Genomic DNA, 72,089 nt, shown 5'->3' on the forward strand with positions numbered 1-72,089 from the left:
GGAACTGTTGGACGTCTCTAGGGCTGGAACCAGGTCAGACAACCTTTCACCAATTACACAGCACACATAACATAACACAGCAGACTTACAAAACATTTTTATGCCCTAACTTTGCTGATATAAAAGGGAGAATGAGTTGGAAATTCTATGCCAATATCATACCAGTTTGTCACACCCTGATCTGTTTCACCTGTCTTTGCGATTGTCTCAACCCACCTCCAGGTGTCACCCGTTTTCGCCATTAGTCCCTGGGTATTTATTCCGGTGTTCCCTGGTTGTCTGTTGCCAGTTTGTCTTGTCAAGTCAACCAGTGTGGTTTTCCGTGCGCCTGCCGTTTCGTATCTCTCTTTTGCTAGTCCTCCTGTGTCTTGCCCTGTGCCCTTATATATATTACCTTTATTTAACTAGGCAAGTCAGTTAAGAACAAATTCTTATTTTCAATGACGGCCTAGGAACTGTGGGCAGGGGCAGAACGACAGATTTTTGTACCTTGTCAGCTCGGGGTCCGGTTACTAGTCCAACGCACTAACCGCACTAACCGCACTAACCGCTAGGCTACCCTGCCGCCTGCCGCCCCCTACAATTGGTAAATTGTTTATCTTTCCTTTATCTCGCCTATTTCCAGGGGATGGCAGACTTAAACGCAATATTGACAGATGTTATTGTTCCCTTTGTGGGCATCAAAAATGTGTCAATACCTTTTCTGACTGGACTGCAAACTCTTCTATGACTTGATGCATGCAAATGTGGCATTTGCATGGGCTAGATGTGGACAACATAATGGAAAACAAGGAAGCTGCACACTTTGCTGCTCAGCTGAAACAGGCTTAAAAACTGTACCAGTACTTCCATTTACAATTCCCTCTATACCTGAAGTATAATTGCTGCTAAAATGTAATAAAAAATATATATATTTATATATATATATATATTTATATATATATATATATATATATATATATATATATATATGAGCTTATTGACAATTCATCAGAGTAAATGGTAGCATAAAGCAAAAAATAGTTCCCAGAAATATTTTTAGGTCTCTTGTAGTATGAACAGATTCACTAACAGATGTTTATATTTTTATGGATTTGATATGAAGTTTAATGTTCTGTTCTTCCACAATAGATGTCTGATGTCTTGGTTGTTTTGTCATCACTTATTTTTATTTTATTGTAATGTACATTTGTACTGTGATTACAACATGACTTTGATCATTTTTATTTACAATTGTTTCAAGCTTATGTTTTTTCTTTTTTAATAACACCATAATTGGCCTGGTTGTCAGTAAAGAAAAGAGACTGACATTGTTTGAGCTGTTTTTTGGGGGGTTGTGTCATGGAACATGTCAGAACCCTTTTAATATGCCTCTGTAGAAGACCAGAGTAGTTCAATCTCCTGCTGCAGCAATGCTATTCTTCCAATAGATGGAGTGGGAAATACTAAAATCTAGATCCATCTAGATGCATGGGCTTCAAAAACATGTTTTTATCACCCCATTTTCCAGTGCAGGATTTGTTTTAAAGTCGAATGGTTAAGATTAGAATTGAATTGTGGGTGTTGGATCTTAGCCTAGGTCAAGTTTTCCTTAGGACCCAAAACAAGTAAACATATCCCCCCCCCCCTCTTTAATTCATACATAATGTTCTCTTTATCATGATGCGAATATTCAGTCATTTTTATTATTGTAGTTCACCTTGTAGACTTTCAAAAGAGAGCATAATATGTTAAAAGTTCTTTAAAACTGAAAATCGGTGATGTAAGAAATCAAATCTACACTACATTAAAAAACTTTCAACAATTAAAATAACTCGATTTTTATATTTTCACTACCTTCTTTCAATCTAACGGCTTAAGATGAGATTGATTCCTGGCAGCCACAGCTTGCTTTCCATTTGCTCTGTCTCTTTTTTTCCATACAGACAGAAGTTATATATACAGGATACTAGTGTTTCCTCTCCGGCTCCAGCCCCAATTTGAAGGACTGTAAAAGCCTGAATGGGTTCCAGCTTCGAAAGCTTAGCGGCGCTAGAAGAAAACAGATTGCTCTTACTGACAGTGCGCTCAGCTAAATACTTTAAGAACCAAATTGTCCTGTTGCAAATGGTGTTGGAGACTAAATATACAAGGTCTACTATTAGTTGAAATTCTCCTCTCGGCATGAGAAGTGAAAGTAAAGTACTTATTTTCTTTAATACAAATGCCCTTTATTACATGACAATGTCATTTATTGGAATTCATTTGTATTTAAATCCATGTGACTTTTGTAGCCTTTTAGAAAAGTGAGTATTTGAATAGTTTGAACTTGTAGTACTTATTTGAAAAGGCAAAAGTTGATTTAAGGCAGAACAACATTATTCAATCTCTGTTGACCTTTGAAGAACCAGTCTCCAAATTCTATTAAATGGACTTCAGTTCTGTTAAATGGACTTCAGTTCTGGAAAATACTGATCTTGGGGGCCACCAACAGTGGTGACGTTGACAAGTCCTTTTGGGATGTCCTTTCTATGACTCTTGCCTGAAAGAGACGTATTGTAGTCTATGATGAAGCGTGAGCACATAATAACACACAAGATTTAAACACACACACGAGGTAGCTTTAGATGGAAAATTAAATTACTTTGCATCATGTTCATAATTACAACTTTGTAAGGGAAATTTCATAGATGCTCTCTCTACAGCTGCAATAACCTGTTTGAAGGGGTAGTGTATGAGGTTAGCAGTACTTGAGATAGTAATGTAAAGGTGTTTAAGGATCATGAATATCCATTCAAATACATGAACAACAGTTTCTTTATTTCTGGTTAGAAAGTGCTTGATGAGCACAGAACAACAGTCAGAGAATGTTCATGCTGAAAAGGAAAGGGAGGTCACTTTTAAATGTATCAATCTGGGATGTTGTTAAATACTGAGCACAGGTAGCAGAGAATAACCCATTTTACTTCATTCATTCTTCAACACATGAAAACAGTTGCTGAATAAAATACCATTACTGTATGTCATATTATTTCACGTTACGTTCTAGTCATATATATGTATGAGCTTTCAATAGTTAGTTTCCATTGTCCAGGAATTACAAATCATACTGTCAAGAAAACAACTTGTACATCATTGAAAAGGCATTGGGATTTATAGTTGAATACAAATGTTAAAATTTCAGTTATGAACTCTTATAATCACTGCTGTCTCTGCCTTCAGTTTGTCCTGTGTTTCTCAGTTGGTAAAGCATGGCACTTGGGTTGTGGGTTCAATTCCCATGGAGGACCAGTACAGAAAACAAAAAAGGATGAAAATTGTACGCGATCACTATTGTAAGATGCTCAAGATAAGAGCATCTGCTAAAGGACTAAAATGTCATTGTCATGTGATTAAACAATCTGACATCATCCACCAGGCATATGCTTGCATGTTTGCATAAAGAACATCCAATGCTGTCTCCACACTTTCAACTGTTCCTTCCAACACATGACAGGGAGAAAGATATCCATAACTGGTGATTGTTGATATGCCTGCTAGCTCAAAGGGTATCAAGTAGGCCTATGAAATTAGGTCCATCATATGTCTAAGTGCCTGCTTTTGTAGTCCCCTCCCAGGAGGGGCCTTGAAGAACCTCAAGAAGAGGTGTGAAGAGCTGCTTTATTTCAAGGGCCTGGTTTAAGAAGTCTGGTTCACGCCACTGATTTTAGTCCTGCAAAAGACATAAAAGCATGTATCAAGATGTGAAAACAATCTCCTGTGGGTGCATATCAAGAGGTGCTGGGATGTGTACAAATAGAACTGTAAAAATAAAGCTTGCATACATATCCAGTGACCTCATAGGTGCCCGAGTTGTAAGTACATGGGGTAGAAAAATATAAACCATTCCAGGAAAATAACTGCTTTGTCAGATCAGATGCAGAGTAGAATTGAGTGGGACACAACCAAATTCTTTGGCCCTCTCTTTAGCGTTGGATGCAAACCAACCAAACCATTTTCCTTATTGTGTTTCTATGAAGAGACAGATTCTTCTTTACCCACTTTACCTCCTTATTGAGGGCAAGGACACATGCCAGAGAATTTGTACATTTGTTTAAGACTTGATGGTGTTAGTTTGTTTGTTGTACTAAATTATTTACAGTATACTGTTTAGTGTTTATGATTCTATTTCCATGCATTTGTTTTCCAAATACTTCTAACAATAAGTATTTCATTTTACATGTGAATATCCACAAATCTTTGATTTGATTAACATGATGTTTAAAACATTACACATATAAGTATTATTTACATGCTAGATTTGACATTTTATTGGGAAAAAGTTCCATTGAGTAAACAATAAGTGAATTCAGAGCAGAGTTCAGGGCTTTAAATGAGTGCAGGAATCAGCTCTAAATTACTTAAATCAGTATGCATTGAAAAAAACCTTTTCCCCCCTGAAGTTTCCCCTCAGACTCACTGGCTCTCTCTGACAAAGGGATTTCTTTCTTACACAGCTACCCCCCCCCCCCCCTCTCTCTCTCTCTTGTAACAGCTGCTGCTCAGTGCTGTATCCTGAGAGAGTGATGATCAGTGTTTTTTTGTTTTTTTTTCAAAGTGTTTTTTTGGAACAGATGGCCAGGGGAGAGCTGGGGAATGTGCCAGCACTGCGCTGGGGAATGTGCCAATTCCTGCAGCGAGTGAGTTCTCTGGGCTTCAGCTCGCGTGCCTTCACCCTGCCCTCTGCCCTGAGTGGCGCCAGCAGGACTTCCCAACTAGAGTTACGAACATCTGGTGTCTGGGACTGACAGGGGAAAAAAAGCAGCTCAGCTTGTTTCCTTGTGAATGCTCTTATGCTAAGGAAACACATTAGCTCACAGTGAGGGAGAGAGAGCTAGAGAGAGCCGAGCACTAGGAGTGCAGGGAAAAGTTATGTGCATGTACAGTGCCTTGCGAAAGTATTCGGCCCCCTTGAACTTTGCGACCTTTTGCCACATTTCAGGCTTCAAACATGAAGATATAAAACTGTATTTTTTTTTTTTTTGTGAAGAATCAACAACAAGTGGGACACAATCATGAAGTGGAACGACATTTATTGGATATTTCAAACTTTTTTAACAAATCAAAAACTGAAAAATTGGGCGTGCAAAATTATTCAGCCCCCTTAAGTTAATACTTTGTAGCGCCACCTTTTGCTGCGATTACAGCTGTAAGTCGCTTGGGGTATGTCTCTATCAGTTTTGCACATCGAGAGACTGACATTTTTTCCCATTCCTCCTTGCAAAACAGCTCGAGCTCAGTGAGGTTGGATGGAGAGCATTTGTGAACAGCAGTTTTCAGTTCTTTCCACAGATTCTCGATTGGATTCAGGTCTGGACTTTGACTTGGCCATTCTAACACCTGGATATGTTTATTTTTGAACCATTCCATTGTAGATTTTGCTTTATGTTTTGGATCATTGTCTTGTTGGAAGACAAATCTCCGTCCCAGTCTCAGGTCTTTTGCAGACTCCATCAGGTTCTCTTCCAGAATGGTCCTGTATTTGGCTCCATCCATCTTCCCGTCAATTTTAACCATCTTCCCTGTCCCTGCTGAAGAAAAGCAGGCCCAAACCATGATGCTGCTACCACCATGTTTGACAGTGGGGATGGTGTGCATTGTTTCCAAAAAGTTCAATTTTGGTTTCACCTTCTTCCACATGTTTGGTGTGTCTCCCAGGTGGCTTGTGGCAAACTTTAAACGACACTTTTTATGGATATCTTTAAGAAATGGCTTTCTTCTTGCCACTCTTCCATAAAGGCCAGATTTGTGCAATATACGACTGATTGTTGTCCTATGGACAGAGTCTCCCACCTCAGCTGTAGATCTCTGCAGTTCATCCAGAGTGATCATGGGCCTCTTGGCTGCATCTCTGATCATTCTTCTCCTTGTATGAGCTGAAAGTTTAGAGGGACGGCCAGGTCTTGGTAGATTTGCAGTGGTCTGATACTCCTTCCATTTCAATATTATCGCTTGCACAGTGCTCCTTGGGATGTTTAAAGCTTGGGAAATCTTTTTGTATCCAAATACGGCTTTAAACTTCTTCACAACAGTATCTCGGACCTGCCTGGTGTGTTCCTTGTTCTTCATGATGCTCTCTGCGCTTTTAACGGACCTCTGAGACTATCACAGTGCAGGTGCATTTATACGGAGACTTGATTACACACAGTTGGATTGTATTTATCATCATTAGTCATTTAGGTCAACATTGGATCATTCAGAGATCCTCACTGAACTTCTGGAGAGAGTTTGCTGCACTGAAAGTAAAGGGGCTGAATAATTTTGCACGCCCAATTTTTCAGTTTTTGATTTGTTAAAAAAGTTTGAAATATCCAATAAATGTCGTTCCACTTCATGATTGTGTCCCACTTGTTGTCGATTTTTCACAAAAAAATACAGTTTTATATCTTTATGTTTGAAGCCTGAAATGTGGCAAAAGGTCGCAAAGTTCAAGGGGGACGAATACTTTCGCAAGGCACTGTAACTATGTAGAAAATGTAATCAATGAACAAACACCTAATTCATCATTGTATTATTAATTTCTTTATTAAGAAAAGTTTTCAAATATTTTCAACCTGTTTACAGGGGATGTAAAAAAAAAAAGTTTGAAGTTGTAATTTGTGGTTTACAAAATGTGTATGTAATGTATATGGAATACAACTTGTTTATAGTTTTTTTAAGTTACTGTATTTATTTATTCAGTACTTTAATGAATAGTCAGGGGTAATCAACCTATTTGAAAACAATTGTGTTATGTTATGTTATGAGTTTTGGAAATAGATGAAGTGCAGCTGGAATCCTCTCTGTGAAATTTACCCAAATGACATAATTTAAAAAAAAATTAAATACGTTTGGGCATTTACTTTCCAGATATGATTAAATGACTAACAGTGAGTTTTAAAACTTAGATTAAATTATAATGTTGTTTCACCAAGAAAGAAAATGGGGGAAAGCGAATGAGAGGGTGATCTAGAGAATAAACAAGAGATAAAGTGACAGAGGAGAAGACTGACGGGACAGATGAGGAACTGGGGGGGAAAGTAATCGATAGAACAGTGTTAAAACCTTAATTAATGTGTAAATTAACGTTCTCCATGCTTGGATCTCATCTGTGCATTAAAAACCCTGTTGATTTATAGAGAGGCCATGCAGATGTGTGGATCCAGGAGAGGGCTGGAGGAAGTTCAGCCTCAGTTTACATGACTCCCAATGTCATAAAACTGCACACAAAGGCATCAATCACCTCTTTTATTCACCCGGGGCACTTTTTCTCCTGTTCTGGACAAAAAACTGGCGGAACACCCAGTTCTCTTTCAAACACGAGTTGATGATGATTTAATTTAATGGGATCCCTATTAGGCAAAGGAATGCCTCTCTTAATTGGTGAGAGTGTATTCTTTCCTCTTTTGTTATCATTATCGTTAGAATTACCATCCCTCTGTCTGTCGCATTGCCCCATGTTTCCCCCCCTAACCATCAAATTATCTTTGCCGCTTCCTGATCAGTAAAAGGGAAGTTTTCACTGCTGTGATATCATCAATTCACCAGTCATTCAAACACGTCATATAGTTTTGTTAGGAAATGACATGACAGTGAAGGAGGAGAGGTGTTTAACTAGTAGAAAGAAAGGAAAGAAAAGCTCTATTCAATTAGCTTTATTTGAAAGTTAAATATCCATGACCAATTATTTTATTGGTCTTGTATGGTCGGTCACCTGTTGCTATTTATCAATAGCTTTGTTTATAAGCACAGTTTATGTTTCAAGGTTATTGATATGCTATATTGTCAAAAACATGTTTGAATTAGAAGCTAGCTTTGACTTGGCTTTCCATTCCCTTTCTGTAACTACTAATGCTTCAGAGTCCCTGCTCTGTTTTTGATGGCCTTGAACTTTATAGCAAACTTATTACAATACCTCAGCAATGTCTCCATCTGTGTGCTTGAGTACTTTCCACTTGCAGGAGTCCATTTCCATGTCAATGTCTCAACCGAACTTGTCATTGCTGCATGTGGCCTTCAGCCAAAGAACACAAGCACAGGGTAAAATCCCAGGCCAGACGTTTATGCACAGGGTAAAATCCCAGCCCAGACTTTTATGCACAGGGTAAAATCCTAGGCCAGACTTTTATGCACAGGGTAAAATCCCAGGCCAGACTTTTATGCACAGGGTAAAATCCCAGGCCAGACTTTTATGCACAGGGTAAAATCCCAGGCCAGACTTTTATGCACAGGGTAACATCCCAGGCCAGACTTTTATGCACAGGGTAAAATCCCAGACCAGACTTTTATGCACAGGGTAACATCCCAGGCCAGACTTTTATGCACAGGGTAAAATCCCAGGCCAGACTTTTATGCACAGGGTAACATCCCAGGCCAGACTTTTATGCACAGGGTAACATCCCAGGCCAGACTGTCATTAGACAAAATCCTAAATACTGAATCTTGCCTTCCCTTCTCTTCTCTTCCCTAGATCCAATTTACCTTTCTCTTCTTGGAGCGTCCCTCGGCCTGCAGGGTGCGGGTGCACTGCTCCACACACTCTCTGAAGCTCATGTTGCCATTATCTGGGGTGTAGTCCAGGTCTGCAAGCTGAGCCAACGACAGGATGTAGTTGCAGGCGATTCTTAAAATAGCCAGCTTTGACAACTTCTGTCCATAGGAGTAGCAGGGCACCTGTATAGGGTTACACTTTGGTTAGGTTTGGTCATACACAGAGTGTACAAAACATTTGGAACACCTTCCTAATATTAAGTTGCATCCCCCAACCCCCTCTTTTGCCCTCAGAACAGCGTAAATTTGTCAGGCCATGGACTCTACAAAGTCTCAAACGTGTTCTACAGAGTTGCTTGCCCATGTTGACTCCAATATTTCCCACAGTTGTGTCAAGTTGGCTGGATATCCTTTGGGTGGTGTGAAAAACCTAGCAGCGTAGCAGTTGTTGACACACTCAAGCCAGTGCACCTGGCACCTACTACCATAGCCCATTCAAAGGTACTTTTAATATTTTGTCTTGCCCATTCACCCTCTAAATGGCACACATACTGTAACGGTTTTCTATATGAGAAGGAGAGTCGGACCAAAATGCGGCGTGTAGATTGCGATCCATGTTTATTGTGACTATAGCAACACGAATCTAAATACAAACAGTGCAAAATAATAAACGTAATGAAAACCGAAACAGCCTAAACTGGTGCAAACTAACACTAAGGACAATCACCCACAAACACACAGTGAAACCCAGGCTACCTAAATATGGTTCCCAATCAGAGACAATGACTAACACCTGCCTCTGATTGAGAACCATATCAGGCCAGACATAGAAATAGACAAACAAGACATCCAACATAGAATGCCCACCCAGTTCACGTCCTGACCAACACTAAAACAAGGAAAACACACACGAACGATGGTCAGAACGTGACAGTACCCCCCCTCCAAGGTGCGGACTCCGGACGCACAACTTGAACCTATGGGGGAGGGTGTGGGTGGGCATCTGTCCGCGGTGGCGGCTCTGGCGCTGGACGTGGACCCCACTCCATAACAGTTTTAGTCCACCTCCTTAGCGTCCCTAGATAGGTTACCCTCCTTAAAGACCGCTCGGGACAGAGGGGCAGCTCGGGACAGAGGTAGCTCGGGACTGATGGGTAGCTCAGCACTGAGAGGAAGCTCAGCACTGGCACTGAGAGGAAGCTCAGGCAGGTGGTTGGATCCGGCAGATCCTGGCTGGCTGGCGGTTCTGGAAGATCCTGGCTGACTGGCGGATCCGGAAGAGTCTGGTCGACTGGCGGATCTGGAAGAGTCTGGTCGACTGGCGGATCTGGAAGAGTCTGGTCGACTGGCGGATCTGGAAGAGTCTGGTCGACTGGCGGATCTGGAAGAGTCTGGTCGACTGGCGGATCTGGAAGAGTCTGGTCGACTGGCGGATCTGGAAGAGTCTGGTCGACTGGCGGATCTGGAAGAGTCTGGTCGACTGGCAGATCTGGAAGAGTCTGGTCGACTGGCAGATCTGGAAGAGTCTGGTCGACTGGCAGATCTGGAAGAGTCTGGTCGACTGGCAGATCTGGAAGAGTCTGGTCGACTGGCAGATCTGGAAGAGTCTGGTCGACTGGCAGATCTGGAAGAGTCTGGTCGACTGGCAGATCTGGAAGAGTCTGGTCGACTGGCAGATCTGGAAGAGTCTGGTCGACTGGCAGATCTGGAAGAGTCTGGTCGACTGGAATCTCTGGAAGAGTCTGGTCGACTGGCTGCTCTGGCTGCTCCATGCTGACTGGCTGCTCCATGATGACTGGCAGCTCTGGCTGCTCCATGCTGACTGGCTGCTCCATGCTGACTGGCAGCTCTGGCTGCTCCATGCTGACTGGCTGCTCTGGCTGCTCCATGCTGACTGGCTGCTCCATGCTGACTGGCGGCCCTGGCTGCTCCATGCTGACTGGCGGCCCTGGCTGCTCCATGCTGACTGGCGGCCCTGGCTGCTCCATGCTGACTGGCGGCCCTGGCTGCTCCATACTGACTGGCGGCCCTGGCTGCTCCATGATAACTGGCAGCTCTGGCGGCTCCTTGCAGACTGGCAGCTCTGGCGGCTCCTTGCAGACTGGCAGCTTTGGCGGCATCCTGCAGAAAGGCAGCTCTGGCGGCTCCTTGCAGACTGGCAGCTCCTTGCAGACTGGCAGCTCTATGCAGACTGGCAGCTCCTTGCAGACTGGCAGCTCCTTGCAGACTGGCAGCTCTATGCAGACTGGCAGCTCTATGCAGACTGGCAGCTCTATGCAGACTGGCAGCTCTATGCAGACTGGCAGTTCTGAACAGGCGGGAGACTCCGGCAGCGCTGTAGAGAAGGAAGGCTCTAACAGCGCTAAACAGGCGGGAGACTCCGACAGCGCTGGAGAGAAGGAAGGCTCTAACAGCGCTAAACAGGCGGGAGACTCCGACAGCGCTGGAGAGGAGGAAGGCTCTGGCAGCGCTGGACAGGCGAGGCGCACTGTAGGCCTGATGCGTGGTGCTGGCACTGGTGGTACTGGGCCGAGGACACGCACAGGAAGCCTGGTGCGGGGAGCTGCTACCGGAGGGCTGGGGTGTGGAGGTGGTACTGGAAAAACCGGACCGTGCAGGCGCACTGGAGCTCTTGAGCACCGAGCCTGCCCAACCTTACCTGGTTGAATGCTCACGGTCGCCCTGCCAGTGCGGCGAGGTGGAATAGCCCGCACTGGGCTATGCAGGCGAACCGGAGACACCGAGCGCAAGGCTGGTGCCATGTAAGCCGGCCCAAGGAGACGCACTGGGGACCAGCTGCGTAGAGCCGGCTTCATGGCATTAGGCTCGACGCTCAATCTAGCCCGGCCGACACGCGGAGCTGGAATATACCGCACCGGGCTATGCACCCGCACTGGAGACACAGTGCGCACCACTGCATAACACGGTGCCTGTCCGGTCTCTCTAGCCCCCCGGTAAGCACAGGGAGTCTGCCCAGGTCTCCTACCTGACGTAGCCATACTCCCTGTTAGCCCCCCCCCCAAGAAATTTTTGGGGCTGCCTCTCAGGCTTCCATCCGCTACGTCGTGCTGCCTCCTCATATCTGCGCCTCTCAGCTTTCGCCGCCTCCAGTTCTTCTTTGGGGCGGCGATATTCTCCTGGCTGAGCCCAGGGTCCTCTTCCTTCTAATTCGTCCTCCCATGTCCATACCTCCTCTTTGGGCTGCTCCTGTTGCCTCTTCTCCTGCTGCACCTTTGGGCGGCTACACTCCCCTGGTTTAGCCCAGGGTCCTCTCCCGTCGAGGATTTCCTCCCATGTCCAGAAATCCTTATTGCGCGTCTCCTCGCGCTGCTCCTGCCTGTTGACACGCTGCTTGGTCCTTTTGTGGTGGGTGATTCTGTAACGGTTTTCTATATGAGAAGGAGAGTCGGACCAAAATGCGGCGTGTAGATTGCGATCCATGTTTATTGTGACTATAGCAACACGAATCTAAATACAAACAGTGCAAAATAATAAACGTAATGAAAACCGAAACAGCCTAAACTGGTGCAAACTAACACTAAGGACAATCACCCACAAACACACAGTGAAACCCAGGCTACCTAAATATGGTTCCCAATCAGAGACAATGACTAACACCTGCCTCTGATTGAGAACCATATCAGGCCAGACATAGAAATAGACAAACAAGACATCCAACATAGAATGCCCACCCAGTTCACGTCCTGACCAACACTAAAACAAGGAAAACACACACGAACGATGGTCAGAACGTGACACATACACAATCCATGTCTCAATTGTCTCAAGGCTTAAACATGATTCTTTAACCTGTCTCCTTCCCTTCATCTACACTGATTGAAGTGGATTTAACAAGTGACATCAATAAGGGATCATAGCTTCACCTGGTCAGTCTATGTCATGGAAAGGACCGGTGTTCCTAAAGTTTCGTACACTCATGGTATATGGTATGAGCGGATAGTACGGCCAAGTTTAGAAGATTTTTAGTTAGGCTACTGTATATGCTCTTTAGTTACTGTTGTTGGTGTCAGTTGGTGTCACGTGACAGTTTTCCACCATGTCTTTTTAAGTGCCAAAGCAGCTGGTGATGACATGACACAGTAAAAGGGTACACAGCGAAAATGTCCCTGTTTTTTGTTTTCAAAGGGATAGATATTTCATGTTGGATTTGGTAAACATAAAAGTTATTTGTTTTAGTTGACATTGATTGTTCATACACATACACATACATACATGCTGTATCAGGCCTATTGGAGTGTGAAGAGGTTTCCTTTGTCATTAAGAAACGTGTTCCCTGTTTCCTATGCATTTGACATCTTGTTTCTGCCATTGTGAGAGGTGTCATCAGAGTGACATTTCAATTGTTTGGACTGACATGTCTTAAAGATTTTGTACTGTTCATTCTCATATCTTTAATGTCGCCTAGCAAACTGTGCATTATCTACACTGAAATTCATTTAATAAGCTATCTATAAAAGGGACCATATAGTTAGTACTCAAGTAGGTCTATTGTATAGTGAAATTCCCCATAATTTTCATAATGTACATAACTATATACAGTTGACATATGGGAACTTAAGTGCAACAACTTACTCTGAGTTCAGCATAAACATAACATTCTGTACAAGAGGCCTCATTGTGTGTTTAGTGAATTCAGTGGAAATACCTGCTTTCTCAGCGCCTCAAAGGCTGCACTGATGGTATGCACCCGGGTCCTCTCTCTGGCATTAGCCAGTAGCCTGCGTGTCTGCTGAACTGCTCTGATCTCAGTGATGACGCCAGACGTTTCTCCCAGCCGTTTCCTTGGCGATTCCATCAGGTCGCTGCTATTGATGTAGGACGCCTGAGAAGCTGAGGAGAGGGACCTCTCGGAGCGCTGGCACAGGACGACCCGGGACTGTAATGTGTGATCAGACACAAATGACTGTTGATGGTCATAACTTGTAACCTGTGGGAATGTGCTGTGAAAGGAGTCTCTGCTTGTTGATGTTGACTCGGAAAAAGGCTGCGGCTGTGATGGGAGCGTCCCAGTAACTGTAGATGGTAAAGCATTTATCCTCATGTCAATAGCAATATTCGGGTTATCAGATGAAATGATCGATTTCTCCACAGATAAAACTGTACCAGGGTCCTGCAGTCTTTTTTGGACACGGTTTCTACATGTCTCTTCCATCAGTTCCCCCATAGAGTCGTCTTCCACTCTTAAATCATCCGCAAAACTTTGGACTTCTTCACTGGTGACACGTTTTGGGTCCCGACCTTTTCGTTTAAACTTTTTATTCCCAGTTGCATCCTTTGCATTGATTGTTTTCCAGCCATCACTGAGTAGATGTGGATTCCTCATTTCAACACAAATACGCACTGTGCACAATTGAAAACCAACAGTGCCACTGCCTTATAAACGAAATATGTAGGTAATAATATTGCGCAACAGTACAATAATAATATTCTATTGTAATTGAATCAATATAACAAAGTCGGATTGGTCCCTTTGCAATGCAGCACCCTGATTCTAATGATAGATATGCATCAACAAGCTTACGAGGCCTATATATAACAACAAGAATAGACTGCATGTGCAGGCGCGTGTTGCTCCCGTGGATTCCGAGCATCTTCTGAACCATCCAAAATTGCCAGTATTTTTTGTGAATGTGCTCTGAGGTTCATCTGTATTTATTTAGCCTCAGTTACCATATAAGCCCCTGTCGGTGAGATAAATCGCCACGCCGCCTACAGCGAGAGACCGCCCAAAATCCTTCTTGCTGTGCATAATAACAGATTAACCCCTACGCTGACTTTTGTGAACCGGCCTACAGGACAATTATAATGGCAATAGTTATCGTCATAAATGCTGTACATGTTTTTATATCACAATCTGTATGCATTGCAAATACATTTTACATAGGATATACATGAGAGCTGCGGTAAAGAGTTTTTGGGGGGTCTTTATTGAGCATGCAAAACTTAAATAAGCCCACTATAGTGCACATGGTAACAGTGATAGCGTATACTTTTTGATGCGTCTGTTTGTAGAAAATAATGTTTTTCATACATACTGTGACACCCACTGGAACATGGCATTCCCTAATAGAGGGAACAGTCCTCAGATCTATTGAAGCACTGGAGGAAGTTAGTACAATGCTGCCACCTACTGCAGAATTTCTCTCTCCCTCTCTCTCTCACTCACTCACTCACTCACTCTCTCTCTCTCTCTCTCTCTCTCTCTCTCTCTCTCTCTCGCTCTCTCTCTCTCTCTCTCTCTCTCTCTCTCACTTTCTGTGTGTGTGAGCATGAAGGCCCTTTCTGACTAAAATGTGAATATTTAAATAGTTGAAGGTATTATGAAATAGATCAGTTGGTTGGTACACACGCAGAAGTCAAACAAATATTTTGTACACACAAAACAAATAGGAAGCCTTTCATGTGATAGAGATAAATGACCAAACTACTGTATGTCATACATACAACTTTTTAGCATCAGTGACCAGCCCTAATGTCAGAACAATTTTCTTGAGTGGAGAGATCCAAACAAGCTTTGGCTTTAGCTCTTTCTTTTTTAAACACAAAGGCCTCCAGTTGTTCCTGGGCAGAGTGCCAGCCACTCAGCGACCTGCTTCTTCCTCCTGATATTAAATTGCTCTGGCATGTACTCTGCCCTGGCTGATGCTAGCCCACCACCAGGCCTCAAGAGTAAATCTTTCCAGCTGGCACTGTTGCTGTGCTGCTCTGGTGAGGTAATTTATAGCTTTTCGGTAAGGGTCTTAGTTAAAATGTAGTTTTCACCATACTCATTTGGAGGCATATCTGTTTTGTTCATTTCTATTTCCTCTTTCCAACCAATTTCAACTGTTACTTTGTTGCATTACACTGCATTAGCCAATAATTGGACTATTGTAGTCCGATTCCGACCTACGTTACGCGCTCGTAAATGGAACACAATTCCCTTTTTATGCACTTTTCTCTTTACAGGTATTCAGACCTTGAATTCAGGCATGAGAATAAATTGCTATTCATCCGCTATTCATTGGGGTATAGTGACAGTATAGTTAGTGGTTGATTTACCGGGTTGATTTATCATTTCGAGAATGTTTTAATTATATGCCACTACTGGCAGCCAGTAGCCACTTTCAGTTATGCCCACATACATTTACAACTGCACTGACTTTAGTATTAGTTTCCTTATATTTAGCATCATTCCATTACATCGTTAGTTTACCTTCCTTCTGTCACGTTTGTGTGGTTGGTCCTTAAGATCACTTGCAATAGTGAATCGTATTCGGCTTACAGTATTACAAGTTGTGCAATAATTTGGAATAATTTGGAGCATTATGGAATGCAGACCATAGCAGTTTAAACCTGGAGCCTGGCACACATGGTTCACAAGGACTGGACCATTGTCATCACAAGTCCAGGATTAGTGAGGATTCTTAGGGCAAATTTGTAGGACTACTGTTCAAACCGCTATTGTACACATCCGCCCCATATATGCTGAACAAAAATATAAAGGCAACATGCAACAATTTCATAGATTTTACTGAGTTACAGTTCATATGAGGAAATCAGTCAATTGAAATAAATGAATTAGGCCCTAATCTATTGATTTCACATTACTGGGAATACAGATATGCATTTGTTGGTCACATATACCTTAAAAAATTGACCTCACAATGGGCCTCAGGAACTCGTCAATGTATTTTGTGCAATCAAATTGCCATCAATAAAATGAAATTGTGTTCGTTGTCTGTAGCTTATGCCTGCCCATACCATAACTCCACCGTGTTGACATCAGCAAACCGCTTGCCCACACGACGCGATACACATGGTCTGTGGTTGTGAGTCCGGTTGGACATACTGCCAAATTCTCTAAAACGACTTTGGAGATGGCTTATTTTAGAGAAATTAACATTCAATTCTGTACATTAAATTATCTGGCATTAGCTCTAGCGGACATTCCTGCACCATGACAATTGCACGCTCGCTCAAAACATGAGACACCTGTGTAGCGATTATGCAGTTTATCAGATCCTTGATATGCCACACCTGTCAAGGTGTGCACAAAATTTGAGAGAAATACGCTTTTTGTTCGTATGGAAAATGTCTGAGAACTTTGATTTCAGCTCATGAAACACGATAAATGTTGCATTTATATTTTTGCTCAATTTATATTTATTGGATTGAACAATTAAATATGGCAACCTTCAGGATGAATCAGACTACTGTATTTTTGATTCACCAATATATGTAGAGGGGTAAAGGCAAAGGGTAAATATTTTTCTAACCCTAAATAATATACAACATCAGAATATTCTTTGAGTCTACAAATTGGTAGACTGAAAAGAAGATGCATATATGCGTGTATCTACATTGCTTTTTTCATTGAGCCCTAATATTCTGAACCGTTTTCTTCATACAGTGAGGAGAACAAGTATTTGATACACTGCCGATTTTGCAGGTTTTCCTACTTACAAAGCATGTAGAGGTCTCTAATTTTTATCATAGGTACACTTCAACTGTGAGAGATGGAATCTAAAACAAAAATCCAGAAAATCACATTGTATGATTTTTAAGTAATTAATTTGCATTTTATTGCATGACATAAGTATTTGATACATCAGAAAAGCAGAACTTAATATTTGGTACAGAAACCTTTGTTTGAAATTACAGAGAACATACGTTTCCTGTAGTTCTTGACCAGGTTTGCATACACTGCAGCAGGGATTTTGGCCCACTCCTCCATACAGACCTTCTACAGATCCTTCAAGTTTCGGGGCTGTCGCTGGGCAATACGGACTTTCAGCTCCCTCCAAAGTTGTTCTATTGGGTTCAGGTCTGAAGACTGGCTAGGCCACCCCAGGACCTTGAGATGCTTCTTACGGAGCCACTCCAGAGTTGCCCTGGCATTGTGTTTCAGGTCGTTGTCATGCTGGAAAACCCAGCCACAACCCATCTTCAATGCTCTTACTGAGGGAAGGAGGTTGTTGGCCAAGATCTCTCGATACATGGCCCCATCCATCCTCACCTCAATACGGTGCAGTCATCCTGTTACCTTTGCAGAAAATGTTCCCCAAAGAATGATGTTTCCACCTCCGTGCTTCACGGTTGGGATGGTGTTCTTGGGGTTGTACTCATCCTTCTTCTTCCTCCAAACACAGCGAGTGGAGTTTAGACCAAAAAGCTCTATTTTTGTCTCATCAGACAACATGACCTTCTCCCATTCCTCCTCTGGATCATCCAGATGGTCATTGGCAAACTTCAGACGGGCCTGGACATGCACTGGCTTGAGTAGGGGGACCTTGCGTGCGCTGCAGGATTTTAATCCATGATGGCGTTGTGTGTTACTAATGGTTTTCTTTGAGACTGTGTTCCCAGCTCTCTTCAGGTCATTGACCAGGTCCTGCCGTGTAGTTCTGGGCTGATCCCCCACCTTCCTCATGATCATTGATGCCCCACGAGGTGAGATCTTGCATGGAGCCCCAGAACGAGGGTGATTGACCGTCATCTTGAACTTCTTCCATTTTCTAATAATTGCGCCAACAGTTGTTGCCTTCTCACCAAGCTGCTTGCCTATTGTCCTGTAGCCCATCCCAACCTTGTGCAGGTCTACAATTTTTTCCCTGATGTCCTTACACAGCTCTCTGGTCTTGGCCATTGTGGAGAGGTTGGAGTCTGTTTGATTGAGTGTGTGGACAGGTGTCTTTTATACAGGTAACGAGTTCAAACAGGTGCAGTTAATACAGGTAATAAGTGGAGAACAGGGGGGCTTCTTAAATAAAAACTAACAGGTCTGTGAGAGCTGGAATTCTTACTGGTTGGTAGGTGATCAAATACTTATGTCTTGCAATAAAATGCAAATGAATTACTTAAAAATCATACAATGTGATTTTCTGGATTTTTGTCTCTCACAGTTGAGGTGTACATGAATTGTAAGTAGGAACACCTGCAAAATTGGCAGTGTATCAAATACTTGTTATCCCCACTGTATATTCTTGTGAGTCTGTCAAGAAAATTCACATGAATGGTACACCAAATTTAAATGGATGGCTTTAGATAAATGTACTGAAAATCCTATTGAATGAAGACCCAGCAAGTGGGAGGGTTTTCAGTGGCTGAATGAAATGCATTCAGTGCACGCAAGGGAACCACGTCTGGAAAGCCCGTTACACACTTGCATAAGGTAAGTCTGAATACCAACTACTGAGAAGTTTGTAGGAAAGGCGTGCATGGGAAAGGCGTAAATCTCCTAAATCTGAATCGGGCCCTTGATGAACAGGAGTGGGTATTGAACCAGCGACCCTGCAAAAGTGCCTAATTGTCATACTTGAGTAAAAGTAAAAGTGAAAGTGACCCAGCAAAGTAATACTTGAATAAATGTCTATAAGTATTTGGTTTTAAATATACTTCAGTATCAAAAGTAAATGTAATTGTTAAAATATACTGAAGTATCAAAAGTAAAAGTATACCTTTTTTCAAATTGGATACGACGAAATTGGGGAGAAAAAAGGGGTAAAATAAAATAAAAATAAAAAAAGAATAAAAAAAGGTTCTACAGCTGCACCATTGAGAGCATCCTGATGGGTTGCATCACTGCCTGGTATGGCAACTGCTCGGTCTCGACCCTTCCTCCTTTACGCTGCTGCTACTCTCTGTTATTATCTATGCATTCTCACTTTAATAACTTTACCTACATGTACATATTACCTCAATTACCTCGACTAACCGGTGCCCCCACACATTGACTCTGTACCGGTACCCCCTGTATATAGCCTCGCTATTTTTATTTTACTGGCCAGCAGACCACGATTTCTACTAGCCCGGGTAACATTCAGGTCCTAAATCTGTGGCATACGATGTTTGTAAAGGCAAAATGTCACTACTGTGTCAGGCTAGTTTGGCACATTTTCTACTAGCCCAGTCTGAAAAGTACTAGCCTCAGGCTAGTTTAACTTCTCTAGGGTAGGGGGCAGCATTGGGAATTTTGGATGAAAAGCATGCCCAAATTGAACTGCCTGCTACCCAGCCATAAAAGCTAGAATATGCATATAATTAGTGATTTGGATAGAAAACACTCGGAAGTTTCTAAAACTGTTTGAATGATGTCTGTGAGTAGAACAGAACTCATATGGCAGGCAGAAACCTGAGAAAAAATCCAACCAGGAAGTGGGAAATCTGAGGTTTGTAGTTTTTTAACTCTTGGCCTATCGAATACACAGTGACTATGGGGTCATATTGCACAACCTAATGCTTCCATTAGATGTCAACCATCTTTAGAACCTTGTTTGATGCTTCTACTGTGAAGTGGGGGCGAATGAGAGGGGAATGAGTCAGAGGTCTGCCAGAGAGCCACGAGCTCATTCTCGCGCGTTCAAGTGATAGTTAGCTCTGTTCCATTGCAATTCTACAGACAAAGGAATTCTCTGGTTGGAACATTATTGAAGATGTATGTTAACCTCTCTAGGGTAGGGGGCAGCATTCGGAATATTGGATGAAAAGCATGCCCAAATTATATGATATGCATATAACTGGTAGATTTGGACAGAAAACACTCTAAAGTTTCCAAAACTGTTAAAAAAGTGTCTGTGAGTATAACATAACTGATTTAGCAGGCGAAAACCTGAGAAAAATCCATTCAGGAACTAGTTTTTTTTTGTGGTTTTGTAGTTCATTGACTTACGACTCCATTTGCAGTTCCTATGCCTTCCACTAGATGTCAACAGTCTTTAGAAATCGTTTCAGGCTTGTATTCTTATAAATGAGGGAGTAAGACCAGTCTGAACGAGTGGACCCTAACGTGACGCAGAGTTTTTTCAGGCGCATGTGCATTTCTTGTTTACATTTTACATTGACAATGTTATTGTCCGGGTTGAAATATTATAGATCATTTAGGCTAAAAAACTACCTGAGGATTGAATATAAACATTGTTTGACATGTTTCTATGAACTTGACGTACTCAATTTTTATTTTTTTTGTCTGATTGTTTTGACTGAGTTTGAGCCTGTGGATTACTGAAGAAAACACGTTAACAAAACAGAGTTTTTTAGATATAAAGAGACTTCATCGAACAAAAGGAACATTTATTGAGTAAATTAACTTCCATCCCTGCTGACACGTATAACTGACTTCACAGGTCATTTGATTACTCATGTACAACAGATGCACTCGTGGAACAAAACCATTTGTGTTTTGTAAGGGAAAAGCCAGATAGTTAACGTTAGCTCACCATTCGTGTTGTCACAGTTTTCCATCTGGTGACATGCTAGCTAATGTTAGCCAACCAGGGCACGGATATTTAGCTAACTCTTAGCTAGCTAGTTATGTTAGCTCATCGTTCGTGTAGTCATACTTTTCACCAGACCCCATGCTAACTAGTCCACCAGGACAGGGATAGTTAATGTTAGCGCTAATCGCTAATGTTAGGCACATTGGCTAGCATGTCACCGCCTGTAGGGAAAGTTATGGTGCAACGTTAGCTAGCTAACAGTAGCTGATGTAGCCAACTATCCAACCAAGGTGCCTAAATAGCTAGCCCACCAATTGATATTTAGCTAGCTATACCCCTACCCTGGTGGGCTAATGTTAGCTAGCTCGTATGTCACCAAGTGAAAAAGTATGACCATACAAACAGTGAGCTAATGTTAACTAGCTGGATAGCTCACAAAGGACTTGTCAATAATTAGGTCACAAACGTCATTATGCTAGCCTATGCTGTTTTCCTTTTTACTTGTCAGGAGGGGAACGTGTGTTGTACACGTAACTACAGTCGGTGGTTATCTAGCTAATTTGCAAAAGCATCTAGCTAAACACAGATCTTTGACCTAACCAAAATAGCTTGTTAGCAGCTAGCAAACCTTACCTTACCTTATCACAGAGATCCAGCGATGCCTCTCGCTTACAGAGGTCGGAAAATGATCAAATGCACATGTGCGTATCGAAGTAGTGGTTACAATCCGGTACATAGCACAAAACCATCCTTGCTTCTGATCGATGGAGGTTAGCTAGTTAGCTACAAAGGCCAGGGTAATTAAAAAAAAATGATAGAAATATAAAAATGCTAAGGTCCCTAAGGAATTTGAAAAATGCTAAACAAGAATACATATGAGAAATACATAGTATCAATTATTTACTTGAGAAACTAAAAAGGCTATATCTACTTGCTAGGTTACTCGCTACTTGTCAATGAGAGTTTTCATGAAGAAATGTGGAGGTTTTTCCCATCCTGCTCCTTGAGCGATTACATCAAAGCTTGCGACAGGATGTGTAGTTCTGTATATAGCCACATTAGCGGCTAATTAGTGTTTCATTTTTGGGGGCAAATATATTGATAAAAGTTACCTGAGAGAAATGTGCACGGTCATCAAACCATTACGCCAGGGTAAGACGAAACACAGACGTAGAAGTAGTTCTAAAATCCCCTACGGAAAAATGTATGGTTGAAAAAACGATTGGAACCATTTCCGGGGACTCAAACTTTAAAATAATTCACCTTGGGGATCAAAATAATAAACACATTTTAGAGCCAAAATGTTTATCAATTATTATTTTTTGGCTTTTCTGGCGATCGTAATTTACATAGGCTTTCTAATGCTAGGGCAGACCAACTGGGAACTTGGGACTCGGAAATCTCCCTTATCTGGCTTCAGTGCATTCAAGAATACTGGAAACTTGGAAAAACGAGCTCTGAATTCTAATAATTGTTTTGAACGGTCATCCAACTCGGAAACTATGGCATCTTCCTAGAGCTCCGAATTTCCGACCTTCTGACCTAAAGTTAACTGACGTCACGGTTTGAACTTGTTTTTTTCAGAGTTCCTAGTTGTCTTGAACGCATCATAAACAAGCACGCCAAATCCCTCCCCCTTTGCCATGGTCAGTGCTGTCTTGGATTCGTGGGATGTCCCTACCCTAAACCCTAACCTTAACCCCTACCCTGACCATAACCATAACCCTTATCAAACCCTAACCTTAGAATTAGGAATTAGAATACTAGAAAGGCCATGAACCTTCTATTGACGATCCAATGCCATCCTCCTCTCTTTTCACCTGATCACCATCAGAGACACACATGTCATCAGAGTGGACAGCTGAACACTGTATGCTGGAAACACTCGGTTTGTTATTTTTTGATTAAAACAAAACCGCTCTTTATTAAATATGAATTCCGAACTTGTTTTTGCGTGGATTCTGCAACACAGGTAGCTTTTAACAGCTAGGACTGCTATTTCTTGTCCCTGGAATCCCGTTGAACAGACAGGTTGAAGCCTGCTTGACAGAGATGCTAAGCTGCTAGCCATCAAGTTGATACGAGATGAGTTTTGCAATGGAGCCCTCTGTAGTATCTGAGCTCTACATCTGTTTATATTAGTTACTATGCTGTTACTAAGCAGTAATGTATTACGGCAGTGTTATGTTACTACACCAAATAGGAAATGCACATGCGCACTAGGGTGCCGGGAACTGTAGAGCACGAGGGGTTTTGACTAAACGAAAACTAACTTTACTCCCGTCTCCTGCCTGGTAATTTCTCCACAACACAAATATTACACCCTCTTTGTCTGGAGAAATAAATGAATGGTTCCAGCGCTGTAGCTGAATCTACTACGCTTTGCTTCACGACAAACTGGATCACTCAGAGTTCCAACGCAGAAATTGTTTGCTTGCTGAGGATTATAAACCTGAGGTGGCTTCCTTGATCACGCAGGTCGCCAGCCTACGTAAGAAACTGGGGAAAACGCAGAGTGGAATTTTTACATTTTCTACACCAGTGGCTCGATGATGTTCGGCTTGTTGAGTGCATCTCCACCTTGTCATTTGTCATTATCCAACATATTGCCCGGAGCTCCCCATCTGATAGCGGAGTCGAAGGAGCACAGCAAGAGGAGCAAGGCAGTCAAGGAGAACAGCAAGAGGAGCAAGGCAGTCAATGATGGTCGCACGTCACGAGCAGTGGAAGCCAAAGACAGCGGCTTCCACGGATATTTACCAACCCTTAGTAAACTTTGGGGGCAAAAATGTGTTTGACCAAATACAATGCTATTTTATAGAGATCAAATTGACAACAAACTTTCAGCATGCTTATAGGGGAGGACATTTAACAATTACAGCACTTGCACAAATGACTGACGATTGGCTGAGAGAAATTGATGCTAAAAATATTGTGGGGCTTGTTTTGTTTGACTTCAGTGCGCCTGTTGACACTATCGATAATTGTCTGCTGCTGGAAAAAAAGTATGTGTTATGGCTTTACACCCCCTGCTATATTGTGGATAAAGAGTTACTTGTCTAACAGAACACAGAGGGTGTTCGTTAATAGAAGCCTCTCCAACATAATCCAGGTAGAATCAGGTATTCCGCAGGGCAGTTGTCTAGGCCTCTTACTTTTTTCAATCTTTACAAATGACGTGCCACTGGTTTTGAGTAAAGCCAAAGCCAGTTTGTCTATGTATGCGGATGACTCAACACTATTCATGTCAGCTACTACAGCGACTGAAATGACTGCAACACTTAACCTCTCTGGGATATGTGGGACGGTAGCGTGAATCCAGCCAACATGTCAGATTTCAAAAATCTTTTCAGCGAAAGCAAATTATGCTTTTATCTGAGGATAGCACCTCCGTAAACAAAATAGAGAAAACATATTTCAAATCTGCAGGAGCGACACAAAACACAGAAATAAAAATATAAATCATGCCTTACCTTTGACGAGCTTCTTCTGTTGGCACTCCAATATGTCCCATAAACATCACAAATGGTCCTTTTGTTCGATTAATTCCGTCGATATATATCCAAAATGTCAATTTATTTGGCGCGTTTGATCCAGAAAAACACCAGTTCCAACTTCCAAGTGACTACAAAATATCTCAAAAGTTACCTGTAAACTTTGACAAAACATTTCAAACTACTTTAGGTATTTTTTAACCTGTTGCGACGACCAAACCCGGATCCGGGATTCTATTCTAAGCTCATTACCATAACGCAACGTTAACTATTCATGAAAATCGCAAATGAAATGAAATAAATATGCTATCTCTCAAGCTTAGCCTTTTGTTAACAACACTGTCATCTCAGATTTTCAAAATATGCTTTTCAACCATAGGAAAACAATCATTTGTGTAACAGTAGCTAGCTAGCGTAGCATTTAGCGTTAGCATTAGTGTTAGCATTTAGCAGGCAACTATCACAAAAACAAGTAAAGCCTTCAAATAAAATAACTTACCTTTGAAGAACTTCTGATGTTTTCAATGAGGAGACTCTCAGTTAGATAGCAGATGCTCAGTTTTTCCAAAAAGATTATTTGTGTATTAGAAATAGCTCCGTTTTGTACATCACATTTGGCTACCAAAAAAAAAATAAAAATACAAAAAAATTAAAAAAAATTCAGCCCTCAAAACGCGAACTTTTTTCCAAATTAACTCCATAATATCGACTGAAACATGGCAAACGTGGTTTAGAATCAATCCTCAAGGTGTTTTTCCACATATCTCTTCGATGATATATCCTTCGTGGAAGCCTGGTTTCTCCTTGCTCTCAAATGGAAAAATAATTGCGCCTGGCTTTGCGCTCCAATTTCGACGCAGGGACACCAGGCGGACACTTGGAAAATGTAGTCTCTTATGGTCAATCTTCCAATGATATGCCTACAAATACGTCACAATGCTGCAAACACTTGGGGAAACGACAGAAAGTGTAGGCTCATTCCTTGCGCAATCACAGCCATATAAGGAGACAATGGAAAACAGAGCTTCAGAGATTCTGCTCATTTCCTGGTTGACGTATCATCTTGGTTTCGCCTGTAGAATGAGTTCTGGGGCACTTACAGACAATATCTTTGCAGATTCTGAAACTCCAGAGTGTTTTTTTTCCAAAACGGTCAATAATATGCATAGTCGAGCATCTTTTCGTGACAAAATATTGCGCTTAAAACGGGAACGTTTTTTATCCAAAAATGAAATAGCGCCCCTAGAGATCCAAGAGGTTAAAGTAAATGATCGATAAAATTGAAGATACAATAAAAATAATCAATACAGGAAGAAAACAAGCTGACACTACCTTTCTGGTCACGCCCCTCTAACAAACAGTACACTTGAAGTGACCCTCGTTTTGAACAGGGCTACTTCTTCATTACACAAAGGAAACACCTCAACCAATTTCTAAAGACTGGTGATATCCAGTGAAAGCGGTAGGAACTGCAAGAAGGTCCCTTAGAAATCTGGATTCCAAATGAAAACTTATTGAAAAGAGAGTGACCTCAAAAATAAAATCTGAATGGTTTTTCATCGGGGTTTTGCCTGCTACATAAGTTATGTTATACTCACAGACATGATTCAAACAGTTTTAGAAACTTCAGAGTGTTTTATATCCAAAATACTAATAATATGCATATTTTATCTTCTGGGGATGAGCAGCAGGCAGTTAAATTTGGGCATGCATTTCATCTGGACGTGAAAATACTGCCCCCTGTCACCAAGAAGATAACAAAGAGCTGCAGTTAGTTTCAGAGTGGGTGTCAAGGAATAAGTTAGTCCTAAATATTTCTACAACTAAAAGCATTGGATTTGGGACAAATCATTTACTAAACCCTAAACCTCAACTAAATCTTGTAATAAATCATGTGTAAATTGAGCAAGTTCAGGTGAGTAAACTGCTTGCAGTAACCCTGCATTGTAAACTGTCATGTCAAAACATATTGATATAACAGTAGTTAAGATGGGGAGAAGTCTGTCCATAATAATGCGCTGCTCTGCCAGCACTATCAACAAGGCAGGTCCTACAGGCCCTAGTTTTGTCGCACTTGGACTACTGTTCAGACGTGTGGTCAGGTGCCGCAAAAAGGGACTCAGGAAAATTGCAGTTGGTTCAGAACAGGGCAGCACGGCTGGCCCTTGGATGTACACAGATATATTAATATTAATTATATATTATGATATTAATATGATATTATATTAATTATATGCATGTCAATCTCTCCTGGTTCAAAGTGGAGGAGAGATTGACTTAATCAATACTTGTATTTATGAGAGGTGCTGACATGTTGAATGCACCGAGCTGTCTGTTGGAAAAACTGGCTCACAGCTTAGACACCCATGCCTACCCCGCAAAACATGCCACAAGAGGTCTCTTCACAGTCCCCAAGTTCAGAACAGACTATGGGAGGAGCACAGTACTACATAGAGCCATGACTACATGGAACTCTATTCCACATCAAGCAAATAATGCAAGCAGTAAAATTAGATTAAAAAACCCAGATAAAAATACACCTTATGAAACAGCGGGGACTGTGAAGCAACACAAACATAGTCACAGATATATGCATACACACACACAATAACATACGCACTATACACACACATACACATAGGACTTTGTACTGTAGATATGTGGTAGTGGTAGAGTAGGGGCCTGAGTGCACACAGTCTGTTGTGAAATCTGTGAATGTATAAAAAATATTATAAACTGTCTTAACTCTGCTTGAGCCCAGGAAGAGTAGCTACTGCCTTGGAAGCAGCTAATGGGGATCCAAAATAAATACAAATACAAAATACAAATGTCAACCATGGTTTGCCAGTGCTGTGATAAGATTTTGCGTGAATCAATGAATGTGAAGAATGTATCTGTTACCTAGCTAGCCAGCCAGTTTTAGGGGAATGATTCCGTAAATGTTTTTGTTAACTGTCAATATGCCAACATTCCATTAAAACAATGCAGTCAATCAAATCAGGTAAACATAGGACTTAGACAAGTTGAAAAATAAAAAAGTACTGATATTGTGTCATATAATAGCACTCACAGCATTCCAAGAAAACAAAATCTGAGACATTAATGGTCTGTTTACATACATTTTAGAGGCTATTTATACAGACAATGTGTATAAAACCCATATAAAACATATTTATAACTATATGACAATATTTTAGGTACACTATACAATTTCGGATACATCACATGCCTTTCATTTATTTTCTGCATAAGTAAAAGCAGGAAATGCATCACATATGCCTCTACGAGGTTTTGGATTTCTCCCTGACTAAGATGGTTTCCATTTTGGCCCCATTATGTAACTTTGAGTAATTTAATAGGATCTCTATGTTGTTGACTGACATCAGAGAAACGCCATTCCTGGGCTTTTCAAAATCAAAAGATCTCTGCTGAAGTGAATTAACTAATAAGAGGAACAGGACTAATTAAGATCATTTAAATAGAGCATGAAACAAGGTGGAAGATCAGATTTTGACGTCAAATGTCGGAAAATATGGTAGAAGCGGACGCTGAGGTGGAGCGTGAATATAATGGCGGTGTCGCGTCTACTCCTGCTCCTCCCCACCGGCGTTGGACGTCACCTGTATACTAACCACCGGTCCTGGGGTCCATCATTACGCACACCTGGCATCAATCATTACGTGCACCTGCATGTCATCACACCTGGACTCTATTACCTCAGTTATTACCTCCCCTATATCTGGCACTCCCTTAGGTTCTTCCCCAGTCAGTATTGTTCCTGTGTTTATGCGTAGATGCTACTGTTAAGTTGTCTCGGACCATGTTTGTTGTTTTATTAAACGTTTCACCTGCTTCTTGACTCTCAGCGTCTCTGTTACCGGCAGGGGAATCAAGGAGAATTTGAATATTTTCCAAAATAATAGAAACGGAGCAAATATGAATGTCCCACATAATTTTGTAGGAGTATGTTTTGTTAATGAGGAGCAGCTGATTGGATTATCAATTTTGAAGAATCCATTTGATATATCCAAACTGGTAGAGAGAGTGCTGGGTAAAGTGAAAGCTGTGAGGATGACAAGAGGCAGGCTTGTTTACATCTTCTGGGAATCAGAATGAATGTGTTATTGCTTCTCACCCGATTAGAGAAGTTTGAAGTCAGATGAATCGTGTGGTGAATGAAGAAAAAGTGAAGAGTCTATCTGTTATTTAGTTTTTCTGATATAGCGTCACTCTACTCAACTGCAGTTGGGATATATAAACTACAGAGTCTGAGGATTTATTCCAAGACCAGTGCAGTGTGATCAATATAAAGATTTTTGACATGTTTCATGTGTTTGCAGAAGGGAGAAGCCGAGATGTTCAAGTTGTGTAAAAGATCATATCATGTGTTTTGAAAGTGTGACATGTTGCAATAGTAGTGGGAATATTTTTGGAATGTTGCAATTGTGGTATGAATGTCTGGAATGCTCAACAAGGGTAAAAGAGAATGAGGTGGCCAAAGTCAGGGCTGTCCAGAGCATTTCATATTCAGCATCTGTTAAAGGTGTTGAGGGTTTGAACGATGCACCTGAAAAGTCCATAGGCCTACACTGAATGGGCTGCAGGGGTTGCCGTTCAACAGCAGGACCCAGATATGTTAAAGGTTGAGAAGGTGATCTTTGTGGCCTTTATAGCTATGGCGATTAATTGCACTGCCAAGGTGGAGAGGAAGTCCAGGAAAATATATATTATTGTGGAAGCTATGGAACAGTTCCTGGGACTGAAAGACTTCTCGGCGGAGGAGTTGCATGGAGTATTGTCACAAGCCGTATATATGGAGATTTGAAGGAAGAAGTGGGAGTTTTGGGGTTTTGTCAATGTGTTTTTTATTTTTTATTTTGAGTGGATTAAGTTAGTTTTTCATGTATGGATTTTATTTTTACATAGTTTTTTAAAACCCCGTCCAGTTGGTGGCGGTAATACTCCTTTTTGGGTTGTAGTCTGCCATAAAACCCACAGAAGAACAAAAGAAGATGACGCCGACAGATATGGTAGCGCTGCTTCTAGCTCCTAAGCAACTTTGTAGTATTTTGTTTTTTGGTGTGAAATTTCTAACATTATTAGCCCAGATATGTTTTTGTGTTATTACATACAGCCGGAAATAACTTTTGGATATCAGACCGATGGTAACTTACCAGCATTACGACCAGGAATACGACTTTCCCGAATTGGATCCTTTGTTCATACACCCCAGGGCAATTTAATGTTTTCCAGAGGCTGCTCCAAAACACCACCGGAGGAGAAGAGGTATTTGGAGTGGACTTTGAGTCCGACTCAGGAGGTATGCACACCATCCACCGCTTCCGAGTATATTACTCGCTAATGTTCCGTCTCTGGATAATAAAGTAGATTAGCTCAGGGCGAGGATCTCCTTCCAGAGAGACATCAGGGATTATAACATACTCTGTTTAATGGAAACATGGCTCTATCAGGATTTTACTGTCCCGTCCATACAGCCAGCTGGGTTCTCAGTACATTGCGCAAACAGGAATAAAGTAATAACTCTCCGGGAAGAAAAAAATGTGGGTGTACAGTATGTTTCATTATTAACTACTCATGGTGTGATTGTGATAACATACAGAAACTCAAGTCCTTTGCTCACCTGGCCTGGAATACCTCACAATCAAATGCCGACCGTATTACCTCCCAAGAGAATTCTCTTTGGTTATAGTCACATCCGTGTATATTCCCCCTCAAGCCGATACCATGACAGCCCTCAAAGAACTACACTGGACTTTATGCAAACTGGAAACCACATCCTGAGGCCACATTTATTGTAGATGGGAATTTTAACAAATACAATTAGAGGAAAACAATACCAAAGTTCTATCAATACATTGACTGTAGTACTCACGCTGAAAAAAACATTGGACCACTGCTACTCAACTTTTCGAAATGCCTACAAGGCCCTCCCCCACCCTCCCTGATCACGACTCCATGTTGCTCCACCCTTCCTATATGCAGAAACTCAAACAGGAAGTACCTGTGCTAAGGCCTATTCAACGCTGGTCTAACCAATCGGGAATCCATGCTTCAAGATTGTTTTGAGGCATGATTTATATGTTCTGGGAAGCCTCTGAGAATAAAAACGACAAATACACGGATACGGGACTGAGTGCATCAGGAAGTGTATAGGAGATGTTGTACCCACTGTGACTATTAAAACCTACCTAAACCAGAAACTGTAGATAGATTGCAGCATTCGTGCAAAACTAAAAGCGCAAACCACCGCGTTTAACCATGAAAAGGTGACTGGGAATATGGCCGAATAGAAACAGTGTAGTTATTCCCTTCTTTAGGCAATCAAACAAGCAAAACATCAGTACAGAAACAAAGTGGAGTCGCAATTCAAAGGCTCGAGACGTATGTTGCAGGGTCTACAAAAAATCACGGACTACAAAGGGAAAATCAGCCACGTCACAGACAATGACATCTTGCTTTTGGACAAACTAAACACCTTCTTTGCCGGCTATGAGGACAACACTGTGCCACCGACACTGCCCACTACCAAGGACTGTGGGCTCCCCTTCTCTGTGGCCGACGTGAGTAAGACATTTAAGAGTGTTAACCCTCGCAAGGCTGACGGCCCAGACGACATCCCTAGCTGCGTCCTCAGAGCATGCGCAGACCATCTGGCTGGAGTGTTTACAGGCATATTCAATCTCTCCCTATCCCAGTCTGCTGCCCCCACTTGCTTCAAGATGTGCACCATTGTACCTGTACCCAAGAAAGAAAAGGTAACTGAAATGAAAGACTATCCCCCCGCAGCACTCACTTCTATCATCATGAAGTGCTTTGAGAGGCTAGTTAAGGATCATATCACCTCTACCTTACCTGACACCCTAGACCCACTTCAATGTACTAACCACCCCAATAGATCCACAGGCGATGCAATCGCCTGCAGTTTCCCATCTGGATAAGAGGAATACCTACGTGAGAATGCTGATCATTGACTATAGCTCAGCATTCAACACCATAATACTCTCCAAGCTCATCATTAAGCTTGAGGCCCTGGGTCTGAACTTCGCCCTGTGCAACTGGGTCCTAGACTTCCTGACGGGCCGACCCCAGATGGTGAAGGTAGGAAACAACACCTCAATTTCGCTGATCCTCAACACAGGGGCCCCACAAGGGTGTTTGCTCAGCCCTCTCCTGTACTCCCTGTTCACCCATGACTGCGTGGCCACACACGCCTCCAACTCAATCATAAAGTTTGCAGACGACACAACAACAGCAGGCCTGATTACCAACAATGATGAGACAGCCTGCAGAGAGGAGGGCTCTGGGAGAGTGGTGCCTTTACAATAACCTCCCACTCAACATCAACAAAACAAATGAGCTGATTGTGGACTACAGGAAACAGCAGAGGGAGCACATCCCTATCCACATTGATGGGGACCGCAGTGGAGAAGGTGGAAAGCTTCAAGTTTCTCTGTATATACATCACTGACAAACTGAAATGGTCCACCCACACAGACAGTTTGGTGAAGAAGGCGCAACAGCGCAACAACCTTCAGGAGGTTGAAGCAATTTGGCTTGGCCCCTAAAACCCTCACAAACTTTTACAGATGCACAATTGAGAGCGTCCTGTTAGGCTGTATCACTGCCTGGTACAGCGACTACACCGCCCGCAACCACAGGGTTCTCCAGTGGGGGTGTGGTCTGCCCAACACATCACCAGGGGAAAACTACTTGTCCTCCAGGACACCTACAGCACCCAACGTCACAGGAAGGCCAAAAAGATCATCAAGGACATCAACCCCCCCGAGCCACAGCTTGTTCACCCCGCTATCATCCAGAAGGCGAGGTCAGAACAGGTGCATCAAAGCTGGGACTGAGAGACTGAAAAACAGCTTCTATCTCAAGGCCATCAGACTGTTAAATAGCCATACTACCCGGCTTCCACCCGGTTACGCAACCCTGCATCTTGGAGGCTGCATAGACTTGGATTCACTGGTCACTTTAGTAATGGAACACTAGTTACTTTAATAATGTTTAAATAGTGTCTACATACTGATTTACTCATCATGTATATGCTGTATTCTATTATACTGTATTTTAGTCAATACCACTACGACATTGCTCAATCTAATATTTCTATGTTTCTGAAGTCAATTATTTTACTTTTAGATTTATGTGTATTGTTGTGACTTGTTAGATACTACTGCACTGTTGGAGCTAGGAACACAAGCATTTCGCTACACCTGGAATAATATGTGTATGTGACCAATAACATTTGATTTTATTTAAATGTAATGTAGGTAGGCCATGACTGGCCTCACACTCCAGTACAGTAGGTGGCGGTGTTTTCAAATTAAAAGTTGGATGCGATCCACCAACCCAATCTCAAAGAAGAAGAAGTAGTATCAGCTAATGTTACTAGCTAGTCCTGCATTTAGCTATGACTAGAATAAAATGTATTGTAATGAAACAGCAGGGAGCAGGTCTCGAACCCTCGACCTTCGAGCCCGAGGTCCGGCGCGCTATCGACTGTGCCGCAAAAGCATGCTCGTACGGCAGGGTCGATTTCCGCGCTTGTAAACCCAGGGTCGTTACAGTATATTCGTTTTTGAGCTCTCTACCCGTTAGATGAGAGAGGGGAGACTTTCATTGAGGTTTTGTTTGAAACTGCTAGTGAGTCAAGTGAAGCTAACATGAGAATGAGTGGGTTACAGTGGCGAAGAAAAAGGGAAACAAAAGAAGTTAAGCTATGTTGGAAAATAGGAAACCACTAGACTCGTTTTTGGTCAGAGTCAGGGTTTGGATGAATGCTACTTGGGAAATCCGTTTAACGTCTCCAGATTGAAGAAAGTGTGGAGACAGTGAGAGTCACAAAAAGTGGTCTTATTTTGATTATTTTGTGTGTCTGCAGAGCAGAAGAAGCGTGCTCAAAAAGAAATCGGAGTGGAATGTTTCCTAAATGGGTTTTCGTGGCAGGGCGCCTATCAAGGGGGTTATTTCTGGGGTGGCGCAAGAAATAAAGGCAGAGAATATAACTGAAGTGGTTGGTGCACGTCGACTGATTTATATGCTGGACGGAGACAATATGTTTTCTTCATCCATGCTACTGTTCTTTGATAAAGAGTCTCTCCCTTCTCATATGACGTTAGGATTCATGAGATACCCTGTAAGAGCTTTTGTGCTCAAGCCCCTTCAGTGTCATGAATGTAAAAGATTTGGTCATGTGTCAAGTATGTACAGAAGGGAAGGATATCGTATGCCAGATGAAGGGAAATGCTGCAACTGTGGAGGTGAACATGCGCCAGAATTCTTGAAGTGCCATACTAGGGTGAAGGATAATGAGGTTAAAGCAGTGTCCAGCGTGTTTCCTATCTGGAGGCGGTGAGAAAATTGGAAGGAACGAGTGCCGGTGAAAAAGCAATGGTTGTAGAGCCACCAAGACCAGTGAAGGTTTTTCATCAAATGAGGGATAGTGAAATGCTACATGTTGAAAAGGTGGACTTTGTATTATTTATTGCAATGGTCATAAACTGTACAGCACAAGTGGGGAAGAAGTCTAAGAAAATTGGAATCATTGTGAATGCCACTGAACGTTTTGGGGGGTCTTAGTGATTTTACAGCCAAGGTGGTGCAAGATATTCTGTCTGTTAATGTAGCCCCATCACAGGCCCATGAGCCTGTGTAGGGATGCATTTTGGAGTGAACTGTGATTGAAGAAGTGTGACTGTTTTATTTTATTTTTTAATGGTTTTTAGCTTACGTGTTTGATTTTGTATGATATAATTTTACCCCTTTCCCAGAATGTTTTTTAAAAAGTTCTTATTTAATACCCCGCCCAGCTGGTGTCGGTAATGCACCGTTAACATTGGATGCCAATCGCCGTTAAACCCCATCGAAGAAGAAGAAGAAGAAGAAGAAGAAGAAGAGGCAGTAGCAGTAGCAAATGTCTTTTCGTCTAGACGAACTGACGCTGACTATAACGGAGATGAAAATAGGTGAGTTGTCATGATTTGTAAGGGTACTTTATATATAGAAAGTTATTTCAAATACATTTGGGCAGTTAGATTTCTCTCGCACCAGTCTTCTCCTTACTCACGCGAAATCAAGAACACTGGTGCTGGCTAGCTAAATGTTCTTTGCTAGTTAAGTTTTCCATCTAATGTTGCGTAAGAAATTGATTAGCATTTATTGCATTAACGTTACTGTTGTGCATGTTTATACGACAATGGTATTGGCTACGTCGTGCATGTTAGACATCTTACCAATATTTTGAACAGGTGTTAAGGTTAGTTAACTAACATTACTGCTGGCTAGCTAATCAACTAGCTAACTTAGCATGGCTCGGTAGCTGAATAGAAAGGCATTTGCAAACCATTGCATTGTTTATGCAGCTAGCTACCTTGCCAACTTGATAACTGTTTTCCCTTCAAATGTACGTGTCGTTTGAATGCAACAATTGCTAGATAACTAGCTACTAAAGTTAGCTTGCTATATTAAGCTAGGTTGCGTACCAATCCGCGCTCATACTATGCGGCTCCGAAGCACCTATTGTAGTAAACATTGTGTGAAGCATCACAAAAAGTTAACCTGTTAAAGAGGCTGCGAATTTTTGTAGTGTAACTTGACATAGCTACTAGTGTCTCCACTGTTGAGTCTAGTGATTTATAAGAATCAATTACAGCAAAGGGCGTCTGGTAGCTTAGTGTTTAGGGCATTGGACTATTAACCGAAGGGTTGTAAGATCGAATCCCCGAGTTGAAAAGGTAAACATCTGTCGTTCTGCCCCTGAACAAGGCAGTTTTTAAAAATGTATTTATCCGTTATTTTACTAGGTAAATTGACTGAGAACACGTTCTCATTTGCAGCAACGACCTGGGGAATAGTTACGCGGGAGAGGAGGGGGATGAATGAGCCAATTGTAAACTGGGGATTATTAGGTGACCGTGATGGTTTGAGGGCCAGATTGGGAATTTAGCCAGGACACCCCTACTCTTACGATAAGTGCCATGGGATATTTAATGACCTCAGAGAGTCAGGACACCCGTTTAACGTCCCATCCAAAAGACAGCACCCTACACAGGGCAGTGCCAATCACTGCCCTGGGGCATTGGGATATTTTTAGACCAGAGGAAAGAGTGCCTCCTACTGGCCCTTCAACACCACTTCCAGCAGCATCTGGTCTCCCATCCAGGGACTGACCAGGACCAACCCTGGTTGGCTTGCTTCAAAAGCAAGCCAGCAGTGGTATGCTGCTGGCAAGTTAGGATGTCGTTGAAAATAAGAATTTGTTATTAACTGACTTGCGTAGTTAAATAAAGGTCAAAAATGGGGAACATAATGAATGTGCAGCAGTTTAATGTGAATTGCTTTAGAAATGATGTACTTGACAATGGCATGATCTTTCAGTCTTGTTGATCTGTGTTTCATTGTTTCTAGGAATAGGGGCCCTTTGAAGCAGTATAACTACCGGAAACGTGTAGCTGATGGCAGTATGAGATCAAATGAGGACATGGACTCCACCAGTGATCTGAAGAAGAGTAATGTCAACCACAGACGCACTGATATCAGACCTGTTAGGTAAGGGGTCATTCCATAAATAAACCTTCTGAACATGTTTGCCCTTGGCAGTTGTCAGAAAGTGACTTTTTGGACCTAAATGCCAAAATGTTCAGGAGATAGAGGTGCTCAAAGTTGACCAATTTTGCATACCCCATCCTAGCCCTTTGGTAGACTCTATCTACACTACTGTTGAAAAGTTTGGGGTCATTTATAAATGTCCTTGTTCTTGAAAGAAAAGGAGATTAAAATTGTCCGTTAAAATAACATCAAAGTTATCAGAAATACAGTGTAAACATTGTTAATGTTGTGAATGACTATTGTAGCTGGAAACGGCAGATAAAAAAACATTTAAAAAATGGAATATCTACATAGGTGTACAGAGGCCCATTATCAGCAACCATCACTCCTTTGTTCCAATGGCACGTTGTGTTAGCTAATCCAAGTTTATCATTTTTAAAAGGCTAATTGATCATTAGAAAACTATTTTGCAATTATGTTACCACAGCTGAAAACTATTGATCTGATTAAAGAAGCAATAAAACTGGCCTTCTTTAGACTAGTTGAGTATCTGGGAGCATCAGCATTTGTGGGTTCGATTACAGGCTCAAAATGGCCAGAAACAAAGACCTTTCTTCTGAAACTCGTCAGTCTGTTCTTGTCCTGAGAAATGAAGGCTATTCCATGCGAGAAATTACAAAGAAACTGAAGATCTCGTACAAAGCTGTGTTCTACTCCCTTCACAGAACAGCGCAAACTGGCTCTAACCAGAATATAATGAGAAGTGGGAGGCCACAGTGCACAACTGAGGAAGAGGACAAGTACATTAGTGTCTAGTTTGAGAAACGGACGCCTCACAAGTGCTCAACTGGCAGCTTCATTAAATAATACCCGCAAAACACCAGTCTCAACGTCAACAGTAAAGAGGCGACTCCGGGATGCTGGCCTTCTAGGCAGAGTTCCTCTCTTTTCCTCTCATTTTATGTTGTGTGGACCCCCAAACATCTACAGTGCCTTGCGAAAGTATTCGGCCCCCTTGAACTTTGCGACCTTTTGCCACATTTCAGGCTTCAAACATGAAGATATAAAACTTTATTTTTTTGTGAAGAATCAACAACAAGTGGGACACAATCATGAAGTGGAACGACATTTATTGGATGTTTCAAACTTTTTTTAACAAATCAAAAACTGAAAAATTGGGCGTGCAAAATTATTCAGCCCCCTTAAATTAATACTTTGTAGCGCCACCTTTTGCTACGATTACAGCTGTAAGTCGCTTGGGGTATGTCTATCAGTTTTGCACATCAAGAGACTGAATTTTTTTCCCATTCTTCCTTGCAAAACAGCTCGAGCTCAGTGAGGTTGGATGGAGAGCATTTGTGAACAGCAGTTTTCAGTTCTTTCCACAGATTCTCGATTGGATTCAGGTCTGGACTTTGACTTGGCCATTCTAACACCTGGATATGTTTATTTTTGAACCATTCCATTGTAGATTTTGCTTTATGTTTTGGATCATTGTCATGTTGGAAGACAAATCTCCGTCCCAGTCTCAGGTCTTTTGCAGACTCCATCAGGTTTTCTTCCAGAATGGTCCTGTATTTGGCTCCATCCATCTTCCCATCAATTTTAACCATCTTCCCTGTCCCTGCTGAAGAAAACAGGCCCAAACCATGATGCTGCCACCACCATGTTTGACAGTGGGGATGGTGTGTTCAGGGTGATGAGCTGTGTTGCTTTTACGCCAAACATAACGTTTTGCATTGTTGCCAAAAGTTCAATTTTGGTTTCATCTGACCAGAGCACCTTCTTCCACATGTTTGGTGTGTCTCCCAGGTGGCTTGTGGCAAACTTTAAACGACACTTTTTATGGATATCTTTAAGAAATGGCTTTCTTCTTGCCACTCTTCCATAAAAGCCAGATTTGTGCAATATACGACTGATTGTTGTCCTATGGACAGTCTCCCACCTCAGCTGTAGATCTCTGCAGTTCATCCAGAGTGATCATGGGCCTCTTGGCTGCATCTCTGATCAGTCTTCTCCTTGTATGAGCTGAAAGTTTAGAGGGACAGCCAGGTCTTGGTAGATTTGCAATGGTCTGATACTCCTTCCATTTCAATATTATCGCTTGCACAGTGCTCCTTGGGATGTTTAAAGCTTGGGAAATCTTTTTGTATCCAAATCCGGCTTTAAACTTCTTCACAACAGTATCTCGGACCTGCCTGGTGTGTTCCTTGTTCTTCATGATGCTCTCTGCGCTTTTGACGGACCTGAGACTATCACAGTGCAGGTGCATTTATACGGAGACTTGATTACACACAGTTGGATTGTATTTATCATCATTAGTCATTTAGGTCAACATTGGATCATTCAGAGATCCTCACTGAACTTCTGGAGAGAGTTTGCTGCACTGAAAGTAAAGGGGCTGAATAATTTTGCACGCCCAATTTTTCAGTTTGATTTGTTAAAGTTTGAAATATCCAATAAATGTCGTTCCACTTCATGATTGTGTCCCACTTGTTGTTGATTCTTCACAAAAAAATTGTTTTATATCTTTATGTTTGAAGCCTGAAATGTGGCAAAGGGTCGCAAAGTTCAAGTTCAAACACCTCTGATGTAAAATAGGAAAATAAGGTCTAAGCTACAACATATGTGAACATGAAGTAAATCAGAGTTTACGCGTTTTTAGATAATTGATGTTAATTCTTTAAATTGTGTAATTAATCTTTTTAAATAGTTTGACAACCCTATTTTTAAGTTTCCAAATGATATCAAACTCAGCCATTGATATTTTTCAGTGATGAAGACATGGATGTCTTATTGTAGGGTGGGGTATGCAAAATGGGTCAACTTGAGCACCTCTATCTCCTGAATGTTTTGGCATTCAGGTCCAAAAAGTCAATTTCTGATCACTTCTAGTATGGGCCAACATGTATGAACGGTTCTGTTCAAATCTAAAGGGGTGCAGTCAGAAAGTAATTGAAATTATATTAAATGACCATAAGACAAGATTGACTGCTCAGTTGGGAGGTATCAGACCAATATTTTAGGTTAAGTTGCTGTTGGGCCCTTGAGTACGTCCCGCATGGCACCCTATTTTCTCCATGATGCACTACTTTTGACAGGAGCCTTATGAGCCCTGGTCAAAAGTGGTGCACTTTTATAGGGACATGGGTGCCATTTGGGACGCTGCTCTTGAGAGCTATAAATGAAGTAGCCTGTCCTGTGAAAACCGTAAATGAGTATAGCTTTTTAACAATAGGTTGGCAAATGTTCCCCATGTATTTCACCCTGAATATTGCTGTTAAAAATAAGCAATCCAAAATGCTAGGAAGAAGTGGTGTGGTTTGATGTGTCCTTTTCACACCACATCTTTGCTGCATCACTGCTTGGTATGGCAATAGCACCGCCCTCAATCGCATGCCACTACACAGGGTTGTGCGGACAGCACAGCACATTACTGGGGCCGAGCTCCCTGCCATTCAGGATTTCTATATCAGGTGGTGTGAAAAGAAGGCCCGGAAAATTGTTAGACCCCAACCACCCAAGCCATAGACTATTTTATTTGCTGCCGCACGGCAAGAGGTACCGGTGCAACAAGTCTGACACCAACAGGCTCTTGAACAGCTTTTATCCCCAAGCAATACAACTGATAAATAGCCAACAAAATAGCTACTCGGACGAGTTTACCTTGTATCTTTATTGACCTTTTATTTCAATCTCTGCACACTCACAGGTCCCTACACCGACACGCGCGCACACACACTCTGTCACTCCAACACACACAAGCACTCACTCCATTTTCTCACTCACACATATGCACATACATTTCTACTGACTCTGCACGCCCACTCACATGGAAGCTGCTGCTACTGTTTCATATATCCTGTTGCCTAGTCACCTTACCTGTATCTACCTCCATCACTCCAATTTCCCTGCACATGTAAATATCATGGATACAAACTAGTCACCTGTCAGTGAAATTCCCAGTTTTGAATCCGAAATAGGTGACCTACATGATTAGTGTAGATCCGATGAGAAAAGTGATTGCCGTTTGGAGCAATACTGGCTGTATCCAAGGCTATGCCAATTGTTCACATAACAGAAAGCAGCACCCGACTGAAAAGAGAAGAGACCACCAATGTGCTTGTTACAGCGTCAGTGCTTAAGGCAGTTTTCCAGGTAACTTACAGTGTCGTGTCCCCTGAACGATAACAAAGAGGTAGGTGAGAAGCCTGCCCAGGGAGACAGGGGTGAGAAGGTGATGAAGCATACTTCATGAGCTGGAACTGAAAAACAATTGGAATTTGGAAAGTTTGAGGTGATGGAGAAAGTGTGGTGGAACAAGTATTGTTAGCATTGTTAAGTATCTTGGATTGAATTATCCCATAGCTAGCCAGAGCAACATTAGCCAACTTAACTGATAAAATGTATATATATTTTTTATTTCACCTTCATTTAACCAGGTAGGCCAGTTGAGAACAAGTTCATTTACAACTGCGACCCGGCCAAGATAAAGCAGAGCAGTGTGACAAAAACAACAGAGTTACACATGGGATAACAAACGTATAGTCAATAACACATTAGAAAAATCTATGTGCAGTGTGTGTAAATGTAGTAAGGTTAGGGAGGTAAGGCAATAAATAGGCCATAGTGGTGAAATAATTACAATTTAGCATTAACACTGGAGTGATAGATGTGCAGATGATGATGTGCAAGTAGAGATACTGGTGTGCAAAAGAGCAACAACAAAAATATGGGGATGAGGTAGTTGGGTGTGCTATTTACAGATAGGCTGTGTACAGGAACAGTGATCGGTAGCTCTGACAGCTGATGCTTAACGTTAGAGCGGGAGATACAAGACTCGCGCTTCAGTGATTTTTGCAATTCGTTCCAGTCATTGGCAGCAGAGAACTGGAAGGAAAGGCGGCCAAAGGAAGTGTTGGCTTTGGTGATGACCAGTGAAATATACCTGCTGGAGCGCGTGCTGCGGGTGGGTGTTGCTTTCCAATCTTTAGGGATCTCAGATGATACAAGAGGTTGGACAGGCTAGTAATAGAGGTTGCAACAATGTCGGCGGATAATTTTAGAGGGTCCAGATTGTCTAGCCCAGCTGATTTGTCTGGATCCAGATTTTGCAGCTCTTTCAGAACTTCAGCTATTTGGATTTTGGTCAAGGAGAAGGGGGCGGGGCTTGGGATAGTTGCTGCGGGGTGTGCAGAGCTGTTGGTAGGGTTAGCTAGCAAACGTTATGACTTCAATGAGCAACGTTAGTAACCTATCCAATTCTCTATAGTATTAACTTGTGACATTGCCGTTCCTCAGGTTATAACATGTTAGTTGCTTACTGAAGCCTGGCAATCTGTGTGACATGTTAACTAGCTAATGAACTAACAGTAATGTTTTCCCTCTACAGTATTTGGCTAATTTTCAAAATGAGAGAATTAGGTGAAAATGAGGTGTTGCTTGTTAAACAAGTTTAGCTGGAGCTGGGCCTAGCTTAAACTGGATGCCACTATAGAGGTGAAAGGAACACCACATACTTTCCCTCTTTCTCACTTTTTCAATACAGTGGAGAAAAAAGGGGTATGCCAGGTGTACTCTGCCTGAAAGAGATAAATTATGCCAACAAAGGGTATCGTGCTCTGCTGGCACATGTAGAACAGATGTCCACAGGCAAAACGTGTACAATGTAATCATGTGCAGTGTATCCCAAAGATATTGCTTTTGTGTTGAACTTGACAGTAACACTTCTGTGAGTGAGGGATTATTGAAATGTTTTACTTAGTGAATGTTGTATTTGCACACATGTAGCCTTGTGTGATTGATGTCTACTATAGTGGCCACAATAATAAAGCAAAAATTGAATGCCTGTTTGTTTCATTGTTTTTCTACTTTAGATTTTTTATCCCCCAGGTGCAATATTTAGGTGTGTGTGTGTGTGGTCACAAGCATTCGGGCTGTCATGGGTAACTGCAATGTTAGTGTATTGTTTTTTTCCTCAAGACTTGTCATTTGCAGTAAAGTCTATGCAACAAATAACATTGGATTGCTTTCTTTAAAAAAATGTAGCTGTGAGTTAGGTTCACGTTAACCACTCTTTAGTTTATACACAAATATTGGTCATGTAGATCATTTTCTTTGTTTTCTTTTGCATTTCCCCCTAGCAGGATTTTTTTTTCATGTTTCAGTACAAAAAAAGTTGCACCTTTTTGGGCCCTCACTAGGTTGCATCCCTGAAATATGGTATTGGAACTGACTTTTTAAATATTTCCTGTATATAGAATGCTTACTTTGTTTCTTATTGCTCTTGATTTTTGTTCTAGTAATACATTGTTGATTATTGCATTGTTTGGCTTTGAGTTTGCAGTAAGCATTTCACAGGCATTTCACTGTACTTGAAACATCTGTCATTTTCAGGTATTTTTAGACAAATCAGAGTTCTTCTGGGGAGACGGCTTGTAGAACTTTGGTTAATTTAATCTTATAAACTACACATTAACAGCTAAAAGCGGAATTGCAGTATAGGCTTACAGATGAAGGGGAAAAAGTATTAACAATTAGGTAGATTAACAAAACTGACGTTATGGTGATGAAGCCATATTCGGAGAGTTCCTTGCTCATGGCGGAGACTGGTGCTTTTGGCAACCCACTGGAGTAGGATTGTTTGATGGTGATGCCAGATGATCGATGGTGGTGTAGTTGGCTTGCTGGCCCTAATGTCATTCTCAGCTCAGCCTCTCTGTAGCCCGTCCTTTGTACTCCTCCACAAATAGCTTGTAGCGCACACTTGGAAAAATGGGTAGACTTGCAGAAAACTTGCTGTAAAAGTCCAATGCAGCTGTTTTGCTCTCTTATTTCTGGAAAACAATTAAACATTTTAAAATAATAAACAAATGGATTCCTAGCAAAGAGCAATTTCTCAAGCAAGAATTGTGCTAGGACTGTCAGAGTGGTCTGAGTGGGGAGGCGAAAACTGATAATTAGCTGTTGTTTTCAGAGGTTTGGAACTCTCTTCCTTATTGGTCTATTAACTACTTACAGTGCCTTGCGAAAGTATTCGGCCCCCTTGAACTTTGCGACCTTTTGCCACATTTCAGGCTTCAAACATAAAGATATAAAACTGTATTTTTTTGTGAAGAATCAACAACAAGTGGTACACAATCATGAAGTGGAACAACATTTATTGGAAATTTCCAACTTTTTTAACAAATCAAAAACTGAAAAATTGGGCGTGCAAAATTATATATATATATATTTTTTATATAACTAGGCAAGTCGGTTAAGAACAAATTCTTATTTACAATTACGGCCTACACCGGCCAAACACGGACGACGCTGGTCTAATTGTGTGCCGCCCTATGGGACTCCCAATCACGGCCGGTTGTGATGCAGCATACAGTGCCTTGCAAAAGTATTCACCCCCTTGGCGTTTTCCTATTTTGTTGCCTTAGAACCTGTAATTTAAATGTATTTTTATTTGGATTTCATGTAATGGACTTACACAAAATAGTCCAAATTGGTGAAGTGAAATGAAAAAAATTACTTGTTAAAAAAATAACAAGTAAAACCTAAAAGGGGTGTGTTCATATGTATTCACCGCCTTTGCTATGAAAGGCCCTAAATAAGAACTGGTGCAATCAATTACCTTCAGAAGTCACATAATTTGTTAGATTGCACACAGGTGGACTTTATTTGTGTGTGTGTGTGTGTGTGTGTGTGTGTGTGTGTGTACCTGTTCTGAAAGGCCCCAGAGTCTGCAACACCACCAAGCAAGCGGCACTATGAAGACCAAGTAGCTTTCCAAACAGGTCAGGGACAAAGTTGTGGAGAAGTACAGATCAGGGTTGGGTTTTAAACATTTCAACATCCCACGAAGCACCATTTTTAAATCTATTAATAAAAAATGGAAAGAATATGGCACCACAACAAACCTGCCAAGAGAGGGCCACTCACGGACCACGCAATGAGGGCATTAATCAGGGAGGCAACAAAGATACCAAAGACGACCCTGATGGAGCTGCAAAGCTCTGTCAGCATCTGTCCATAAGACCACTTTAAGCCATACACTCTACAGAGTTGGGCTTTACGGAAGAGTGGCCAGAAAAAAGTAATTGTTTAAGAAACAAATCAGCAAACCCGTTTGGTGTTCACCAAAAGGCGTCTGGGAGACTTCACAAACATGGAAGAAGGTACTCTGGTCAGATGAGACTAAAATGTAGCTTTTTAGCCATCAAGGAAAATTATATGTCTGGCGCAAACCCAACACCTCACATCACCCCAAGAACACCATCCCCACAGTGAAGCATGGTGGTGGTAGCATCATGCTGTGGGGATGTGTTTCATTGGCAGGGACTGGGAAACTGAATTTGGATGGTGCTAAATACGGGGAAATTCTTGAGGGAAACCTGTTTCGGTCTTCCAGAGATTTGAGACTGGGATGGAGGTTCACCTTCCAGCAGGACAATGACCCTAAGCATACTGCTAAAGCAACACACGAGTGGTTTAAGGGGAAACATTTACATGTCTTGGAATGGCCTAGTCAAAGCCAAAGACCTCAATCCAATTGAGAATCTGTGGTATGACTTACAGATTGCTGTACACAAGTGGAACCCATCCAACCTGAAAGAGCTGGAGCAGTTTTGCCTTGAAGAATGGGCAAAAATCCCAGTGGCTAGATGTTTCAAGCCTATAGAGACATACCCCATAAGATTTGCAGCTGTAATTGCTGCAAAAGGTGGCTCTTCAAATAATTCACTTTGGGGAGGGTCAATAGTTATGCACGGTCAAGTTCTGTTTTTTTGTCTTATTTCTTGTTTCACAATAAAATATTTTGCGTCTTGGAAGTGGTAGGCATGTTGTGTAAATCAAATTATTCAAACCCCCCAGAAATCAATTTTAATTCCAGGTTGTAAAAGGCAACAAAATAGGAAAAATGCCAAGGGGGGTGAATACTTTCGCAATCCACTGTGTGTGTGTGTGTGTGTGTGTGTATGTATATATAGATATTACACACCACAGTGCATTTGTAAAAGTATTCAGACCCCTTCACTTTTATGTTCAAAGCCTTATTCTAAAATTGATTAAATAGTTTTTTCACCTCATCAATCTACACACAATGCCTCATACTGACAATGCAAAAACAGGTTTTTACAAATTTTAGCAAATGTTTTAAAAATAAACATAACATTTACGTAAGTATACACACCCTTTTCTCAGTACTTTTGTTGACGCTCCTTTGGCCGCGTTTACAGCCTCGAGTCTTCTGGGGTATGATGCTTCAAGCTTGTTACACCTGTATTTGGGGAGTTTCTCCCAGTCTTGTCTGCAGTTCCCCTCAAGCTCTGTCAGGTTGGATGGGGAGCGTCGCTGCACAGCGATTTTCAGGTCTCCAGAGATATTTGATCAGGTTGGGCTCTGGCTGGGCCACTCAAAGACATTCAAGAGTCTTGTCCCGAAGCCACTGCTGTATTGTCTTGGCTGTGTACTTAGGGTCGTTGTCCTGTTGGAAGGTGAACCTCCCCCATTCTGAGGTCTTGGGTGCTCTGGTACAGGTTTTCATCAAGGATCTATCTGTACTTTGCTCTGTTTATCTTCCCTCGATCCTGACTAGTCTCCCAGGCTCTGCCACTGAAAAACTTTCCAACAACATGATGCTTTCACCACCATGCTTCACAGTAGGGATGGTATTGGCCAGGTGATGAGTGGTGCCTGTTTTCATCCAGATGTGATGCTTAGCATTCAGCCAAAGAGTTCAATCTTGGTTTCATCAGACCTGATAATCTTGTTTCTCATGGCCTGAGAGTCTTTAGGTGCCTTTTGACAAACTCCAAGCAGGCTTTTGTGCCTTTTACTGTGGAGTGGCTTCCGTCTGGCCACTCCAACCATAAAGGCCTGATTTGGTGGAGTGCTGCAGAGATGTTGCCCTTCTGGAACGTTCTCTTATCTCTGGCACTCTGTTAGTGACCATCGGGTTCTTGGTACCTCTCTGACCAAGGCCCTTCTCCCTTGATATCTCAGTTTGGCCGGGTGGGCAGCTCTAGAAAAAGTCTTGGTGGTTTCAAGCTTCTCCCATTTAAGAATGATGGAGGCCACTGTGTTCTTGGGGACTTTCAATTCTGCAGATTTTTTTTGGTAGGCACATCTCAAGGATTGTTAATAAGCTCAGGTGCATCCTGTTTCTAATTTCAAGTCTCATAGCAAAGGGTCTAAATACTTATGTAAATAAGGTTTTCTGTTTTTTTATTGTTAATACATTTGCAAAAAAATGTACTTTTTCGCTTTGTCATTTTGGAATATTGATATTCTATAATAGGGCTTTAACATAACAAAATGTGGGAAAAGTGACTGGGTCTGAATACTTTACGAATGAACTGTATACTCAAATGTGTACATAATTATAATAATACTCATAATTAATGATGCATGTCATTCTTCTTTCAGTTGTACCACTCCTGAAAGTGAAGGTCCAGTTCCCAGATGCATGGACTGGGAGCGTGAAGTGGAGACTGACGAAATGTGCTCAAGCGTCTGTTGTGACATGCAACGGTCAGCAGTCCCTGCAGATTTCCCCGTTGTACATGCATATGACTAAAATATTTCAATTGTGTTATGCTATTGTTTCTTTTAGTTACAGGAGGAGGATACTGGCAACAGAGTTTGGTCCAAGGGAACGGAATAATTCTTCAGGGAGGTTTGTTTGAATAATGATGTCTTCTACTCTGAATTTAGCATGCTAGCCTGGTCCCAGATCTGTTTGTCCTCTTGCCAACTCTGGCTTGATGGCACAGGTTGTCACTCGGCTAGAGGGCTGCATTCCCGCGGGTCCCGACAGATCAGTGCGGCACGAGCTGCGTTTTTATGCCGCAGCAACAGGCTGTCTGACACATGACTTTGGGATGGAAATATTTTTGTCTCAGATGATTTGGAAACGGTCCTTTTTCTGCCTATGTGTTAGCCTACCTATTGTATTAAAAACACTTATTTTTTTGGATTATTCATTATTTGCTGCTTCAACTGCAGTAACCTACCTCATCGTTGGGCATGAGAGTTCAAGTATGCCTATGTGTGGTCTCATTGAAATAGAGTAGGCTGCCTACATGGGCAGATAATCATGTGGCAGTTAAGTTAAATATGACTACTGTAGTTTACTTGTGTCTAAATAAATATTGATAATGCAAAGAAGTGGACGGCACTCAACCAACGTAAGACAAGGTGCAATCAAAACATTTAAACATAGTTTAAAAGGCACAATGCCTGAATAGGTTGGGCTACTATGGTGAGTGAGATTTGCACCTTTTCATTTTCAATAAGTATTGATTACTATTTGTCTCTTGTCTGCTAATCATCTTCCTAAAAGGTAGGCTTTCTGCACAACGTAGCAAGTGTCGTGGTCATCTTTCTTGTTGCTTCAAGTTCAGTAGCCATATCTGTGAGATCAGGTGTGCACGTGGCCTCAATTTAATAGCCTATGCAGTCACAGAGAAGTACAGGGGCAGTTATCTTTCCAAGGAAATGTACTTAATCTAGTTTATTTGCTGAATATAGCCCAGTAGTACAGATGTGTGAATCTCTGATAATTAAACATATCAAGTTGTTTTTGAGCATTTGATATTGCCTATAAGATACACAATTGCTGGGACCGTTGCTGGCAAAATAAGCTCCGTTACAAATGCCTAAAATAACATTGTGGGACTGCAGTTGGGTTTGGGAACAATTCTTGCCATAGCGGGTGGGAGTCAGACAGAAAGGGGGCAGAATGTGGTATGGAAAGATGCGGGATGAAGAAATCAGGCCCACGCAGACCTCTACACTCAGGCTACATCCATCATTGCATTTCATTCATCTGTATCCTGTCTCTTCAGCTCAGATTCCAGAGACTCTCCAGTCCCTGGTGAGGTCATGGAGGAGGATGAGGAAGTCCTGATGAGGAGGCAGAAACAGATCACATATGGGAAGAACACACTCGCCTACGACAGATATATAAAGGAAGTACCCAAGTGAGTCAAATACAGTGAATGGTTAGATTAAATTCTTGTTAGGATACATACCACCCTATTAGGTCGGAAGTTAGTATTAAACAATTTGTTGTCCATTGTTTTGTTAGGCACTTGAGGCAGCCAGGAGTTCATCCTAAAACTCCTAACAAGTTTAAGAAATACAGCCGGCGCTCATGGGACCAGCAGATTAAATTGTGGAAGGTGAAGATTCACGCGTGGGACCCCCCAGCCCAGGAGGGCAGTGAGCTGCAGGCCATGTAACCCCCTCAAATATCCTGGAATTTAAAACCATCTCTAAATGTTGACATACTGTACTTGCAACCTGAGATGATGATGGTTTAACAGAAACAATGTTCTATTCTAATAGAATTGTGCCCCAACTATTGTGCATAAATTACAAGCACAAGTTCTCCTGAAATTGGATTTGGAAGTGTGTCAAAAATGTATCTCTCTAGTCTCACGGTAGAGTGCCTAAGGGAAGTATTCAGACCCCCATTTTGTTTCATTACAGCCTTATTTTTTCATCCCCCCCCTCTCAATCTACACACAATACCCCATAATGACAAAGCAAAAACAGTTTTTTTTATACATTTTTGCTCATTTATTAAAAATAATAAAACTACCTTATTTACTTTATAAAACTACCTTATATAAGTATACAGAGCCTTTGCTTCAAGTTCATGGGACTCGAAATTGAGCTCAGGTGCATCCTGTTTCCATTAATTTCTACAACTTGATTGGAGTCCAGCTGTGGTGAATTTATTGTGATTGGACATTAATTGGAAAGGCACACACCTGGCTATATAAGGTCCCACAGTTGACAATGCATGTCAGAGCAAAAACCAAGCCATGAGGTCGAAGGTATTGTTAGTGGAGCTCTGAGACAGGATTGTGTCAGGGAACACAGTGGCCTCCATCATGCTTAAATGGAATAAGTTTGGAACCTCCAAGAGCTGGCTGTCCGGCCAAACTAAGCAATCATGGAGATGACCAAGAACCCGATGGTCATTCTGACCGAGCTCTAGAGTTCCTATGTGGAGATGGGAGAACCTTCCAGAAGGACAACCATCTCTGCAGCACTCCACCAATCAGGCCTTTATGTTAGAGTGACCAGACGGAAGCCACTCCTCAGTAAAAGGCACATGACGGCCGGTTGGAGTTTGCCAAAAGGCACCTAAAGACTCAGACATGGGAAACAAGATTCTCTAGTCTGATGAAACCAAGATTGAACTATTTGGCCTTAATGCCAAGCTTCACTTCTGGCGGAAACCTTGCACCATCCCTATTGAAGGAATGGAATGGTGTTGGCAGCAGCATGCTGTGAGGATGTTTTTCAGTGGCAGGGAAGCACACTAAGCACAGTGGCTTCAGGACAAGTCTCTGAATGTCATTGAGTGGCCCGGACTTGAACCTTGATCGAACATCTCTGGAGGGACCTGTAAATTGCTGTTCAGCAACTCTCCTCATCCAACATGATAGAGCTTGAGAGCATCTGCGGAGAGGAATGGGAGGAATTCCCCAAATTAAAGGTGTGCCACGCTTTTAGCGTCATACCCAGGAAGACTTGAGGCTGTAATCGCTGCCAAAGGTTCAATAAAGTACTGAGTAAGCGGTCTGACTACTTATGTGAGTTTACAGTTTTTACATTTTTAAACATTTTCTAAACTGTTTTTGCTTTGTCATTATGGGGTGTGTGTGTAGATTGAGGGAGGAAAAAATGATATTTTAATACATTTTAGATTAAGGCTGTACCTTAAAGTGGAAAAGTCAAGGGGTCTGAAATGCTTTCCAAATGCACTGTATATTCTTCATGAAAGACAACCCCTTTGTGTCAGACATCTTACTCAAACCAAGTCATGTTTGTAATGCAGTTAGTATTTGTTTCATGTGTCATTTAGATATGAGGTTGACTTGGATGATGTCCTGGATATTGAGCTAGACTTCCCTGAGCTGGATTCCGACTCAAGCGCACAGCCTTCTAAAGTCAGCAAGGCCTCTTCGTCTCAAGCAGTAAGTTCATTATCCAGTCTAGGCATATTTGAAGGAAACTATTAGTCTGTGTTCAAAGGCATTGTAGTAAAGCACCATTGGACACTTAGCAAACACATTTTGAGTTCATTCTGTGTCTTTTTTCTTTATGTTTTAGGACTCCTTCCAAGTAACTCCCTAGATGATGAAAATGGATACATCAGTTGACCTTGAAATGGCCTAAATGTCCTTGGTGGTTGAGAGGATAATGTGGAAAGGACTGGGGTATTGATTTCCCCCAACACCATGTTTGAAATGGATGCATCCACCAGTGATCACCTCTTTTTGGTGGAATGCAGTTTCTGGTAGAGACATGCCTCAGACCCATTCTTAGCTGTCTTTTGACAGCTATCACCCAGCAGGGCAAAAATTATTGAATGCTTAAAATACCAGGACAAATTGATGATAGGTTGAATTCAAGTCAGTGACTTGAATTGTGTATCACATTTTTTTGAAATTGTGTTGTGAATGCTTGCATTGTATTTTATAGTTGATTGCCTTGTATGCTGTATCTTTATTGTGAGTAGATGAAGTGTTTTTGTTCAATTATATATTTTTTATATATAAACTTTGAATACAATGTTGTACTGTATTTTCTTAGGCTTTCAAAAACATGTTGACATTGGGATTTTTATCAGCAGGTATAACATAATAATAATGGGACATAATGCCTCAAGCTTTTATTTTTCTGGATATGCTTTTTCTGCTTCCTAACTGGCTTGTAGCTGAGACATGCAGAGGATGTTATTAGTTTTTATACTACATTTGTGTTGCTGTATTTTTATTTATTTTTAAATGAGATTTGGTTTATATAATTGGTAGCTCGGATTGATTTGATTAAAGGTTTGTGAGTGAAGTGTAGGCCAGGAGCATGGATGAACATAGATCACTGTGGATGAGTGCCATAATTCTACGCTTTATTAAGCATAACAAGGGACGCACTATTTAGTTCTGTTTGAATCACATGCTGGATAGCTAGCTACTACAGTGAGGGGGAAAAAGTATTTGATCCCCTGCTGATTTTGTACGTTTGCCCACTGACAAAGAAATGATCAGTCTATAATTTTGATGGTTGGTTTATTTGAACAGTGAGAGAAAATCCAGAAAAACGCATGTCAAAAATGTTATAAATTGTTTTGCATTTTAATGAGGGAAATAAGTATTTGACCCCTCTGCAAAACATGACTTAGTACTTGGTGGCAAAACCCTTGTTGGCAATCAGGTCAGGTGTTTCTTGTAGTTGGCCACCAGGTTTGCACACATCTCAGGGGGGATTTTGTCCCACTCTTCTTTGCAGATCTTCTCCAAGTCATTAAGGTTTCGAGGCTGACGTTTGGCAACTCTAACCTTCAGCATTGAAGGAGAGGTTGTTGCTCTGGCACCACACTGCCAGGTCACTGAACACCTCCCTGTAGGCTGACTCTTCGTCGCAGGAGATCAGGAGATCAGGCCTACCACAATCCGTTGTCGTCAGCGAACGTAAAAATGGTGTTGGAGTCGTGTGTGTGGGCGAACAGAGAGTATAGGAGGGGACTAAGCACACTCCTGTCGGTGCCCTGTGTTAAGGGCCAGCGTGGTGGAGGTGATGTTGCCATGCCAGTCCAGGATCCAGTTGCAGAGGGAGGTGTTGAGACCCAGATTCCTCAGCGTGGTGACGAGCTTGGAGGGGACATTAGTGTTGAACGCTGAGCTGTAGTCAATGAACTGCATTCTCACATAGGCATTCCTCTTATCTAGGTGGGGGAGTGCAGTGTGGAGAGAGATTGAGATTGCGTTGCCTATGGATCTGTTGGGAAGGTATGGAAATTGGAGTGGGTCTAGGGGGGATGGGATGGAGTTAATGTGTGCCATAACCAGCCTCTCAAAGTACTTCATGGTTACAGAAGTGAGTGCTACAGGGTGGTAGTTATTGTGGCACGAAGCCTTTAGAGTTCTTAGGACAGGAATGATTGTGGTCATCTTAAAATATCTGGGGATATGTGGGGCGGCAGGGTAGCCTAGTGGTTAGAGCGTTGGACTAGTAACCGGAAGGTTGCGAGTTCAAACCCCCGAGCTGACAAGGTACAAATCTGTCGTTCTGCCCCTGAACAGGCACTGTTCCCAGGCCGTCATTGAAAATAAGAATTTGTTCTTAACTGACTTGCCTGGTAAAGGTAAAATTAAAAAAAAAAAAATGTATGGCGGTGTCAGAGGAAGGCCCAAAAAATAAAACTCCAGTCACCCAAGTCATAGACTGTTCTCTCTGCTAACGCATGGCAAGCGGTACCGGAGCACCAAGTCTAGGTCCAAAAGGCTCCTGAACAGCTTCTAGCCCCAAGCCATAAGACTGCAGAACAATTAATGAAATGACCACCCGGACTATTTGTATTTTACACTGCTGCTACTCGCTGTTTATCTATGCATAGTAACTTTACACCTACTTATATGCACAAATTACCTCGACTAACCTGTACCCCCGCACATTGACTTTATTTAGTAAATATTTTCTTAACCAACAACCAACCAGTTTTAAGAAAACAGAGTTAAGGGCTTATAAGTAAGCATTTCACGGTAAGTATTTGGTGCATGTGACAAATACAATTTGATTTGATTACAGACTGGGACAAGGAGACGTTGAACATTTCCCATGAATATGCCTGCCAGCTGTTCTGCACATGCTCTGAGAATGTGCCCTGGAATACCGTTGGGGCCTGCGGCCTTGCGGGTGTTGACCTTATTAACCTCTCTGGGATAGTTTTAACCTCTCTGGCCAAAAGCCAGGGAAAATGCTGAACGCCAAAACTATAAAAATCTAACTTTCATGAAATCACACATGCAAGATAGCAAATTAAAGCTACACTTGTTGTGAATCCAGCCAACATGTCAGATTTCAAAAAGTATTTCCGGCAAAAGCAAACGATGCTATTATCTAAGGATAGCACCTCCGTAAACAAAGAGAGAAACCATATTTCAACAACCTGCAGGCGCGACACGAAACCCAGAAATAAAAATATATTTCATGCCTTACCTTGGACGAGCTTCTTTTGTTGGCACTCCAATATGTCCCATAAACATCACAAATGGTCCTTTTGTTCGATTAATTCCGTCGATATATCTCCAAAATATCAATTTATTTGGCGCGTTTGATCCAGAAAAACACCTTGCTCCAACTTGCTCCAACTTGCTCAACGTGACTACAAAATATCTCAAAATGTACCTGTAAACTTTGCCAAAACTTTTCAAACTACTTTTGTAATACAACTTTAGGTATTTTTTAACGTAAATAATCGATAAAATTGAAGACAGTTCAATACAGGAAGAAAACAAGCTGAAGCATGCTTTCTGGTCAACCGCCTATATCTAACAGTACACTTCAAGTGACCATTGTTCAAGATGGCTGCACTTCTTCATTACACAAAGGAATAACCTCAACCAATTTCTAAAGACTGTTAACATCCAGTGCAAGCGATAGGAACTGCAAGAAGGTCCCTTAGAAATGGATTCCCAATGAAAACCCATTGAAAAGAGAGTGACCTCTGGGTTTGCCTGCTAAATAAGTTATGTTATATTCACAGACATGATTCAAACAGTTTTAGAAACTTCAGGGTGTTTTCCATCCAAATCTACTAATAATATGCATATCTTATCTTCTGGGGATGAGTAGCAGGCAGTTGGATTTGGGCTTGCATTTCATACGGACGTGAAAATAATGCCCTCTGTCAACCAAGAAGTTAAAGACCCTTCTCATGTCAGGAATAACATCAGGTTTTCCAAGACTGGTGAACAGTGGGTCGACACTTCCACCATGCTGGAATTAGCACATTTGTTGGAGTTGCTGAAGAGGCAAACCCCTCTGCGTCTCGATTTCCCTGACTCCACTGACCTGTCCGCCCGGTGAATCCATCGAGTTGGATAGTCGTGGGGGGGGGGGTATCTTATCTGAAAAGCAAAGAATATTGCAGAGTCCCGTTGGAAGCAAGTGCATGATTGGAGGTCATCCATCTTATTATCAAGTGACTGTAAAATCGTGGGAAGAGGTGGCCGGTTTTGCCTTCGCTTTAATCTCACCAGGATCCCCCCTCTCTTGCCTCTGTAACGCTGGCGTTACCTTTTGGGTAGCCCGAAAATTGGGTTGGAATTATAGAGAGCCCAGGGTAGATGAGTTGAAGTAGAAGCCGGAATTAGGGTAAGTAACTGCCAATCCGATGTTCAAGAGTTGTTGTCGGTTGCAAGAAATAAAATAGAGTAAAAATAAATGGCAAAATAATAACAAAGTTGGGTCGGCACTTCCAAAAGGGCAGCTATCCAGTACGGCACCATCTTGCTGTTATTGTGAAGTGGAAATATCGAGGAGCAACAACGGCTCAGCCACGAAGTGGTAGGTGACACAAGTTCACAGAAAGGGACTGCCTAGTGCTGAAACGCATAGTGGGTAAACATTGTCTGTCCTCAGTTGCAACACTCACTACCGAGTTCCAAACTGCCTCTGGAAGCAACGTCAGTACAATAAATGTTCCATGGCCGAGCAGCTGCACACAAGCATAATGCCAAGTGTTGGCTGGAGTGGTGTAAAGCTTGCCGCCTTTGGACTCTGGAGCAGCGGAAACACGTTCTCTGGAGTGATGAATCACGCTTCACCATCTGGACGAATCTTGGTTTGGCGGATGCCAAGAGAACACTACCTGTCCAAATGCATAGTGCCAACTTTAAAGTTTGGTGGAGGTGGAATAATCGTCTGGGGCTGTTTTTAATTGTTCGGGCTAGGTCCCTTAGTTACAGTGAAGGGAAATCTTAACATATTCTAATGATTCTGTGCTTCCAACTTGTTGCAACAGTTTGGGGAATGCCCTTTCCTGTTTCAGCATGAAAATGCCCCCGTGCACAAAGCGAGGTCCATACAGAAAGGGTTTGTCGAGATCCGTGTGGAAGAACTTGAGTGGCCTGCACAGAGCCCTGACTTCAACCCCACCTAACACTTTTGGGGTGAAATGGAACGCCGACTGCGAGCCAGGCCTAATCACCCAACATCAGTGCCCTACCTCACTAATGCACCTGTGGCTGAATGGAGGCAAGTCTCCTCAGCAATGTTCTAACATCTGGTGGAAAGAATTCCCAGAAGAGTGGGAGCTGTTATAGCAGCAAAGGTGGGATATTAATTTCATGATTTTGGAATGAGATGTTAGACGAGCAGGTGTCCAAATACAACGTCAGTGTTGTTGGACTAATGATCACACCCTAGATCATCTAGATGCAGGAAATAGTGTGCAAGGCGGTATTGAATGTGAATATCTGTCCATGTGTCACTGTATGTCACCTTGATTACAAAAATGTGCACCTATATTGTAAACTTTCATGCATAGGCTAGGTTGTAGCAACCTCATGATGGGTATAGGGAAAATTCTAGTATGATGTAGTAGCCTAAACCTATCGATGTTAGAATTGAACTGGGTGAGTGGAATATGAATGACAGTCATCCAATACGCTGTGATAGAAATAAGGCCATGCTCATTAAAAACAAATTGTCCTCCCTCCGACTGCCACTGATATACACTGTGTACAAAACATGCTCTTTCCATGACACAGACTGACCAGGTGAATCCAGGTGAAAGCTATGATCCCTTATTGATGTCACTTGTTAAATCCACTTCAATCAGTGTAGATGAAGGGGAGGAGACAGGTTAAAGAAGGCTTTTTAAGCCTGGAGACAATGTGTGCCATTTAGTGAATGGGCAAGAAAAATACTTAAATGCATTTGAACAAGGTATGGTAGTAGGTGCCAGGTGCATCTGTTTGAGTGTCAAGTACTTCAACGCTGCTGGGTTTTTAAAGATCAACAGTTTCCTGTGTGTGACAAAAATGATCCACCACCCAAAGTAAATCCAGACAACTTGAAACAACTGTGGAAAGCATCCCTGTGGAACGCTTTCAACATCTTTCAGAGTCCATGCAACAAACGAACTGAGGCTGTTCTGAGGGCAAAAGGGTGCAACTCAATATTCCTAATGTTTTGTACACTCAGTGTATATGCCCTTTGTTGATCAATTTGTATGTCTATTTATCAAATCATTCACTCAATACATTCAATGACTTCCAAACTCTTACCCTGTTGAGTTACTGCTTGAGTACTGTGGCGACCTCTCATTGTTGTTCTGTGATCAGCCTCTGAAGGGACTTTTAGTGTTGAACTCTGAACTTCAGGGGTTGGCTCCCTGTGAAAAAAGCTTCCCTGGCCCAGTTCACAGCCGGTAACAGTGGTGACACATGACTGTCATGTGCCAGTGGGGTCACCAGTGCCACTATAAGAATATGTCCATGATGGACAATCCCAGCGTCATCCCAGGAAACGGTGCTAGTACACACAGAGGTTGAGAAACACTGAGTTAGACTGTCTTCAGTATCTTCAAAGTGGCTGTGAGAAGAGATTAGACTGTCTGCCTAAAGTAATCTTTGGGGTGTCCAACTAATCCTGTAGCATATTTGCTGACTGTAGATACCCAGTTAACTGACATGCAGTTCCTTTAATTCTCATGATTTCATTTTGATTCACTAACATAAAATTCTATATGGTCGATCCCTGCTTCTGTGAACTTTTATCACTTTTGCAGATTCTTATTAAACAGGGGAATTAAGGGGAAGGAAGTCATCTTTATATATATATATATATAAAAGCACTAAGGATGTGTGGTATATAGCCAAAATACCACGGCCATATACAACGCAACTCGGAGTGCCTGGACACAACCCTTAGTATATTGGCCATGTATCACAAACCCTCGAGGTGCCTTATTGCTATTATAAACTGGTTGAATCAAATCCAATTTTATTAGATACATGTGCCGAATACAGCGAAATGCCCCTTACCAACAATGCAGTTAAAAAAATATGATTAAGAATAAGAAATAAAAGTAACAAGAGCAGCAGTAAAATAACAATAGCAGACTATACACAGGGACGTACCGGTACAGAGTCAATGTGCGGGGGCACCGGTTAGTTGAGGTAATATGTACATGTAGGTACAGTTATTAAAGAGACTATGCATTAATGATAACAGAGAGTAGCAGTGGTGTAAAAGGGGGGGTGGGGGGCAATTCAAATAGTCTGGGTAGCCATTAAATTACATGTTCAGTAGTCTTATGGCTTGCGGGTAGAGCTGTAGAAGCCTCTTTGGACCTAGACTTGGCACTCCGGTACTGCTTGCCGCGCGGTAACAGAGAGAACAGTCTATGACTAGGGAGGCTGGGGTCTTTGACAATTTTAGGTCCTTCCTCTGACACCGCCTGGTGTAGAGGTCCTGCATGGCAGGAAGCTTGGCCCCAGTGATGTACTGGGCCATTCGCACAACCCTCTGTAGTGCCTTGTGGTTGGAGGCTGAGCAGTTGCCAAACCAGGCAGTGATGCAACCAGATGGTGCAGCTATAGAACTTTTTGTGGATCTGAGGACCAATGCCAACTCTTTTCAGTCTCCTTGGGGAAATAGATTTGTCGTGCTCTCTTCACGACTGTCTTGGTGTGTTTGGACCATGTTAGTTTGTTGGTGATGTGGACACCAAGGAACATGAAGCTCTCAACCTGCTCCACTACAGCCCCGTCGATGAGAATGGTGGCGTGCTCGGTCCTCTTTTTCCTGTAGTCCACAATCATCTCCTTTGTCTTGATAATGTTGAGGGAGAGGTTGTTGTCCTGGCACCACATGGCCAGGTCTCTGACCACCTCAGTATAGGCTGTCTCGTCGTTGTCGGTGATCAGGCCTACCACTGTTGTGTCATCGGCAAACTTAATGATGGCATTGGAGTCGTGCCTGGCCGTACAGTCATGAGTGAACAGGGAGTACAGGAGGGGACCGAGCACGCACCCGAAGGGCCCCCATGTTGAGGATCAGAGTGGCGAATATGTTGTTACCTACCCTTACCACCTGGCCCATCAGGAAGTCTAGGATTCAGTTGCAGAGGGAGGTGTTTAGTCCCAGGGTCCTTAGCTTATTGATGAGCTTTGAGGGCACTATGGTGTTGAACACTGAGCTGTAGTCAATGAATAGCATCCTTACATAGGTGTACCATTTGTACAGGTGGGAAAGGGCAGTGTGGACTGCAATAGAGTGCATCATCTGTGGATCTGTAGGGCGGTATGCAAATTGGAGTGGGTCTAGGGTTTCTGGGATAATGGTGTTGTGAGCAATGGCCAGCCTTTCAAAGCACTTCATGGCTACAGATGTGAATGCTGCGGGTCGGTAGTCATCTAGGTAGGTTATCTTAGTGTCCTTGGACACAGGGGCTATGGTGGTCTGCTTAAAACATGTTGGTATTACAGACTCGGACAGGGAGAGGTTGAAAATGTCGGTGAAGACACTTGCTGGTTGGTCAGCGCATGCTCTGTGTACACGTCTGGTAATCCGTCTGGCCCTGCGGCCTTGTGAATGTTGACCTGTGTAAAGATCTTACTCACATCGGCTGCAGAGAGAGTGTTTCCACAGTCTTCCAGGAACAGAAAATTACCATCATAGAGCAGTATATGGTCTGATATACCACAGCTGTCAGCCAATCAGCATTCAGGGCTTGAATATCCCAGTTTATTTATATATATATATATTTGGAATTTTGCCTTCATTATGAGTATAGTTTGAGTGGCTTTGGGCTTACTGCAATGCAATGTAATGAAATGAGGGGTGAATGACTGCAGTAAATTCATTGTCCATAGGATGGCGACAAAGGACAGACATTTTGTCAGACCTAAACAAACTTCAGGAGAAAAGTTTTTTAAAAATCAATGCTTGACATAGTTGGCTTTGATGTCACTGGATAATCATGTAAACCTCATTGAATAAATTCAAATTAAGAATTACATTTTTTTAAAGACCGGCTGCAATGTCTTCATACTGAAACATTCAGAAAATGGGCTACTCATTTTCTTTAGACTTTAAAATGATTGGTTAACATGATTTGCATTGATTGTGTACCTAGTGGCAGACCTCCATCGGCCTTTGCAGCTGCGTCTTTGATCTGGGGGAAAAACATGGTTTCCACTTAGCGTCTATAGCCACAAAGTCAGATTTCACACCCACAAAGTCAATATTAGTAAAACAAATGTGCTTTTAGTGCATAATTTAAGATTAGAGTTATGCATAAAGTTAGCAGTGTGGTTATGTTTCAAATAACTTTTTAAGAATATAAATTGTAGAAGTGGGCGGAGTTTGACTAGCTAGTAATGACCTAGTAATGACCCAAAAAACATAGATTGAGGAAAAGTATACACGCCCATGACAGACAAGACAAGAAACTGGTGATGGGAAGTTTGCCACTTTTTACTGACTCAGATCTTTGCAACTCGTTCAGTCAAGGATTTGGTTCAGTAATGCCCAGAGCATGCAGGACCCCCTACTGGCGAACAATGAACTAAAAACTCTAAAGAATCATAATTCTACAAGTCTCTCGTGCACCATAGGGGGCTTGTTGGAGCTGTCGTTTGTGACTGAGAATTATAAAACTGTGCTTCAAACAATTGACATGTGTGATTGCTAGGCATACAGTACAAATAAGATGATAACATTTGAAACAAGGTATCAACCGACTAGATTGTGAACGCCTCTTGGAGGAAAGTTTTTGCTTTACTGCCACGCAGGAGATTAGCACAATATCGTTCGCGAACTGCAGCAGCCCCCCAAATGAATAGTTCCCGCGTCCGAGTGTTGACCAGATGCAAGGCTGTGTACGGTTCTACAAAGCTGTCTATCGATAATATTTAGTAATGAATTAATTGCATTTATTCTTGCCCAGCGACAGCCCCGAAACCTGAAGGATCTGGAGAAGGTCTGTATGGAGGAGTGGGCCAAAATCCCTGCTGCAGTGTGTGCAAACCTGGTCAAGAACTACAGGAAACATATGATCTCTGTAATTCCAAACAAAGGTTTCTGTACCAAATATTAAGTTCTGCTTTTCTGATGTATCAAATACTTATGTCATGCAATAAAATGCAAATTAATTACTTAAAAATCATACAATGTGATTTTCTGGATTTTTGTTTTAGATTCCATCTCTCACAGTTGAAGTGTACCTATGATAAAAATTAGAGACCTCTAAATGCTTTGTAAGTAGGAAAACCTGCAAAATCGGCAGTGTATCAAATACTTGTTCTCCCCACTGTACATGAATGGAGAATTATGTATTTGTTTACTGTGTTCTATTGATTCTAGATGCATGATTGAGAGTGCTTGCATGGAAGTATTTTCAAAAGAATTGAGCAGAGTACAGACTCATGGAGCTTACTTTAGTTTCAGGCCCTGCTTAGCCTAAATGTAGATGCCATTACCCGCTTTCTCCTGCTTTACTGAAATGAATTATCATCCTTCAAGTAGTTTATTTGTGTGTTTTAGTCAAGGAACTAAGAGTTGTTTTAGTATAGCGATGTCATGAGGTGCTGGAAAAAACTTGATAGTGGTGCTTTAATTTTATTTCTGAAAGGGTGTTGGAATCCTGATATATGGCATTAATAATACAAGTAAATAAGTCATTTATTAATTCATTCCTAATTCACTGTAATTAATGAATGAATACATGTTATAACTAATTGTGTTGTTAATATACCAGTGACTAAGGCAAGTGGGGTGAATAAGCATGCACAACCTTGAGCAAGTGCACAGCCATTTACTGACATTTATGGGAGAGACATGGGTGGACGTGGATGGAGAAGTATTGCAACTGAGGTCAAAGGAGTACAGTGGTATTTCAAGATGTGTCCTGGTAAGTGAGTGGATGTGTGTGGTCATTTCTGACTGAACCGTTTCCGGACATATACACATTCTTGCATATCTGCGCACGAAAGTGGTCCGTTATCGAAGATTTAGGGGATGTGTGCAGGGCCGAACACTGCTGGTCACTGCCTGAAAATTTCCCAAAACTGTACCTTTTCAGACTTGTGCATTGGAGTGTTTGACCCATAAATGTACCTTTTCATGTAGTGAAACCAATCTAACCATACTGCTTAACCCAAAGAAAATTCCAATGTAATTAAATATTTGCCAAACAAACTTTTGGCATTTCATGGTCTCTATCACTAACTTGTTTACATCCCTCAAGCATCCATTTAAGTCCTGAAATGAGAGGAGGTAAGTGATTATAACATTCTGTCCTGCATCTGCATGCTTACGCACGCACGCACACACACACATACACACACATACACGTAGATGCAGGGCTATACATTTAACCACACTGTACATGAAAATAATTGTGCAATATACTGGCTATATTTCGAGAGCAACCTAATTATCATTACTCAGAATATGACCCAGATGCAGACACAGGAGGAAAATGGTTCGGTTCTCAGAATATTTATTATGGCAAAAGGGCAGGTCGAGGGCAGGTAGAGGTTCATACAGTGGTTCGTCCTTCAAAAGTTGCAGAGTACTGCGGTGCAAATGCATTGTGCCGCAGAATTCTATGGCACATTATTTAAGTGTGAACCACTGGTACCATTAATGCTAGTTAGTGCAAGTTTGACCACCAGAGGGCATCTTTGAGAAGTATTTGATAGCTTTCAATAGTGGCTGTACTAGAGAATGCAGGAATGCGGGAGACTGATGTTCAATTCCCTGACAGGGAGGAAGGAGTAAATAAGAATGTCCTTGTAAATAAGAATTTGTTCTTAACTGATTCCATGTGTGTTATTTCATAGTTGTGATGTCTTCACTATTATTCAGCAATGTAGAAAATAGTAAAGAAAAACCCTGGAATGAGTAGGTGTGTCCAATCTTTTGACTGGTACTTGCTTTATCATTTGATTAATATTATGGTGTCCAAGAAAAATGAAAAACCTTCTGGGTTTCCGTTAGGATGGAATGTAAAATATGGCGTTGTACAATGAGACATTCAGGAGTACAGTACAGGGCTATTTAGCTAAAGAATCCCTGTGTTGTGCGGGCCCAGCATCTGTAGCGACATAGCTTGCACTGCTATGCGGTGTCTTAGACCTTTGCACCACTCAGGCGCTGTGTAACATGACCGGTCAGGAGTGGCCTACAGTACAAAATAAAATAATAAAAACCTTAGTGTAACAACAGTTTTAGTAATAATACTGAAATCGTGCACAATTATCAGTTTCTATTTAGGTTATGTCTCCCATTCTTTGTCAGTTAGAGACTAAGTAGGACCCAAAAACATAATCAGTGCTCTAACTCCCCCTTGCGCTAGTCTGGAGCAATGAAGTGGTGACGCAGGGTACCGTACTAAACCACAAATTACCTCTAAATCCCGCAGCATAATCACAAAACGTTTAGTGGATTAACCACTGTAGTCCAAGGGACAGAATGATAGGGTGAGGGTGAGGCTCAGGATGAGGGCAGGCAGAAACGTCAGAAATGGGAAGGAGACAAAGGGCTGTGAGACAAAGGATTAATCCTAGTGGGATGTACACTGAGGGTACGGGGCAACAGAAGACAAACAGCACAGGGGCTAAGGACTTGAGAGATGGGGAATGTGTAGAATGTATTTACAAAAACTGAAGTAAACAATAAATCAATAAAAACCTTGTCAGGATCCATCTGAATGTTCCCTGCAGCAATTACGTATCCCAGAAAGGAGATAGTGAAACAATGGAACTCAGATTTCTCTGCCTTAACAAACAGCTGGTTCTCCAGGAGGCGCTGGAGGACTTGTCGGACATGGAGAACATGCTCTTGAGCCGACCGGGAAAAGACAAGGACGTCGTCGAGATACACAAACCGGTTCAACGTGTCACGGCGCACATTGTTGACCATGGCCTGGAACACTGCGGGGGCGGTTGGTCAGACCAAACAACATAACCAGGTACTCATAGTGTTCGCTAGCCGCGTTGAAGGTCTTCCATTCGTCTCCTGCCCGTATCCGAACCAGATGATAGGCGTCCCGATGGTCAAACTTCGAAAAGATGGTCGCCCCCTGGAGAGCCTCGAAAGCCGAGGAGAGGAGTGGCAGAGGGTACCGATTGTTTTACAGTGATGTCATTGAGGCACCGGTAGTCGATACACAGACTCAGGGTTTTGTCCTTTTCCACAAAGAAAAATCCCGCGGCAGCATGGGAGGCAGAAGGATGCATGATCCTAGCAGCTAGAGAGTCCTCAATGTATACATCCATGGTCTTGGTCTCTGGGCCAGACAGGGAATAAAGCCATCCCCGAGGTGGTGTGATGCCCGGGAGGAGGTCAATCGTGCAATTATAGGGTCGATGTGGTGCGAGCCTTTTTGAAAACCTCCCGAAGGTCCTAGTACTCCGCGGGAACGGCTGAGAGATCCAAAGCTTTTCCCAAGTCCGCAGAAGGACGCCCTGGGGGCGGCCAGGTTCTATCCTGGCTCCAACCCAGGATAGAACCAGTAGCCCAGTCGATCAGGGGGTTGTGCCTCTGGAGTCATGAAAGTCATAAAACCACAGGTGTATGAGGACATTCAATTAGTATAAACTGTATGGTCTCACTGTGATTACCTAACACTCGCAGGTTAATGGGAACGTACTGTGAGTGACCCTGCCAATGGAGTGTCCGTCCAAAGCTCTGGTGTACATGGGAATGGAGAGGGAGGAGTAGAGATACCAGGGCAGCGTCCATGAAGCTCTCATTAGCCCCAAAGTCAATGAGCACCCGGAGAGATTTTGACCGGTCACCCCACAACAGGATAACTTGGAGAGGAGTATGGGTAATGGGAGTTTGGAGACTCTCTGTATGGCTACCCAGCATACCCAATACCTACTGATGAGCCTGGTCTTTTACTGGACAGGTGAATATGTAATGTCCTGTAGTACCACAATACAGGCAACTGTTGGAGCTTAGCCTGTGTAAATGTTCACTAGGAGACATTCTAGTCCTTCCCAGTTGCTTGGGCTCAAAAGGAGATGAGTTGCCAGTCCCCGATGATTCCCGGGGGATGCTGGTGTCTGGGACTTCCGGGGTTCTTCGGTGGTGAGGGAGAAACCATGGACGAGCGAGTGTGGCTGAGAACAGACCTCTCCCTCCTGCGTTCCCATAGGCGACCATCGATCCTTATTGTCAAGGCTATGAGGGAGCCGAGATCCCTGGGTAACTCCCGGGCTGCGAGTTCGTCTTTGATTACCTCAAATAATCCATGAAGGAAGGTGTTGAAAAGGGATTCCGGGTTCCAGGCACTCTCGGTGGCCAGCGTGCGAAAGCCTACCGCGTAGTCTGCCACACTACGGGAGTCTGACACAGATGAAGTAGCTTCCGAGCCAGCCTCTCTTCCAGACACCGGGGAATCGATCACCTTCCTTACCTACGCCATGAAATCCTCACAGACTAAAGCAAATAGCAGATTGTTGATCCCACACCGCTGTAGTCCAAGTGAGCGCCCTTCCAGACATCAGCATTGTAAGATACGCTATCTTTGACCGATCTGAATGAAACGAAGAGGGAGAGGAACAGATGTTCTCTCATATAAGATAAGAGAACACTGGGAGAGGAACGCCTGGCAGGTTCCTGGATCTCCAGCATAGCGCTCTGGAGGAGGTAAGCAAGGTTCTCAGGAAGCTAGGGTAGGCTGGGGAGAAGCATCGTTAGTAGCGTGGTTACTGGGCGCCCGGGAGGTTTCCGTTGTGGGTTGAACATATGGTCATGGCATTCCTCCAAGGTATGGAGTCCCTCCCATCAGGTTCTGAAGTAGCTTCTTGTGTCTTCCAATGGTGGCTCCTTGCAGGGAGACAGCGTTGTGGAGCTGGTCTGAGTCTACTGGTCAGTCATGGCCAGTTCATGCAATCATGCATGCCTTAGGATATGACCCAGATGCACACACAGAAGGAGGATGGTTCGGTTCTCAGAATATTTATTATGACAAAGGGACAAAAGGGCAGGTCAATGGCAGGCAGAGGTTCGTAGTCCAAGGCAGAGTCAAAAAGGGACAGTACGGCAGGCAGGCTCAGGGTCAGGGCAGGCAGAAAGGTTGGAAACAGGAAGACAAGAAAACAAGAACTAGAGAGAAGGTAACACACGGAAAAAACGCTGGGACGACTTTACGAGACTAACTGGCAACAAACAAACAGAAAACGCACGTATAAATACATGGGATAATGGGGAAAAATAGGAGACACCTGGTGGGGGGTGGAGACAAGCACAAGACAGGTGAAACAGATCAGGGTGTGACACTAATATTGTTCAGAATTGAGTGGTAGATATGATACTCGTAAACTGCTAGTGAACAACTGCAATTGTCTTCCATTTCTTTCTGCTCCTGTGCCAAACAGACCTGAACGGCATTACTATTTTATAGTGACTATTTCCATAATCTCGCAGTTCACTTGGTGACCATATCTAAAGTTGTAAAAATAATCCTTCAATTATTTTTATGCTAGGTTCAAGGCGTTAAATAACAGGGCCAAACACCATGCCACAGCATTATACAAAATGGGTCTTGGTCTGGTCCGATTGACCCATAGTTAAGAATAAAAGAGTTGCTGACCTCTTTATTCCCAAGGCTCACCCATGGCCCCAACACAGTCCTGCACTGCACCTCTCCACAACCAATCAATGTCCCTCCTTCCCACGCATCTGCAATTAATTAATTCAAATGTACCATTAAGCTGGCGTGGGTTTGCCTTTGATTAATATTTTCAATATCAGCCTCTCTCCAGTAGGCCTGTCTGTCTTTCGCACACCTGGGAAATGTATGATAATGGTGGTGGTGGGGAGGGGGTCCCAGCCCAGATATAGGCTGGCTGGTGGGTGGCTGGCTGGCTCACTCTCCTTACAGCTCACAGCCCAGCTGAGTTATGGCCCAGGAGAGCAGCTCACTGTTTGGTGGCGTGCAATTTGAATACAGATTAGCTGGCCCCAGTGTTCCAGTGCTTTGGCATTACCATTACCGGGGATAGTAATTTGACTGATGAACACACAGGTTATCGCAAGGTCATCACCTTCGCTGCTTGCAGGGGAGGTGGGCGGGGTGGCAGTGGCAGACCCACTTTTGGTGGCATGATGAGGTCTTTGGATAGCATAATTAGTTAAGAAGTTAATTAAGAAGAGAGCCAGCTGATTGAATAAATCCTCTCGTAATTATGCAGCTTATCTCCTATTCCGATCATTCATGACTTGTTTCCCCCTACCTCCCGCTTCATCTCTTCATTTTGATGTTTCCTAAAACTCATTCTCTGGTGCAGAGGGCATAAACACTTCTGAGTGTTGCATTCCATCCAGTTCCATGCTTGTGTTTACCTATAACACCCTACTTTACTCTGTTTCTACCTAAACATAGAAAGTCAACACTAGTTTATAGAACTATATTCATCTGACATCATTTCAAAGGGTAAGCAGTATTTGTGGAAAAGGGTTGACTGCTTACATGGAATAAGAATATGCGTATAACACATGTAGTGACAGTGAAGGCCATCCAGATGTAGAGAAGTATTTCACTCTGTCTGGTTCCCGGGCCCCACACCATGCGGGGTGGCCTGTGTAATGAATGCCCAGTCAACAGCGTCCTCCTCCATTACTCGCCAAGGACTCTGCCAGGTATATCTTTCAGAATCATTTCTGCATTTTATTGCGCTTAGCACACCTCCTGACTCCCGTGATCTTTTAATCCCCTGAGTCATTACTTCTGCACTGTCGCTAAACCTCCCAGGTCTCCTCTACTAGATACCCCTCAACCTGCCTGTGAAGGGGAAGCCCTCACGTCATTATTTACCCCCGCCTCATATGGATGGGGGTGGCTGGTGTCCTTATGTATTATACACGAGGAGGTCATATGGCAGGCCTTTTGATTTTCTTCTGATTTTTAAAACATTAACATCTTGCAGTTCCATTATTTTAGAGAAAAAAGATCATTACAATAGTTTAACTGTGGCAATCTAGGCATCTTGAATGGGCATCTCTACGTTTTGATATCCTTTCTATCCTCCTCACCTATAGATAACAGCTTGTTATCTATTCCAAAATCCACCCCACATGATTAAACAGAAATGATCAACTGATGGTTATATAAAAATAAATAAAAATATCTGCCCTTCAGTGCCAGTGAGGCGAGCAGTCAGTCCCTGTGTGCTTGATATGCATTGTCTATGTGGTGGTATGGTCTTAAGACTTGGGTCAGAGTGGACTCACCATTGACAATTTAATTAGAGGACAAAATGAATCTTTCTTTCCAGGGACTTCTGATCTTTCAAGCCATTGTCACGTGGAAAACGAATTGCTCGTTAGAAATGGTGCATGGAAAGTACAATGTCTGGACCCGACTGCTGAATCTATAATTAATCATTAGAAAGATGCATTCAAATATGACATCTTCAAATTATGATTTGACAGCTAGTCTTGGATTTAGATGATTTAGACAATTGATCAAGATCCTTCAAATTATGTGCTTAAATGTTATTCAATAACTAACAACCCCGACCATATGGGATGTTGGGTACACGAGAAACACGTTTTTAAAATAAAACCATGAATTATCAATTTGTTTTAAATGGTAAAAACCCTGACCTCAAACATATTTCTGCATAATTAACACTGTAAAATTCACAGCTGATTTATGAAACAGCCTGCTCATTGCATCGAAAATCTAATTTCAATCATAAATGGCAGAACTTGATTTAAGAATTCATTCTTCAATGGGTTATCGATGGTCAAATGTAAACGTATTCAATTAATCAGCAAAGCATTCAATACTTAAACTCAAAGGCCTTTTAATATATACAGTGCCTTGCGAAAGTATTCGGCCCCCTTGAACTTTGCGACCTTTTGCCACATTTCAGGCTTCAAACATAAAGATATAAAACTGTATTTTTTTGTGAAGAATCAACAACAAGTGGGACACAATCATGAAGTGGAACGACATTTATTGGATATTTCCAACTTTTTTAACAAATCAAAAACTGAAAAATTGGGCGTGCAAAATTATTCAGCCCCTTTACTTTCAGTGCAGCAAACTCTCTCCAGAAGTTCAGTGAGGATCTCTGAATGATCCAATGTTGACCTAAATGACTAATGATGATAAATACAATCCACCTGTGTGTAATCAAGTCTCCGTATAAATGCACCTGCACTGTGATAGTCTCAGAGGTCCGTCAAAAGCGCAGAGAGCATCATGAAGAACAAGGAACACACCAGGCAGGTCCGAGATACTGTTGTGAAGAAGTTTAAAGCCGGATTTGGATACAAAAAGATTTTCCAAGCTTTAAACATCCCAAGGAGCACTGTGCAAGCGATAATATTGAAATGGAAGGAGTATCAGACCACTGCAAATCTACCAAGACCTGGCCGTCCCTCTAAACTTTCAGCTCATACAAGGAGAAGACTGATCAGAGATGCAGCCAAGAGGCCCATGATCACTCTGGATGAACTGCAGAGATCTACAGCTGAGGTGGGAAACTCTGTCCATAGGACAACAATCAGTCGTATATTGCACAAATCTGGCCTTTATGGAAGAGTGGCAAGAAGAAAGCCATTTCTTAAAGATATCCATAAAAAGTGTTGTTTAAAGTTTGCCACAAGCCACCTGGGAGACACACCAAACATGTGGAAGAAGGTGCTCTGGTCAGATGAAACCAAAATGTAACTTTTTGGCAACAATGCAAAACGTTATGTTTGGCGTAAAAGCATCACAGCTGAACACACCATCCCCACTGTCAAACATGGTGGTGGCAGCTTCATGGTTTGGGCCTGCTTTTCTTCAGCAGGGACAGGGAAGATGGTTAAAATTGATGGGAAGATGGATGGAGCCAAATACAGGACCATTCTGGAAGAAAACCTGATGGAGTCTGCAAAAGACCTGAGACTGGGACGGAGATTTGTCTTCCAACAAGACAATGATCCAAAACATAAAGCAAAATCTACAATGGAATGGTTCAAAAATAAACATATACCTGAATCCAATCGAGAATCTGTGGAAAGAACTGAAAACTGCTGTTCACAAATGCTCTCCATCCAACCTCACTGAGCTCGAGCTGTTTTGCAAGGAGGAATGGGAAAAAATGTCAGTCTCTCGATGTGCAAAACTGATAGAGACATACCCCAAGCGACTTACAGCTGTAATCGCAGCAAAAGGTGGCGCTACAAAGTATTAACTTAAGGGGGCTGAATAATTTTGCACGCCCAATTTTTCAGTTTTTGATTTGTTAAAAAAGTTGGAAATATCCAATAAATGTCGTTCCACTTCATGATTGTGTCCCACTTGTTGTTGATTCTTCACAAAAAAATACAGTTTTATATCTTTATGTTTGAAGCCTGAAATGTGGCAAAAGGTCGCAAAGTTCAAGGGGGCCGAATACTTTCGCAAGGCACTGTATTTTCCAGGAGATTTCTTTATCGATTTGGTGCAAAATTATTCGTGTGATACATTCTACTGGATCAATAAATGGAGAGTCAAACATAGAAAAATCAGCCCATCAAAGATGAAGTGTCAAGGAACTATTAATTTATTTTATTTTCTCTTCTTATTATACTTTAAAAAAATAGTAATTGTTCTTTAGTCGTAGTGTTCTTGGTTTGAATTTGTGTTGCTGTTCCTGTCTGTTAGTGTTCTGTATTTTGTCATGGTCTCTGTTTTGTGTGGACGCCAGGAAGTATAGCTGCTGATTCTTCAACAGCTAATGGGGATCCGATTTTGTTGTTAACAAAAATAAGATATTTGGCTTAACGTTGAACTACACCACAAACTGAGAATGCAGCACATCATTTCTTTAATGACCAACTTGATGTTAAAAATGAGCTTGTGCTCCTACAATATGTTCAGTTGTTTAACTGATTATGCAAAAGACAACTTTTAACAGGCTAAACTTTTGATCCTTTAGAAGGCTTTTTCAAAAATGATGGCTTGAGGCATGGCTACTCTACTTGCATACAGACGTGTTGATCTGCTGAAACACATAGCAAACCTGATTATTCCTATCCCAGCTCTTTCACGTTGGTCTTTGTTACTGCCACAGCAAATAATTATCGGCAAAATTGTGTAGAACTAAAAAATACCATGGCAAGTACAAATCTGGCTCTGGCTTTTGAAAGTTGAATATGTGTGGATTTTAACAGAGAATGCTTACATTTTTATGACTATGAAAAAAAGCCTAATGTGATTGCAGAAGTAGGTAGAGTATTACATTGTCTGACCTGGTCGAGAATCTGGCGCTGTCCAAGGTCCTGTTGGCTTATCCAAGAGGAGACGTTATCAAGCAAAGCTTCTCTATGGCTGTGTTTAGACAGGCAGCCCAATTCTGATATTTCTTCCACTAATTGGTCTTTTGACCAATCACATTAGATCTTTTCACATCAGATCTTTTTCATAGATGATCTGATTGGTCAAAAGACCAATTAGTGAAAAAAAAGATTGGCCTACCTGTCTAAATGCAGCCTATACCGTAGGTCCTTCATAGGAGTGATTTTAAATTGCCATATGTCCTGCCATATGTTGTTTCTATAAGAATAACTCCATTTTAAATCTTTCTAATTTGTAATATACTGGGATAAAGGGGAAAGACTAGGGACATTGTAATGTAAAATGCAATCTGACTTTTTAGACATTTTAAACCAATGGTAGAATATGCACAACCTTAGAATTACATTTCACTATGGTTTTCTGGACCAAAGGGAGCCAGTCCCAGCCTCTTTGGGGGCCAAAGAGCTGACGAATCAGCCAGCTGAAGTGCACTTGCTTGGCTGGCTGCAGGAGTGTAAAGTAATGTCAACTCCAAGAGGATGACAAATTGTGTTTGTTTAAGACATCATTACATTGTACTTTTTTTTTATGGAGGTCATTATTTAAAAACAGTTGAGGTTGATGGAGGAACGCCGGCGGCCTCACCGGACATCGGTACTGGTCAGTGCGGGTGAATGGCCATGACGGCAAACATGGAGATATCACAGAGGCTGGACTGCTCCAGGATGTTGTCGTAATCTCACACAATCTGCTGCCTGCTCTTGTGTGTAATGTCCTGCTGAAAACTTTCACTGAGGGAGACCAGAGAGGGAGGGTGAAAAAGCCCTGACACAAATTCGAGGGCTAGTTGTTTTAAATTACAGCCGACCGGGGCTCTAAGTGAATAACCTCTTCACCCTACACTTTATAAAATTGCCAGGATTATTTGCTCCCCGGCACAAATGAATACAGCAGTCACTGCTTGACCTGGCATCACTTGGGGATGTATGCACTTTAAAGGTTGCAAGGATAAAGCTTTCTTGTTTCTCCCAAGTATAGTATTTCCTTATTAGAAATATAATCCAATGCAAAATGCAATGTCTTTCATCTAGACTATTTTTCAGAACCTTATGCATTCATCTATTGCAAAGTGATAAACAAACAATACCAGTAGATTGTCCCCTATGGTAACACCTACCAATACCCCTGTCCCATTAGCAGGGGTCCATCACCGCTGACTCGGCTCCTGCCCTCTTCTGTTGAGCTCATATTCTCCAGGCTGAGTGAAGTGTGCCGGAGATATAATAGAGTCATCAACCTTTGGGGAATGATGTGACCTGTGCAATATCCTGGTAGTGACTCCTGCACAAAGTCCCTGGCATAATGGTAATCTGGCACCTTACATAATAAAGCAGAAGCTATTGAGGTGTTAGAAGATCGATTGGCTGGGTTTTACAACAGGAAAGTGATTCCCCTGAGCTGTCAGGATACATCAGTGGCTTTACTCTCTGAAGACCTTAACTGGAGGCAGACCTTGACGGGTTAAGGGTTCCTCACCATTGAAAAATTGTCTTTCACAATGTTTTTCCTATTGACTTTAGACAATTTTATTTTGTGAATATGGTGAAAAATGTTCTGTTACTAACTTTTGTCTGTCTGATATTATTTTATTTGACTTTAAATGGATCTTTGCACATGAATGCTAATAGTTGATGTAGTGTATACATAGATGTATTGCTGCAATCCGTTCACTTCCGTGTGATTCTTATTGCTACACTATTTTTAGTCCCACGGTCGGATAAAATAAAATAAATTCTAAGGTTAAGTAAAATTTCACAATGTGTTGGACTGATGTCTTTACATGAGCATCCTAGATGAAACCCAACTATCTATATTGGTGCTTCCAACACAGGGTTTGACACAATGCTGTTCAACACCATGACAGATGTGTCTAGGAGTGTGCGTTTTGATTTAGATGTCATCTCATATATTCTCCCAAGCGCCATCTAATAGATACATCACTTTGCTCCCTGAAAGACTGCCTGGTCTGTCCTCCAGCAGACCAGCATGTCTGAGAGGCATCATCCACAAGAACAAAAAATAAGAAAAAGTAGTGGAGACCTTGTACCATCTGCAACTCACCTGAAATAAGTCATACGACAGCTCCCGTAGAGGATAATAAATAGTCAGTATTTTAAACATATGAACTCCATTACAACTATATATTTTATTATTGCTGCC

General features: G+C 42.1%; 2 protein-coding genes across 2 annotated transcripts; one reads left to right on the top strand and one right to left on the bottom strand.

Moving 5' to 3' along the window:
• Nucleotides 1-2,737: 2,737 nt before the first annotated feature.
• On the bottom strand, nucleotides 2,738-14,245 carry LOC139365897 (transcription factor atoh8-like). The gene is made up of 3 exons (XM_071102954.1): nucleotides 13,154-14,245; nucleotides 8,479-8,670; nucleotides 2,738-3,691 (listed from the first exon to the last, which is right to left on the bottom strand). The coding sequence occupies exons 1-3, from the start codon at nucleotides 13,829-13,831 to the stop codon at nucleotides 3,686-3,688; spliced, it is 876 nt and encodes a 291-aa protein (XP_070959055.1). The 5' UTR covers nucleotides 13,832-14,245; the 3' UTR covers nucleotides 2,738-3,685.
• A 19,851-nt stretch (nucleotides 14,246-34,096) lies between these two features.
• Nucleotides 34,097-50,359, top strand: LOC139366112 (histone RNA hairpin-binding protein-like). The gene is made up of 8 exons (XM_071103214.1): nucleotides 34,097-34,194; nucleotides 35,636-35,776; nucleotides 46,196-46,300; nucleotides 46,383-46,445; nucleotides 47,617-47,751; nucleotides 47,859-48,008; nucleotides 49,650-49,761; nucleotides 49,898-50,359. Exons 2-8 carry the CDS (start codon nucleotides 35,691-35,693, stop codon nucleotides 49,919-49,921), a joined length of 675 nt encoding a protein of 224 aa, XP_070959315.1. The 5' UTR covers nucleotides 34,097-34,194; nucleotides 35,636-35,690; the 3' UTR covers nucleotides 49,922-50,359.
• The last annotated feature ends 21,730 nt before the right edge of the window (nucleotides 50,360-72,089 follow it).

The sequence above is a fragment of the Oncorhynchus clarkii genome, chromosome 14 (assembly GCF_045791955.1).
Source record: "Oncorhynchus clarkii lewisi isolate Uvic-CL-2024 chromosome 14, UVic_Ocla_1.0, whole genome shotgun sequence".
NCBI classification, from domain to species: domain Eukaryota; kingdom Metazoa; phylum Chordata; class Actinopteri; order Salmoniformes; family Salmonidae; genus Oncorhynchus; species Oncorhynchus clarkii.

Excerpts from the sequence above, each read along its gene's own strand:
- LOC139366112 (XM_071103214.1), top strand. The coding sequence starts at position 35,691 with ATGAGATCAAATGAGGACATGGACTCCACCAGTGATCTGAAGAAGAGT. Across the intron at positions 35,777-46,195 it reads ACTGATATCAGACCTGTTAG|TTGTACCACTCCTGAAAGTG; the intron begins GTAAGGGGTCAT and ends TTCTTCTTTCAG. Across the intron at positions 49,762-49,897 it reads AGGCCTCTTCGTCTCAAGCA|GACTCCTTCCAAGTAACTCC; the intron begins GTAAGTTCATTA and ends TTTATGTTTTAG.
- LOC139365897 (XM_071102954.1), bottom strand. The coding sequence starts at position 13,831 with ATGAGGAATCCACATCTACTCAGTGATGGCTGGAAAACAATCAATGCA. Across the intron at positions 8,671-13,153 it reads TTGAGGCGCTGAGAAAGCAG|GTGCCCTGCTACTCCTATGG; the intron begins GTATTTCCACTG and ends AACCCTATACAG.